This window comes from Nicotiana tomentosiformis, chromosome 12 (genome assembly GCF_000390325.3).
Source record: "Nicotiana tomentosiformis chromosome 12, ASM39032v3, whole genome shotgun sequence".
In the NCBI taxonomy this organism is placed as follows: Eukaryota; Viridiplantae; Streptophyta; class Magnoliopsida; order Solanales; family Solanaceae; genus Nicotiana; species Nicotiana tomentosiformis.
This window is the reverse complement of record NC_090823.1, coordinates 99017346-99089434: the sequence shown is the minus strand read 5'-3', so window position 1 is coordinate 99089434 and position 72089 is coordinate 99017346.

Here is a 72089-nt window from a genome sequence, read left to right as displayed (position 1 = left end):
CGAAGTAATGTAGCCCGTAGGCGTAATAGTCGAGTGAATGTTTGGAACTTGAAGTTATGTAGCCCGTAGGCGTAGTAGTCGAGTGAATGTTTCGAACTCGAAGTAATGTAGCCCGTAGGCGTAGTAGTTGAGTGAATGTTTCGAACTCGAAGTACGGCGTAGTAGTCGAGTGAATATTTCGAACTCGAAGTAATGTAGCCCGTAGGCGTAATAGTCGAGTGAGTGATTGCTCGAACTCGAAATAAAAGTAGCCCGTAGGCTTAATGGTCGAGTGAGTGCTTGCTCGAACTCGAAATAAAAGTCGCTCGTAGGCTTAGTGGTCGAGTGAGTGCTTGTCGAACTCAAAATAAAAGTAGCTCGTAGGCGTAATGGTCGAGTGAGTGCTTGCTCGAACTCGAAATAAAAGTAGCCCGTAGGCATAATGGTCGAGTGAGTGCTTGCACGAACTCGAAATAAAAGTAGCCCGTTAGCTTAATGGTCAAGTGAGTGCTTGCTCAGACTCGAAATAAAAGTAGCCAGTAGGCTTAGTGGTCGAGTGAGTGCTTACTCGAACTCAAAATAAAAGTAGCCTGCAGGCGTAATGGTCGAGTGAGTGCTTGCTCGAACTCGAAATAAAAGTACCCCGTAGGCGTAATGGTCGAGTGAGTGCTTGCTCGAATTCAAAATAAAAGTAGCCCTTAGGCTTAGTAGTTGAATGAATGATTCGAACTCGAAATAATGTAGCCCGTAGGCGTAATGGTCGAGTGAGTGCTTACTCGGACCCGGAGATTTATCTTAATTCTGTTTGCGTATCAGAACTCAAAATAGAGGAATTTTTCTTGGATATAAGATATTGGTAAAGAGGAGAACTTTCTTTGCAAGTCATTACACATGCGTTCATGTTTTGCGTCAGGTACAACTTTTCCTATTGGAACCCCGTTGTTGCACAATAACTTTCTTGCATCAGAACTCAATATATTTGAGGGCCTAATGCCCCCGCAGTATTCGAGGTCGATTGTAAAGAGGCCTCGGATACTGTCGTATTGTTTCCAAGTACAACACGATCATTGGTTGCCTAATTAAAATCTTGCCGAAAAACCCATTTGGGATAAAATCAGTCTAAAGGAAAAAGAGTGCAACGCGTGCTTTCAGATCTAAGGCTTCATTTTGAAGGATCCATCTTAGCTCCTGACCGGACTCCTGCAGGGGTTAGTTTTGAAATGCAAATGAATATGGGAGGGTCGTACCTTAGCAGTAGTATCGTTTTAGATGCGACACATTCCAATTGCTTGATAGTTGTTTGCCGTTTATAATGCTGAGCTTGTATGATCCCTTTCCGATGTTTTCGAGAACCTGATATGGTCATTCCCAATTCGGTCCTAGTTTTCCTTCATTTGGATTTCGGGTATTGAGGGTGACTTTCCTTAACACTAAGTCCCCGGGCTTAAAATGATGGAGCTTGGTTCTTTGATTGTAGTATCTTTCAATTCGTTGCTTTTAGGCGGCCAATTGGATGAGAGCAGCTTCTCATTTTTTGTCCGATAATTCGAGGCTAGTGTTCATGGGCTCGTTATTTGATTCTTCTATTGTATATCGAAATTTGGCACTGGGTTCGCCGACTTCGACTGGTATCAAGGCTTTGGAGCCACATTTAGGAGAATGGGGTTGCCCCGCACTAGATTTTGATGTTGTTCGATATGCCTAAAGGACTTCGGGTAGGATTTCCCTCCATTTTCCTTTAGCGTCGTTCAGCCTCTTCTTTAGGTTTTGAATGATAGTTTTGTTCGTTGATTCAGCCTATCCGTTTCCACTGGGGTGATACTGTGTTGATAATATCCTTCTTATTTTGTGGCCTTCGAAGAATTTCGTCACTTTGATGCCGACAAATTATTTCCCATTGTCACACACTATTTCGGCGGGTATCCCGAATCGACACACGGTATGATCCCAGATAATGTCTATAACCTATTTCTCTCTTACTTTCTCGAACGCTTGTGCTTCAACCCATTTAGAGAAACAGTCAGTCATAAAATTTAGCTTTACCTGGGGTCGATGGCAGAGGGACGACGATATCCATACCCCATTTCATGAATGGCCATAGGGATAGGACTGAGTGAAGTTGCTCTCCGGGTTGATGGATCATTGGTGCAAATCTTTGACATTTGTCACATTTTCGAACAAGCTCCTTTGCATCTTTGCCCATATCGATCCAATAATACCCTGCCTTGGTTATTTTTTGGACTAGTGAATCGGCACCGGAGTGATTCCCACAAGTGCCCTCGTGCACCACATGTAGGATGTAATCGGTATCTCCTGGGCCTAAGCATACTGCCAACGGTCCATCGAATGTCCTTTGGTATAGCGTTCTATCCGAAGCCAACGTGAATCGAGCAGCTTTGGTTCGTAGGGCCCTTGAATCTATAGGGTCTGATGGGAGCTTTCCGTTCTTTAAGTATTCAATTTACTTATTTCTCCAATCCCAGGTTAAGCTTGTAGAATTTATCTCGGCATGACCTTCTTTGATCAAGGATCTCGATAGTTGAGCGACAGTCCCCGAGCTTAACTCACCTTCCTCGACCGATGATCCCAAATTCGCAAGTGCATCAGCCTCACTATTTTGCTCTCGTGGAACGTGCAGTAAAGTCCATTGTTTGAAATGGTGCAAAGTGAAATGTAGTTTGCCCAAATACCTTTTCATTCTATCTTCTCGAATTTCGGAAGTTCTGTTTACTTGATTTACCACCAGCAAAGAGTCACAGTTGGCTTCAATGACTTCTGCTCCCAAGCTTTTAGCTAGCTCGAGACCTGCAATCATGGCCTCACACTCGGCCTCGTTGTTAGTCAACCTGGTTGTTTTGATAGATTGCCTAATAGTGTTACCCATGGGTGGCTTTAAAACTACACCTAGCCCGGACCCCTTCACGTTCGAAGTCTCATCCGTCTAAAGGGTCCATACCTCCGATGACGTACCCGATTTCAACATGAGTTCTTTTTCGACTTTGGGTACGAGGGTTGGCGTGAAATCGGCCATGAAGTCTGCTAAAATTTGAGACTTGATGGCCGTACGGGGTTGATATTCGATATCATACCCACTGAGTTCGATTGCCCATTTGGCTAATCGGCCTGATAGTTCGGGTTTGTGCAAAATATTACGAAGCGAGTAAGTGGTTAATAAACATATGGGGTGACACTGAAAGTACGGTCTTAATTTTCTAGAGGTGCTTATTAATGCAAGTGCCAATTTTTCTAGGTGCGGATATCTAGTTTCTGCTTCTCCTAAGGTCTGACTTATATAATAAACGGGAAATTGCGTATCTTACTCTTCTTGAACTAGGACACCGCTTACTGCGATTTCGGATACTGCCAAGTACAAGCAAAGTTTTTCATCTGATTTTATTTGCTTGTACTTGGCAGTATCCGAAATGGCGGGCTCGATAGATATCATTTTAATTCCTCCAATGCCTGCTGGCATTCCGGGGTCCAAGCAAAATCGTTCTTCCTTTTGAGTAAAGAGAAAAAATTGTGACTTCGATCTGACGATTTTGAAATAAATCAGCCTAAGGCTGCAATCCGTCCCGTTAGCCTCTGTACGGATTTTACGCTGTCCACGATGGTGATATCTTCGATGGTCTTGATTTTATCGGGGTTAATCTCGATTCCCCGATTTGACACCATGAAGCTGATGAGCTTGCCCGAACCGACCCCGAAAGCATATTTTTCGGGGTTGAGCTTCATGTTGTATTTCCTCAAAATCTTGAACGTTTCCTGCAAATAGGTCAAATGGTCCTCTGCGCGCATGGACTTAACTGGCATTTCATCAATATAAACTTTCATTATTTTACCTATTTGTTCTTCGAACATTTTATTTACTAGGTGTTGGTAAGTACGTCCTGCATTTTTTAGCCCGAAGGGCATCACATTATAACAATATATTCCATATTTGGTGACAAATGAAGTCTTTTCCTAGTCTTCCAGGTTCATCTGGATTTGATTATACCAGGAATAGGCATCGAGAAAAGTGAGTATCTCATGGCCGGCCGTGGCATCGATCATGTGATCAATGTTGGGCAGCGGAAATGAATCTTTGGGGCATGCTTTGTTCAAATCCTTATAATCCATACACATTCTAAGTTTGTTCCTCTTTTTAGGCACTACAACTATATTAGCTAACCAATTGAGATATTTCACCTCCCGAATGGATCCTATCTTGAGAAGTTTGGTTACCTCGTCCTTTATGAATACGTGCTTTACCTCGGACTGGGGTCTTCTCTTTTGCTTCACCGGTCTGAACCTGGGGTCCAAGCTTAGCCAATACGTCGTTATGTCCGGTGGGATCCCTGTTATATCTAAATGGGACCAGGAAAAGCAATCAATGTTATCAATAAGAAATTGAATAAGTTTCTTCCTGAGTTCGGGGGTCAACCTCGTCCCCAGGTATACCTCCCGTTCGGGCCAGTGCTCGATTAGTATGACTTGCTCCAATTCCTCAATCGTTGATTTGGTAGTGTCGGAATCATCGGGAATCACGAAGGATCAAGGGATCCTCTGATCATTATCTTCTTCGATCTTCTAGTTATCTGGTTGAGCCAAAGCTGATGTTTGTGATTGCTATTTGGTATCTCGTTCCCCTTTTGAGCCCTATCCCTTTACTGATATTGGTTTCGCTTCCTCGACGGCGAATATTTCTCTTGCGGCTGGTTGTTCTCCGTATATTGTTTTGACTCCTCTCGATGTTGGGAATTTAAGGAGCTGGTGTAGTGTCGAAGGTACAACTCTCATATTGTGGATCTATGGCCTTCCAAAAAGGGCGTTGTATCTCATGTCGCCTTCGATCACGTGGAACTTCATTTCCTGGATAGTCCCGGCCACGTTTATCGGTAGAATTATCTCGCCTTTGGTGGTTTCACATGCCATATTGAATCAGTTTAGAACCAGGGTTGCAGGTACGATCTGGTCCTGCAGGCCGAGTTGTTCTACAACCTTCAATCTGATGATGTTGGCCGAGCTACCTGGATCAATCAACACACGCTTAACTTTAGTTTTATACATGAGTACGGATATTAGCAGTGCATCGTTATGAGGTTGTATGACTCCTTCTGCATCTTCATCATTGAAGGACAAAGTTCCTATGGGTGTGTAATATTGAGTTCGAGATCGCTTTTCTCTCACAATCGATGTCTTAATGCGTTTAAGCACCTGTCCCTGAGGGGTATCGGTGCCGCCGATGATCATGTGAATGACGTGATATGGTTCTTCTTGTTCGTTTTGCTTGCAAAAATCCCTATTTTTAAAATTTTTCTTTGCCCTATCGCTCAAAATTCTCGAAGGTGCCCTTTGTTGAATAACTGGGCTACTTCCTCTCTTAGTTGCCTGCAATCTTCTGTTCTGTGGCCATGGGTGCCATGATATTCACACATTTGATTGGGATTCCTCTGGGTAGGATCGGTTTGCATGGGTAGAGTCCATTTAGTGTCTTTGATGCGTCTGCTAGCCAAAACGATGGCGGATACATCAATGCTGAAGTTATATTGCGATAACTGAGGCGCTTCCTTAGATCCGACAGGTCTATCGAACCTACTTCTGTTCATCAAACCCGGGACCCTTGACCTCGATCACTTCTTTTGTTATTTTGCCCGAGGTTATGTCTTGATTCACTGACTCTGCGGCTTCCGTTGTACGGTTGGTATCGATCCCCGATCGGACCTCGTTCTCGATTAGTATCCCTTCGAACAGCGGGTTCAGATCCCAATTGATCATCTTCGACCCTAATTTTTGATTGGTACCGATTGTGCATGTCAGCCCACGTGATGGCTGGGTATTCGATCAGGTTATGTTTTAACTGCCGTGAAGTCGTCAAACTTCGTTCGTTCAAACCTTGAGTGAAAGCCTGAACAGCCCAATCATTTCTGTCTGGTGGAAAGTCCATTCGTTCCATTTGAAAACTAGATACGAACTCCCTCGGCATCTCGTTATCTTTTTGTCTTACCTTGAAGAGGTCCGATTTCCTTGTTGCAATTTTTATGGCGCCGACATGTGCTTTCATAAAAGTATCTGCTAACATGGCGAACGAGTCAATGAAATTTGGTGGTAGGTTGTGATACCAAATCATTGCCCCCTTCGAGAGGGTCTCTCCGAATTTTTTTAACAACACAGACTCGATTTCACCGTCTTCTAAATTATTTCCCTTGATGGCACATGTGTAAGAAGTGACGTGCATGCTGGGATCGGTCGTTCCATTATATTTGGTTATTTTGATCATACAAAAATTTTTGGGGATTGGTTTCGGGGCTGCGCTCGAGGGAAAAGGTTTTTGCACGAATTTTTTCGAATCCAACCCTTTTATCATTGGTGGAGCTCCCGGGATCTGATCGACCCTAGAGTTATAAGTTTCTACTTTTTTATCATTGGCTTCGACTCGCTTTATGAGTTCCTCGAGCAATTTAGCAATTTCGGGAGTAGTCCCCGATTCTTGCTCATTTGACTTCACTATGGCTGGCTCCGTTCTGTGGGTGATTTCTCAAGGTGGATTGGGCTTCGGCCTGCTTTGTAGCTGGGTTTGGCTCTGTAACTGAGCTATTGCTGCCTGTTGGGCTTGCCATATTTCGAAAATCATACGCAAGCTAATGCCGTTTTCCTCGACGTTATGGGTATCTCGAGCTGCAGACCGAGTACCACCATGGATGCTATTTTCGGGTTCAACATGTAGGTTCGCCTCAATGGCTACATGCGAATTGATATCTATCGGCGCTCCGATTCGAGCTCCAACAGCGTTTACAAGTGGTCTTTCGGTACTGGGTGTCAAGTTGTTGTTTTCATCTTGAAGACCGGCTCCGTTGTTGATTGGTGAAGCCATTTGATTGGTGGTTAGTCGTTGCTAATCCGAAATTCTAGATATTTTCATAAACAAGCGCAAAACACAATGGTGTGTGTTTTTTCAGATTCGTATTAAGTAACCACTTTTATCCTTAGCCCCACGGTGGGTGCCAAACTGTTTACCCGAAAAACGGATAGAGTTAAATTTTATACGTAGTTCTAAGGATATGTGATGTAGCTTAATACAAATCGTAAGGATAAAAAGAAATATCAAATATGGACTGCAAAGAGTGCAAAATAAACAAAGTTGTAAAGAAGACGATTTTTAGTACTAAGCAAGATGAATCAGTTTATGAGGCTTAAAAGAGTAACTCTTGAATATAAGAGAATATGGTGCTTGAATTACAATGTGAGCTAAAAACAAACCTTCGTATAGAAATGATAACCATACCCTTTATAGTGGAGGGATCTTACTTTCAATATAATTACAAATATTCAGTGGGAGACCCATGATAAATCAGTTTTTCTATAATTCCTGCCAAGATTCTCTCCTCTAGTGGGATTGCAACGGCTTTTGTCTATGAGCTCGATCTTGACTCGAGCTTTCGATCTTGGCTTGAGCTCGATTCTGACTCGAGCGCTCGATCTTGGCTTAAGCTCGATTCTGACTCGGACCCTTGAATTGATTCAGGGTCAATGTTGGTCGGTCTCTGGATCATAAGCTTGATAGATTTACTTTGCATCATAGTTCGATTTGGATTCGAGCTTGATAATGATATCGAACTCGACATTGATCGGCCCTTCGGGTTCGAAGCTTGTTTGTATCATCTTCGGAACCCATCTCGAAGTCTCAATTCGATCGATTATTATTCGAACTCGATCAGACGTACGAAGGCCAAACTCTATTTCGACAGTATACAAATATTACAAGCAAAGGGATCAAAAGAACATATTTCAGTTAATTAGTAGATATTACAAGAACTAAAATAAGAATTTACCAATAGCTAAAGTGCTATTGTACCCGATGAATAAACTCACCCTGGTATTTTCACAAATCTATCACCGAAATCATAAAATAACTAAAGCAAATTCTACATTAATAGAGTAATATACTATGATAAATTAATGTAATTTGATGTGTACATTGCGTGGTTTTTACCTTTTTTAGATCCTTTCCTAAGTTGCTGGCGTTGGACAATCCTTTTCCTTTTCGAACACGAATTCTCAAAACTACCAATAATTGGACGAAATAACTTCTCATTATATATAACTAGTATTAGCACCCGCGCGGATGCGCAGACACTAACCATATCAAACATTTGAGTTATTTGGATTATATGTAAATAATTTTAAAATTTAAAACTTTTCGATAAATATAGATAATTGTTAGATATTAATTAAGAAGCACTATATGAAAAAGATTAACCATTTCTCAAATCTCCTAGTTATAATTCTATTTTTCTTTTTTGGTATCATTCTCGTCGGTGTCATTGAATCCTAAAAATAGTTAGGAAATAAAATAATAACTCATATTTATGGCAAAACAATCAAAGGTTACTATGAAGGACTCTTTGGATACGACTTGACTTTTTTACTACTACTTACTCTTATTTGGTGTGTTGTTATCTTTCAAAAAATATTTCTATTTTAAAATTTCAGTTTCTAAAACTTTATTTTTCAATAATAATTATTGTTATAATAATTTAATTGAAAATATTATCCTTAATTCAAAACTTATTTTAATCGGCTATCTAAACATTTAAAACATTCTTTAGCCACTGAATATTTTTTTCAGTATGACTCCAATTTGATATTTTACATTAACCATGTTAAATATCTGAGTTATTTGAATTATATGTAAATAACCTTAAAATTTAAACCATCAAGATAATTATAGATAATCGTTAGATAATAATTAAGAAACACTACATGGAAAACGACTAACTTTATCTCAAATCTCGTAATGATAATTTTATTTTTTCATCATTTTCATTGGTGACATTGGAACCTAAAAATAGTCACAAAGTGAAATAAAACTCGTATTTATGGCAAAGCACAAAGGTTGACACAATATGAACGACTCTTTGGTTACGGCGTGACTTTTTTTACTACGACTTGGACTCTTATTTGGTATGTTGTTATCTTTCAAAAAATATTTTAATTTTGAAATTCCAATTTCTAAAATTTTATATATTTTTCAATAATGATTATATTTATAATGATGTGTCACGACCCAAAATCCAACTAGCCGTGATGACACATAACCTCACCCGCTAGGTAAACCAAATAACAACAATCCGATTTAATTAATATTTAACTGACTCCAATACACTCCCCAAGGACTGATAGTTCAAATCACGAGCTTCTAAGATTAGAATTTACAAAGCTGGTGTGAAATAAAAATACGTCATATGTCTGAAGTATACATGAACAAATTAAAAATTCTAAAGCTGCCATGAACAAGAGGCAGCAATGACTATAATACAGGTACATCTTCAAATCCAACTCCCACCGTACGCAACTACATCAACATCAGAAATTTGCACGCAAGGTGTAGAAGTGTAGTATGAGTACAACCGACCCCATGTACTCAATAAGTAACAAGACTAACCTTTGGGCTAAAAGTAGTGACGAGCTCCACAGGTACATTTCAATATAGAAATAACAGTACAGAAATGTAGACATACTTTCAAGTTCAATATTTAAACTCAGTACAAATAAAATAGATCAACTCTAAATGATATGGGGAATATGACATCTATATATCTACATGCCATTGTACATCCTGTATGTGATGCACCTCTGTGAAAAAATCTCGTGCACTCACAACCTCAAAATACTCAATCACTCAAAACTATATATGGCCAATCCAGCCCAGGGAAGATCCATCCCGTATATATACACATCAACTGACAATCAGTCAATCAGTATTGTATAAGGCCAATCCAGCCTAGGGGAAGATCCATCCCTAGATATAAATGATTCGGACAAGATCCATGTCCAGGAAAGATCATCAAAATACTCAATCACTCAGTACTGTATATGGCCAATCCATCTCAGGGAAGATCCACCCCGTATATATACACATCAACTGACAATCAGTCAATCAGTACTTTATAAGGCCAATCCAGCATAGGGGAAGATCCATCTCCAAATATAAATGATTCGGACAAGATCCATGTCCAGGGAAGATCCATCCCTCAATATAAATAAACCGCGCTCACTGTGGGGGGCGCAGACTCTAGAGGGGCTCTGTTACGACCCAAAATCTCACTCGTCGTGATGACGCCTATCTCAATACTAGGCAAGACGATAACACCAATAACCCATAATTTATTTTAAATACTGAAAATATAATAATTAAGTTTAAGGGTAAATCGCACCAACATTGGAAATAAACGTATTCCCAAAATCCGGTGTCACTGAGTACATGAGTATCTATACTTTACAAGTCTGAAAAACTCGGCCTATAATAATCCAAGACCAAATACAATAAACAAAAGGATAGGGAAGGAGAGACAAGGTCTGCGAAACATAGCAGCTACCTCTGAATCTTCGGAAAATTAACTGTGTGAAAGAATCAACACCCACTGTATTCGGGATCACCTGGATCTGGACACAAAGTGCAGGGTGTAGTATGAGTACAACTAACTAAATAAGTAACAATAATAAATAAAGAACTGAAAGTAGTGACGAGCTTCTCAGCTAAGTCCAAATACAGTACTTTCCAACATAAAAGGATAGGCATACTCTTAAGTTCAACATTTAAAATTTCACAGTAATTTCATATCAAATTTGACTGAAAAAGAAAATAACGTTTTTTTGAAATTTCAAAAATAGTGATATATGACAGCCGAAATACAACAAATAATGAAATCAATGCATCCCCTCAGAGTAACAGTCACTCTTTCCTCACAGTCACTCTTTCCTCACAGTCGCTCATTCCTCACAATCACTCATCTCTCGGCACTCGCACTCGACACTCACACTCAGTAGGTACCTGTCACGACCCCAAATTCTCTCCGTAGGAGGTCGTGATGGCATTTAATCTCTAAGACTAGGCAAGCCTATCAATGCGGAATAATAATAAATATGTGAAATAAATAAACTACAATTCAAACAATTTCAACTCTCAAAACCCGGTAGAAATAAGTCACAAGCTTCTAAGAGTTTATCCTCAATGTCTCTATATAACAGAGTCTAAAGAAAATAAGGAAGCAACATAACAAGAATAGAAGGGGACTCCGGAGTCTGCTGGCGCTGACAGATATACCTCGAAGTCTCATTGTACAACTAGTTTACTGATGCCTGGTTTGATAAGATGTACCTGAATTTGCACAAAAGAATGTGCAGAAGCGTGGTATGAGTACACCACAACGGTACCCAGTAAGTGCCAAGCCTAACCTCGGTAGAGTAGTGACGAGGTCAGGTCAGGCCCTACTGGAAAATAATAATTGGCATGGTAAAATGTTTAACAATATAATAAAATAAAATGACAATGGAAATGAATCAAGTAGCATGTTACCGTTTAATTACACAAAATAATGGCAAATAACATCTCGTGAAAATAAAACAAAATTTCCTTTCAACTTCAAGAAAAATCACAATAAATAATCAAAGGCAACTACGGCCATAAATCAATATCAACAAGGGCACTCCCGAGGTACCGCCTCGTAGTCCCAAATCATAAATAAATTCACAATATCTCATTTTCTTATCTCACCGCGGGAGCCTTCACAATTTATTTGAAAGAAAATATTTTTTTCCGAAATAGAATCCCGCGTATTAGCCATCCTTATCACACCGCATGACTTCGAGTAGTTTCCCCTACTAGCCACACGTATCAAGCCACCCTTATCTCACCGCATGTGTTTCAATACCCAGACCTTATACCACCGCATGCGTATCAACATCACAATATATCACAATTTGCACCTCAAGTGCTCAATAATTTAACTTGCCAAAATAATTTAACAATAATATTTTTCCACAATAAAGAGCTCACAGCTCATGTTAAAATAATTCAACAATAATATTTTTCCACAATAAAGAGCTCACAGCTCCATCACAATGAGTACAAAAATCTTACAAAAATATTCAAGAATATATAATTCAGGAGAATAATATTTTAAAATCTTTAATACGTTGCTTCAATATCAAATTTAAAATGTCAAAATGCTTCATTTTAGTAATGTTTAATTTAAAGAAAATCACCCTTCAAATAATGCACAGAATAAAAGAAACTAAGTTTCAACTAAACAGGTGTACCAATTAGCAGAAAAAGGTCAAACAAATTTAAAGTATATATCTTAAATCAATGATGAAGAATATAACAAGATAAAATAATTTAATAAATGCACAACAATGATATACATAATTTAAAAATATAATCTTTCATATTTAGCCCGTGTACACACTCATCACCTCATGTACACGACTTTCAACACATTTTAATAATCACATCAATATCAATTCAGGGAAAATTTCCCCCACACAAGGTTAGACAAGTCACTCACCTCGACTTGCTCCAATTTAATCAAGTATTATGCTTTTTCCTCGATTGTTTCCGGCTCCGATCGAATCGTATCTAGTCATAATTAATTCGATACAGTCAACAAAAATTATAGGAATCAATATCATAAGAAAATATTACATTTTTCAATAAAATCCGAAATTAGCTCAAATATTGCCCATGGGGCCCATGTCTCGGAATCAAGCAAAACTTACAAAATCCGACAACCCATTCAATTACGAGTCCAACCATACCAGTTTCACTCAAATCCGACTCCGGATCAATACTGAAATCTCAAAAATACGTTCCTATGAGATTTCTAAAATTTCTCAAATTTCAATTTCAAAACACTAATTAAATGGTGAAAACAATGATATATTCGTATATACTGACCATATCCGAGTTAGAATCTATCAAAAATCGCCTCTGCTCAAGCTCCAAGTTGTTAAAAATGGCGAATGGGACGAAGCCCCCCTGTTTTTATAACTTACAAATCTGTCGAGGCAGACCTCGATCATAGAGTCCGATCCTGGACCTCGATCATGGGGAGTCCGATCATGGGAGTCCGATCATGGAGAGCCCGATCATGGGAGTCCGATCATGGACTGCCTCAATTTTGGGCCTCGATCACAGCCCAAAATTTCCAGCATAAGAGAAAAATTGCAGCACCTGTTTTAAGTCCAACTTTTGATCCGTTAACCATCCGAAACTCAACCGAGGCCCTCGGGACCTCAACAAAATAAATCAACAAGTCCTAAAATATCATACGAACGTATTTGAAACCTCAAATCACATCAAATGACGCTAAAACCACTAATTAAGCTCCAATTCAAGCTTAATGAAACTTAAAATTTCCAACTTCTACATTCGATGTCGAAACCTACCAAATCAAGTCCGATTGATCTCAAATTTTGCACACAAGTCATAAATAACATAACGGAGTTATGAAAATTTTCAGAATAGATTACGACCCCGATATCAAAAAGTCACCCCCCCAGTCAAACTTCCCAAAAATTCAACTATTGGCATTTTAAGCCTAAATCCACTACGGACTTCCAAAAAAAAAATTTCGATCACGCTCCTAAGTCCAAAATCACCATACGGAGCTGTTGGAATCATAAAAATTCTTTTTCGGGGTCGTTTGCACATAATTCGACATCCGATCACTATTTGAACTTAAACTTTTAATTTTTCATCAAAATTCCATATCTCGGGCTAGGGTCCTCGGAATTTGATTGCAGGCATACGCCCAAATCCCAAATCACGATACGAACCTACCAAAACTGTCAAATCACTAATCCGAGTCCGTTTGCTCAAAATGTTGACCAAACTCAACTCAGTTGAGTTTTAAATCTCTAATTCACATTTTAATCCATTTTTCACATAAAAACTTTCTGGAAACTTTTACGGACGGCGCATGCAAGCCGAGGAATAATAAATAGTGCTTTTCGAGGTCTTAGAACACATAATTAATTATTGAATTTAAAGATAACAATTTGTGTCATTATATTCTCCACCTCTAAAACAAACATTCATTCTCGAACGGAGTTAGAAAAGGTACCTGAGCTGGTGAATAAATGTGGATAACGACTGCACATATCATGCTCGGTCTCCCAAGTTGCCTCCTCGACCGGATGACCCCTCCACTGAACCTTTACGGAATAAATGTTCTTTGACCTCAGCTTTCGAACCTGCCTATCTAAAATAGCCACTGGTTCCTCAACATAAGATAGATCCTTGTCCAACTGAACAGAACTGAAGCCTAACACATGAGACGGATCGCCGTGATATTTTCGAAGTATGGAAACATGGAATACCGGATGAACCGTAGAGAGTCTAGGTGGTAGTGCAAGTTTGTAAGCCACCTCTCCAACTCTCTCAAGAATCTTAAAAGGCCCAATATATCTAGGGCTCAACTTGCCCTTCTTCCCGAACCTCATCACACCCTTCATAGGCGAAACCCGGAGCAATACCCGCTCACCAACCATGAATGCAACATCACGAACCTTCCGATCCGCATAACTCTTCTGTCTAGATTGGGCTGTATAAAGTCGATCCTGAATCAACTTAACCTTTTCCAAGGCATCCTGAACCAAGTATGTACCCAATAGTCTAGCCTCGCCCGGTTCGAACCAACCCACTGGAGACCGGCACCGCCTACTATACAAGGCCTCATACGGAGCCATCTGAATGCTTGACTGGTAACTATTGTTGTAAGCAAACTCCGCAAGTGGTAAGAACTGATCCCAAGCACCCCCAAAATCTATCACACACGCACGAAGCATATCCTCCAGTATCTGAATAGTGCGTTTGGACTGCCCGTCCGTCTGAGGGTGAAATGCTGTAATCAACTCTACTCGAGTACTCAACTCACGTTGTACTGTCCTCCAGAATCGTGATGTAAACTGCGTAACCCGGTCAGAGATGATAGATACCGGTAAGCCAAAGAGTCTGACAATCTCGCAAATATAGACCTGAGTCAGGTGCTCTGAAGAGTAAGTAGTAATCATAGGAATGAAATGAGCTGACTTGGTCAATCTATCCCCAATCACCCAAGCTGCATCGAACTTCCTCTGAGTCCGTGGGAGCCCAACAACAAAATTCATAGTGATATGCTCCTATTTCCATTCTGGAATCTCTAACTTCTGAAGCAATCCACTTGGTTGCTGATGCTCATATTTCACCTATTGACAATTTAGACACCGAACTACATACTCCACTATGGCTTTCTTCATCCGCCTCCACCAATAGTGATGTCTTAAGTCCTGATACATCTTTGCAGCACCCGGATGAATAGAGTACCGCGAACTGTGAGCCTCCTGGAGAATCAACTCGCGCAAGCCATCTATATTGGATACACATAGCCTGCCATGCATCCGTAATACAACATCATCTCCAATAGTGACTTCCTTGGCATCACTGTGCTGAACTGTATCCTTAAGGACAAACAAATGGGGGTCATCATACCGATGCTCCCTGATACGATTATAAAGAGAAGACTGAGATACCACACAAGTCAAAACTCGACTCGGCTCGGAAACATCCAATCTGACAAACTGGTTTGCAAAGGCCTGAATATCCAAGGCCAAAGGCCTCTCTGCTACCGGTAAATATGCTAAGCTGCTCAAACTCTCCGCCTTACGACTCAAGGAATCGGCCACTACATTGGCCTTCCCCAGATGTTAGATAATGGTTATATAAAAATCCTTAAGTAACTCCAACCATCTTCACTACCGCAATTAAGATCCTTCTATTTAAACAGATGTCGTAGACTCCGGTGATCGGTGTAGACCTCGCAATGGACACCGTACAAATAATGCCACCAAATCTTCAAGGCATGAACAATAGCTGCTAACTCAAGGTCATGTACAGGATAATTCTTCTCATGCACCTTTAATTATCTGGACACGTAGGCAATCACCCTACCATCTTGCATCAACACTGCGCCGAGACCAATACGTGATGCATCACAGTACACAGTATAAGACCCTGAACCTGTAGGTAATACCAATACTGGTGCCGTAGTCAAAGTGATCTTGAGTTTCTGAAAGCTCAACTCACACTGGTCTGACCCTGTAAATGGGGCACCCTCTTGGGTCAATATGGTCTTAATAGTTGTTCATAATCAATTACAGAATCGTCAATTAACATCATGCTAACAAAAATCTCATTGCAAACCTTCATAATACTGATAACGAGATATGAGGCATGAAGACCTCATAATTATTTACCCGAATTAACGAGTCACATTTAACGCCACCTGGGCGGGCACCTACCTCGTAGGTTAAAAATTAATAATTACAACACAAATTTGAAAACTATGCACAGAGAATTTCATATAAGAATTTTCAAATAAGCCTAATACCTATGATTACATCAAAATCGACCCTACTGAGCAATAAGAGATCAACTCTAGTCTCTAGTCCCCCAATAGTTACACGGTCCATAATAATAGTATCGCCCACCGGCGTAGATACACGAACTGGTGAAACTAAGGACTCACGAGGCATATCCAAATAATGAGTAAAGTACGATGATACATACGAATAAGTAGAACCAGGGTCAAATAATATAGAAGCTTCCCTGTGGCACACTGAGACAATACTTGTGATCACTGCATTTGAAGCAACGACATCTGGCCTGGAAGGAAAAGCATAGAATTGGGCCTGACTGCCACCTGATCGGCCTCCCCCTCTTGGGAGACCCCTAGCTGACTGACCCCCACCCCATGCTGGCTAGGCGGGTGGTGAAGTAACTGGTGCTGAAGTCGTAGTTTGACTTCTCTGCTATATTGGACCTCCCGAGCGACGAGTACATTGTCTCCACATATGCCCAAATTGCCCGCACTCAAAGCAGCTCCCCGGTACTGGTGGTGGTGCCGACTGAATCAGGCCCCGAGAACCAGAATAACTGCTAGAATCACCCGGTGCAAATGAACCCTGAACTGAAGGGGCACGGGACGAACTCTGGGCTGGGAGGGCACTGAGAGATGACTAACCCCGATGAGAACTATATAAACCTTGGCCGAATGATGCACCACGATAAACTAGATGACCCGTCTGAGTGTGTCTGTAAGAACGACCCCTACTGCGGTAAAACTGACCCCTTAAAGGAACATCGCTGAAATCACCTAGACCACGAGGCCTCTTGTCCTCCCTCTCTCGACGTTCCTGACTACGGACCATCTCTATCTACCGAGTAATGTCAACTACCTTATCAAAAGTAGCAACAGATACTCTCTCCCAAGTCACAAGTAACTGTAGATGATATGTGAGGCCATCAATGAACCTCCTAATCCTCACCCTATCAGTGGGAACGAACCAAACTGCATGACGAGCCAGCTCAGAATATCTCATCTCGTACTGCATCACAGATATGCCATCCTGACGTAACTGTTCAAACTGCCTACGCAGCTCCTCTCTGCGAAACTACGGCACAAACTTATTCAAAAAGAGAACGGAGAATTCCTGCCAAGTAAGTGGTACAGCACCAATCGGCTTGCGCCTCTCATAAACCTCCTACCATCTGAAGGCAGCTCCAGAAAATCGATATGTAGTGAACGAGACCCCACTGGTCTCCAGAATCCCTGAGCATCCTCTGACTCAACACCGCTAAATGATGGAGATCGAAGCCTCCCAAATCTCTTAAGTCTTCTCTGCTCATCATCTGCCATAGCAGGGACTACCGGGGCCTGAGCAACTGCAACTGGCTGGGCTAGTATTGCCCCCGGTATCTGAAGTCCCTGCACTACCTGATCTAGAGTACGGTCAACAGGGATATGAGTTTGCCTGAGAAGTGGTAGGTGCGACCTGAGCCGAAACCACCTGAGCAAGGCCAGTGCAAACTGTCAATATCTGGGCTAAAGTCTCCTGAAGGCCTGGACTCTCAATGGGTACAACTGGTGCCTGAGTGGGTCACATCGGCTCAACTACATTTGGAATCTTCTCCTGAGCTGGAGTAACTAGTGGTGCTACAGGTGCTACTCCAACTGTTGTACGAGCGACACCTCGACCTCTACCTAGGCTCCGGCCTCTCGCGACCCTAACTGGTGGCACTGGTGGCTGACCGTCTGATCCGGTAGTACGTGTTCTCACAATCTGTGAGAGAATATGATAACATAATTTTTGTTTTCCGGAATCAGCAATTTCGCACGATAGAATACAAGAAAAATGAAATTTTTGTATGGGTTTGGCAGCCTCTCGAAGATAAGTACAGACGTCTCTGTACCAATCCGCAAGACTCTACTAAACCTCCTCATGACTCGTGAGACATATGTAACCTAGGCTCTGATACAACCTTGTCACGGCCCGAAATCTCACCCGTCGTGACGGCGTCTATCTCAATACTAGGCTAGCCGACAACACCTATAACCTACAATTTATTTTAAATACTGAAAGCACAATAATTAAGTTTAAGGGTAAATCGCACCAACATTGGAAATAAACTCACTCTCAAAACCTGGTGTCACCGAGTACATGAGCATCTATACATTACAAGTACGAGAAACCCGGTCTATAACAATCCAAGACCAAATACAATAAACAAAAGGATAAGGAAGGAGAGACAAGGTCTGCGAAACATAGCAGCTATCTCTGAATCTCCGAAAAATCAATTATGTGAAAGAATCAACACTCACTGTGTGTGGGATTACCTGGATCTGCACACGAAGTACAGGGTGTAGTATGAGTACAACCAACTCAGCAAGTAATAATAAAAAATAAAGAACTGAAAGTAGTGACGAGCTTCTCAGCTAAGTCCAAATACAGTACTTTCTGACAGAAAAGGGTAGGCATACTCTCAAGTTAACATTTATAATTTCACAGTAATTTCATATCAAAGTTGACTGAAAGAGAAAATAATGTTTTTTCGAAATTTCAAAAATAGTGATATATGACAGCTAAAATGCAGCAAATAATGAAATCAATGCATCCTCTCAAAGTAACAGTCACTCATTCCTCCGATTCACTCCAATCTCACAGTCACTCTTTCCTCACAGCCACTCTTTCCTCACAGTCGCTCATTCCTCAAAGTCACTCATCACTCGGCACTCGGCACTCGTACTCAGTAGGTACCTGTGCTCACTGGGGGTGTGTACAGACTCCGAAGGAGCTCCTTCAGCCCCAAGCGCTATAACAAGCAAATCATGGAATATAACAATGAAACATGCTGCGGCACGTAACTCGATCCCATAAATATCCTCACAATTGGGCCCTCGACCTCACTCATTCATCAACCTCTCCAGTCTATTGGGCTCAAGATGACATGAAAATCAGCCCAAAAATGATAATATGATGCATCAATAAATAGCAACAGAGACTAAGATATGAAATGAAATGAATGAACATGACTAAGTGTGAAATTACAATTTGAACATATAATTCAACCAAAGCAATGACCCCAGTGGGTTCCAATAATAACAACATATGTCTAAGCATGATTTATAATACGAGTCTCAACTCAATTTTCTCTAACACATAGAGAATGTACTGGTACCAACAGATTATTCAACTACATAGTTCCATAGAATTTGACCAAGTCACAATTCCTACGGTGCACGCCCACACGCCTATCACCTAGCATGTGCGTCACCTCAAAAGCAATCACATAACACATAATTTGGGGTTTCATACCCTCACGACCAAATTTAGAACTGTTACTTACCTCAAATCGTGTAATTCTTTTTTTTTTGCAATGCCTTTGCCTCGCGAATCGGTCTCCAAACGCCTAAAATCTAGCCACAAATAATTCGATTCAGTCAATAAAATTTATTGGAATTAATTCCATAAGAAAATACTAATTTTCCAACAAAATCCGAAATTTAGCTCAAAAATCATCCTAGGGTCCAGATCTCGGAACCCGATAAAAGTTATAAAATCCGAAAGCCCATTCAACCACGAGTCTAACCATACCAATTTTACCAAAATCCGACCTCAACTCGACCTCTCAAATCTTATTTTCAAATCCCCGAATTACACCTAAGAAACACGTAATCTAGTCATATTATTCGATGATAATTCAATATTATGGAGTAGAAATGATCACGAGTGACTTACCTCAAGATTCCCCGTGATTTCTAGCTCAAAACTCGCCCCACCTGTGTTGGAAATGTTAGAAATGACAAAAATCTCGGACTCCTCTATTTTTAACATTATGCCCAGGATTTTTGCACCTGCGGCAACTTGGCTGCTTCTGCGGTCTCGTAGGTGCGCCCTCATAGCCCGCTTCTGCACCAAAATTCGCACCTACACCCCTTTGAGTGCTTCTGCGAGAGTCACACCTCCGCCCCTATGTGCACTTCTGCGCGCGCCGCATTTCCGCCCTATGTGCGCTTCTGCACACCCTCGCCCGTGCCTACATGAGTCGCTTCTGCACAACATGAGTCGCATCTGCAGCATCGCACCTGTGGCCAATTTCTCGCAGGTGCGATCGCAACAGAAGACAGAAATTTCCCAGATTTTTTCTAAGTCCGAATTTGATCCGTTAACCATCTGAAACTTACCCGAGACCCTCGGGACCTTAACCAAATACACCAACATGTTCTAAAACATCATACGAACTTATTCGATCCTTCAAATCACACCAAAAACATGAATCACAAATAGATTCAAGCTTAATGAACTTTGAAATTTCCAAATTCTACAAAACGATAACAAAACCTATCAATTTACGTCCGATTGACCTCAAATTTTACACACAAGTCATAAATGACATAACGGAGGTATTCCAATTTTTAGAATTAGATTCTAACCCCGATATCAAAAACTCAACCCCCACGGTCAAACTTCCCAAAAATTTGGCTTTCGCCATTTCAAACCTAATTCCATCACGAACCTCCAAACAAATTTTCGGACACGCTTCTAAGTCCAAAATTACCATATAGAGCTATTGGAATCATCAGAATTCAAATCCGAGTTCGTTTACACATAAGTCAATATTCGGTCAACTTTTTCATCTTACGTTTTCAATTATGAGACTAAGTGTCTCATTTCACTCTGAAATCCTTCCGGACCCGAGCCAACTAACCCGGTAAGTCATAAAATAACTGTAAAGCTTAACTTGAGCAGTAAATGAGGGAACAAGGTTATAATACTCAAAACGATCGGCCGGGTCGTTACGTGCTCCTTCAGCCCAAGCACAATAATAGCCAGATTCAGGCATAAATAAATAAAACGTGTTGCGGTGTGCAACCCGATCCCATAAATATCACTCAAAATCTCCAGTCTCTCGGGCTCTCAATAACATGAAAATTAATCCGGCATAATGATATGATGTATCAATGAATAACAATAGACACTGAGATATGATATGCAAATGATAGATGTGACTGAGTACAAAATTATAAATTTTTAAAAATTAATTCAATAGCAATAAGAACTCTGTGGGTCCCAAAACTATCGGCACCTAGCCTAAACATGATCTTTAACATAAGTCTCACCTCAATTTCCTCTAACACATGGAGAATATGTGGGTAATGACATGATTATTTGATTATGCAACTCTACGGAATCAATTAAGTCACAATTTCTATGGTGCGCGCCCACACGTCCATCACTTAGCATGTGCGTTACCTCCAAATAATTCATATAACACGAAATTCAGGAATCCATACCCTCAGAACCAAGTTTAGAAGTGTTACTTACCTCGAACAAGCCGAATCCAATGCTGAGCAAGATAAACAATACTCTGGAAATTCCATTCCGCGCATATCAACGTCCATATGCCTTGCTATCTCTTCAACTCAAGCCAAGCGATTTGTATCTATTCAAATAACATGAAAATTAATCACAATTTACTCCAACGCTTACAATTTAATAAATTATAAAAATTCCCATCTCCGCTTGAAAAGTTGGCAGTGGGGACCACGTCTCGGAATCCGTCAAAACTCACCAAATTCGATAACTCGTTCAATACGAGTCCAACCATACTAGTTTCACTCAAATCCGACTTCGAATCGACATTCATATCCGAGAAATTCGTTTTATGAAATTTTTACAATTTTTCTTAAATCCGACTTGTTCAATGATATATTCATGTATTTTAACCAAATCCGAGTTACAATCACTTACCCTAATGAAGTTTTTGAAAATCCCACGAAAATCACCACAAACCGAGCTCCCAAAGTTCAAATATGAAAAAATACTCTAACCCTCATTCATATAGTACAAAATCTGATCTCTCATTGTGCTGACCGCAAAACTTTTGTACGGTCCGCACATTCTAGGTTCTGCAGTCGCAACCCAAATTGTGCGGTCGCAGTCCAGCAGTGACTGTACTACCATGGTTCAGTAAATTGATCATAACTTTCGGTACAAATGTTCAAATGATGAATGGTATACCTTTCTGAAACTAGATTCAAAGGTCTACAGCTTTCATTTTTGAATCATCTCAAAATTCCTTATAGATTAAAACATACAATCTTCCGAAGTCAGACCATCGAACCTGCAAATTCTCCTTTCTGCGGCCGTAAGAGGATTTCTGTGATCTGCACATTTCTTCTCCAGTCCGCAATTTTCCTCTAAGGTCCACAAATGAGGCTTTGCCTCAGTACTCCAAATGTGCTCGCGCACTCCAATTGTCCCAAAATATCATCAGGGTGCCGAAATGCCCAAACTCGTTCAAAGCTCACCCCGAAACATAACCGAGTCACTCGGGACCCCATCCGAATATACCAACAAGTCTCAAAACATATTATGGACCTACTCGAGGCCTCAAATCACATGTAAAAACATCGAAACGATGAATTGTACCATAATTCAAACTTAGAAATTTTTAAAAATTTCGATTTCCAAAACTCGTGCCGAACCATATCAATTCAGCTCGGAATGAACTCAAATTTTGCGTACAAGTCATAAATGACGTATCGAAGCTACTGAGATTTTCGAAATCACAATCAGAACCCGATATCATCAAAGTCAACTTTCGGTCAAACTTATGAACATTCCAAACCTTCAAGTTTCCAACTTTCATCAATTGGTGTAGAAACCTTCTAGAATTATCCAAATGAAATTCCGGGCATGCATCCGAGTCCAAAATCACCATCCAGACCTAACGGAATCATCAAAACTCCGATCCGAGGTCTAATACTAAAAAGTCAAACTTGATTAGTTCTTCCAACTTAAAGCTTCAAACATGAAATTCATTATTCTGAACTAATTCTAAAACACCTGAAAAACCAAAACTGATGATTCACATAAGTCATAATACATCATATGAAGCTATTCAAGATTTTAAATAGTAGAAAGGAGCGTAAATACCCAAAACGACTGGTCGGGTCGTTACATTCTCCCCCACTGAAACATACGTTCGTCCTCGAACATGCCAAGAGTTGTTTCTAATCCTTTAAATCACTATTCCACCTACCCATGCACATACCCGGGGGTGGTACCACATCAATGTCACGACCCAAAATTCGACTTGTCGTGATGGCACCTAACCCAACCTGCTAGGTAAGCCAATTATCAACTATCCAATTTTAATGAATTTAATAAAAAAATTAATTAAAAGACAATATTTGAAACCAATACATTTCCCCCAAGAACTGGTAGTATAAATCATGAGCTTCAAAAAATAGAGTTTACAAAGCTGGTATGAAATAAATACATCATCTGTTTGAAAAGTACATAAACAGCATTTTATGAATCTAAGGCTATCATGAACAAGAGGCAGCTACAACCGGAATGCAGGTACACCTTCAGATCCAGCTCCCAACGAACGCAGCAACATCAGCAGCGAACATCTCCACGTAAGGTGCAGAAGTGTAGTATGAGTACAACCGACCCTATATACTCAATAAGTAACAAACCTAACCTTAGGTTGAAAGTAGTGACGAGCTTATACCAAGGTCAGAGTCCAACTCCAATAACCAATAAAAGTTCATAACCACATAAAGCAAGTAATGAAAGAAGTAACCCAAGGAATAAATGCTCAGCTAAATCATGATTTTCAAAAATAGTTCTGCCTTTCAAGTGTATCAGTGAAAGTCCCAAGTCGTTTACCGAAGTTGCCAAAAATACAAATAAGTTTGGAAACAGTTATTTTTCCCAAAAATCCTTTCAACAATTATAAGATGTTTTATTTTCTTTCTAAATAGCCAGTGGAAAAATGCATCACTATGCCCGTAGGCCAATATGTGTGAGAAGTCATGAATGATGTGATACCGTACAATGTGAGGAAAATAAATCTCTATGTCTGTATGTCATGGGTGCATGTCAATGCAATGTATCTCAGTGATAAAACCATATGCATACTTCTCAGAGTATCAATTCACTCAGTCTTCCCCATCACTCAGTACTCATAGTCACTCAATCCTCCCAATCGCTCTGCACTCGGCACTCGGCACTCGCACTCAGTAGGTACCTGCGCTCACCGGGGATGTGTATAGACTCCGGAGGGGCTCCTTCAGCCCAAGCACTATAATCTGCATGGACAACTCACGTGCTAGAGTATCAATATCTAGATCCACACGGATAACTCACGTGTTATAATAAGCCAATCTGGCATGCTGCGGCATGCAGCCCGATCCCATAATAATAAAGTATATAAAGCCAATATAGCCTGCTGTGGTGTGCAGCCCGATACCATAATTATCCTCATAATCAGGCTCTCAGCCTCACTCAGTCATCAATCTCTCTAGTCTCTCGGGTTCACAATGTCATGAAACTAGCCCAAAATGATGATATGATGAATCAATAAATAGCAACATAGACTAAGAGATGATAAAAAATTAATGAACATGACTCAATATGAAATTTCATTTTAAACAAATAATTCAACAGCAATATGACCTCTATGGGTCTCAATAATACTGGCACATAGCCTCAGCATGATTTTTAATATGATTCTCAATTCAATTTCTTTAACACATAAAACTACATAGAAAATGCCAAGATTATTTGACTACAAAATTTGACGGAACCAATTACGTCACAATTTCTATAGTGTACGCCCATCACCTAGCATGTGCGTCACCTCCAAACAATTCACATAATACGTATATTCAGGATTCATACCCTCAGCTCCAAGATTATAAGACTTACTTACCTAGAACAAGACGAATCCAATGTCAAGCAAGCTAAACAATGCCCGAAAAATCCCATTCTGCACGTATCAACTTCTAAACAGCTCGAATCTAGCCACAATTAATTCGATTCAGTCAATACCAATTATTGTAATTAAGTCCATAAGGAAATACTAATTTTCTAATAAAAATCCGAAATTAACTCAAAAATCGCCTGTGAGGCCCATATCTCGGAACCCAACAAAAGTTACAAAATATTAACGCCTATTCAACCACGAGTCCAACCATACCAATTTTATCAAATTCCGACATCAACTCGACTCTCAAATATTCAAATTAATGTCTGAAATTTTCTACTATTTTCAATCCAAAACACTAATATGTTGATAAAATCAACAATAGATTCGTATAATTTAACCAAAATCGAGTTAGAATCACTTACCCCAATCCATAGGGTGAAAATTGCCTCAAAAATCGCTTCAATCCGCCCTTCGCGATCGCAGAAAACCAATCGCGATAGTGAAGAACAAACTCCCCAACTCTTCCAGATAGACTCTAGTATAATGGTCATAACCTTTTGTACAAACCTCCAAATAACAAATAGTTTGACTTTCGGAAAACTATACATCAAGGACTACAACTTTTATTTTTGGATCATCTCTAAATTCCTTATAGATTGCGAGATATAAACTTCCAAAATTGGGTCAGTGTAGCAGAGATTTTGTTCTACGTGATCGCAAAAGAGCTTCCGCGATCGCGATTCACAAGGCCCCAAACTGATGTTTGCTCTTCGCGAACGCGACCAAATGTTCGCGATCGCGATGCACACCTCAGTAAACAAAACCCAGCAGCTAAATATGGCCTAGAAATGATCCGAAACCACCCCGAAACTTACCCGAGCCCCTCGGGACCTCAACCAAATATACCAACAAGTCCTAAAATATCATACGAACTTAGTCGAAGCCTCAAATCACATCAAACAATGCTGAAACCATGAATCATGTCCCGATTCAAGCTTAATGATACTAAGAAATTCCAACTTCTACATTCGATGCCGAAACCTATCGAATCAAGTCCGATTGACCTCAAAGTTTGCACACAAGTTATAAATGACATAACGGACCTATTCCAATTTCCAAAATCGGATTCCAACCCCGATATCAAAAAGACAACTCCCCGGTCAAACTTCCAAACTTAAATTTCTATTTTAGCTATTTCAAGCCTAATTTAGCTATGGGCTTTCAAATAATTTTCCGTGCACACTCCTAAGTCCAAAATTACCATACAGAGCTATTGGTATCATCAAAACTCTATTTCGGGATCGTTTACACATAAGTCGACATCCTGTCACTATTTTAACCTAAGCTTTAAGCCTTGGATTTCATTCTTCCAAAGTAACTCCAAAATACCTGAAAACCAAAACCGACAATTCACACAAGTGATAATACATCGTATGAAGGTATTCAAGACTTCAAATAGTAGAAAGGAGCATAAATTCCCAAAATGATCGGTCGAGTCGTTACATTCTCCCCCACTTAAACATACTTTCGTCCTCAAACGTGCCAAGAGTTGTTTCCAAGCCATCAAATCACCGTTCCATCTTACCACACACGTACCCGGGTGTGAACCCATGTCACCCTATTCCATATAGGCTTGATAACACAATCCAACTGAATTCGTTAATTTAACTCTAGCCCATAAACCTTGGAATTTAATTTTCAACCTTCAGAATTTCTTTCAAGACACGAATCTTACATTTACACCCTGTATAAGTCTGAATAAGCTGCATCGAGCTATAACTATAACCACGGATATAATCACCCAGCATATTACACAACTCACATGTTCACAGCACCATTCCCGATCACAGTAATTACTCCAAATCAACCAAGTACTAGTATAAAACCTCATATCAAGCCAAGCCTCGTTCCAAAACCTTCATATGCTGCCAATGATGAAAGAAAAAATCAAAAACTCATAACCACTCATCAGATCAACTACCCATGGAGCTCTCTCGCCCAACCAAAACCATAACCCTCTTGAATATACCATAATCAAGCCTGATAGTACCCATTCTAGGTCCAATGATCTTATATTATTAAACACAACTATTCCACAGACATACCGCACCAATATAACTCAGAGCCACAACCTGTGCCATCCGTGCACCAATATGCAACTATTCAAATGTGCCCAATCATGGAAAATGACTCAACTAAGAGAACTGCCCCGCCAGATTAACAAGTACTTCCACAACGAAACACTGAAAATTCATCATACATCATAGAACCATCACCCGATTCTAACACAAGGTTTATATTATATACTCCGAGCCACCCTGCTCCAATTTAATAACGACAGAGAGGCAAATGACAACAATACCACACAAAAACCTGAAAGGACATAACTGTTACGCTATCGATCATGAAATACCCAACTACTCATCACACTCACATTTCATCATCCTGCTAGCTCCGACCACAACTTCACAGTCCGCAACTATGAAATAATCTGCTCCTTGGAACTCCCAATCTCCAAATCCATAGAACACGTGAATCACCATATTTGATTCCATCTCCACCGCCCGAATGCCTAATAACTCTCTCATACACGATCATCCCACGAGAAATACTTTAAAAGTTCTTCCGTGCCAATTGACAAAATTTGAATATCAACAGTCTATCAACCATGTGAGTACCGCAATACTAATTTATACATCCGCAAGTCAAAATATATTGCGCCTTCTGAAGTCTGCCCCTTGCTCATACAACACCAAGTAGTAATAATATTCATCTAGTCATTTGGAACTGCCCATGTTGTCCAGCATTCTCTTTAAGACTGCACTGCCACCTTGTACATGAAAATCTAGCTTTCGTACAACACGTAACATCTATATTGCCATCATGTGAAAAGCACAAGAATCTTATTATCAACTTTGAGTCACCAATAATTTACATACCATTTTAGTTAGAAACCTTTCTCTTGCTTCTTTCCAGGAGGAAATCACAATACATAACACGTTCTCCACACCAGTAGAAACCATCAAGAATACTTTGGAATCCATTTGCATATAATCAAGCCCTTAAAACTAAATTCCTCTAACTCGACCAAGCCACACAGGTCGCCAAGTCCAGGTGTATTGCCACAAAGCACTTGTAGAAAACCCCCACCCACATCATAAGCACTCAAAGAACCGATCATATCCATTACCATATTGATCCAACCTACCACCAAGCTATCATATTTCTCCAAATCCCTTCCGAATTTGTCTTCAGATTGATACTTCTTCTTGCTAAAATACCATGATCTTTAACCACAACTTACCCCACAAACATTAGCATAGAAGCACAACGCCCTACGGCCCATAAGCAACTGTATTCTTCTTAAGCACCTTCAAAAATACCACAACTCTAACACTCACTCTGAGAATACATTATGTGAATTTAAAATTGTTCTTCTTACCTTCCTTATACAAAAAAATCTAGAATCCATAGTCATATAGAATTTCCGCAAGTCCAGGCACCATCAAACGCAAATCCCGGATTTTTATCCATACCCAAGTCCGGAAACATTCTCACCTGCTATATATAATTCTCAAACCCACTGAAATTTTCTCGGGAGTCTCCCATTTTGCTCAAATCTAATTGCACTGCCTAAATGGGCCAAAAGACACGTGCCCCATTAGCACCACAACACTCAAAGAAGTAACTCGACTTTAACACCACATACCAAATTCATACTCCATGCGCACTACATCATTCACCAATAACAACTCACTCATCCCACGATTTTTCATATACTCATCCGTGCAATATAATCCTTAACCAGGAATCTTCCTTATTCGAGTCATTTTCGAACTCCACCTCTGCAAGTCATCACTGATTCCCAAGTATACTTTAGACCTAAAAAATATTTGACACATATACATGAATTGATTTGTCTATAGCAGGCTCCCCCACTTGGCTCAAAGCCATAGATTAAAACACTCCATAATGCACAATACTAATACTCTATTATTGTCATAATGCCACAGTCAGTTTAACGAAGCTTCTTCCCAAGTTCATACAACGCCAACCATAAAAATACCTCAATCATCCGCTAAGCTCGTATTCATTCTCTTAACACACAAGTCAACTTCCTCAACCAGATTCAGATTCAAATCTCCACCCATACACCCTGTCGGCAGAAAAGAAACTCTCCACTCACATCATAAGAAATACTCCTACATAGATTACTCCGCAGGGGATAATCCACCTGCTTAGCCTCAATCTGGTATCTTGTTATACCCTTTCCCATTCACAATTACTATGCAATCACTTAGGCAATCTACGTCCAAACTCATTACCCAGACATGAGAATTTAATTTACCCCAAAATTTAACAATATAAAAGATCCTTCAAAACATTCATACTCGAGACTGTACGTCACATTAAAACGAAAATCAAGCACCTAGTGGCTATTTCTTTACATTTCAAGGAAACACTTCTCGTCACATTCAAATCGTCTTAACACATCCCGCGGTCACATCATACCCATCCTACCGCCATTCCACCGCTCATCGAGCCACAAATTCCACTGTAGGGTCATTACCGGACATATGAGTCCAATTGTACAAGTTATAACTGAAGCTACCGAGCCTAAGCTGCGGTCTAAACTTGGCCTCAAGTCCTCCAGACTGGCCCACCACCAAAACATAGAATACACATCTCCAACATCGTTTATGGAATCACAAGCCGGCGATGCACAGATGATACTGAGTGCTCATGCGCATACAAATACGTGGAAGGAGTTCAAAGAGTTATGTCTCAAACTGAATCAATCTCGCACAATAAGGAAAGAAATATGGGAAGTATATATCCTAAATGCCTTGTAGCTTCTCGAAAATAAGTATGAGCGTCATCATACCGATCCGCAAGACTCTACTAGACACTTGCTTATGATTTGTAGAACCTATGAACCTAGTGCTCTGATACCACCTTGTCACTACCCAAAATCCAACTAGTCGTGATGGCACCTAACCCAACCCGCTAGGTAAGCCAACTTTCAACTATCCAATTCCAATAATAATTATTAAAGAAATTTAAGTAAATAATTATCTTAACCTTATACATTCCCCAAGAACTAGTAGTACAAATCATGAGCTTCTAAGAATAGAGTATACAAAGCAAAAATGAAGTAAATACATAGTCTGCTTGAATAATACATAAACAGAGCTTTTATAAATCTAAGGCTACCCTGAACAAAAGGCAGCTACAACAGGAACACAGGTACATCTTCAAGTCCCGCAACCATCAAGCACAGCAACAACAGTAGCCAACATCTGCACGCAATGTGCAGAAGTGTAGTATCAGTACAACCGACCCCATGTACTGAGTAATTAACAAACCTAGTTGTAGGTTGAAAGTAGTGACGAGCTTCCACCAAGTCGGGTCCAAAACCAATAGTCCACAACAATCCATAACAACATAAAGCAAATAATACCAGAAGTAACTCAGGGATAAAATACTCAGCCAAATAATGATTTCAAAAAACATTATAGTTCTTCCTTTCAAATACCTCAGTGAAAACCCAAATCGTTTGCCGAAGTTTCCAATAATATAAATAGTTTGAAAACAATAAATTTCTCCAAAAATATTCTCAATAATAAATAATATATTTCATTTTCCTTCCGGATAACCCGTGTAAAACAGATGCATCACTATGCCCATCTGTCAAAAATATGTGAGAAATCATGAATGATGTGATGTTGTACAATATGAGGAAAAATACATCTCTATGCATGTATGTCATGTGTGCATGCCAATGCGATGCAATTCAGTGATAAAATCATAAACAGCCCCTCGGGCAGAACATCACTCATATACAGCCCCTCGGGCAAACCTCACAGTCACTCGTGCCACTCGGGCATACATCGCAATCACTCTTGCTACTCGGGTATACCTCACAATCACTCATGCCTCCCAGTAACTCGGCACTCGCACTCAGTAGGTACCTGCGCTCACTGGGGGTGTGTACAGACTCCGGAGGGGCTCCTTCAGCCCAAGCGCTATAATCTGCACAGACAACTCACGTGCTATAATAATAAAGTATGTTGCAGGCGGGCAGCCCCGATCCACACTCATCCTCAGAAATCAAGCCACTCGGGCATTTTAGTAAAGCAGGGCATTCAGCCCAAAATATTTATATGCATCAAATTAGAGTCATAAAACTAAGTTATGATATGCAATGAAATGAATATGACTGAGTATGAATTTTTAATTTAACACAATAATCCGCAGCAATATGACCTCTGTGGGTCCCAAAAATACTGGCACATAGCCTCGACATGATTTTTAATATGCCTTTCAGCTCAATTTCTTTAACACATAAAATCGCATGGAAAATGCCAAGGTTATTTAACTATAAAATTCCATATAACAATTATGTCACAATTTCTATAGTACACGCCCACACGCCCGTCACCTAGCATGTGCGTCACCTCCCAACAATTCACAAAAATAAATATATTCAGAGTTCATACCCTCAACTCCAAGATTAGAAGAGTTACTTACCTCGAACAAGCCGAATCCAATGTCGAGCAAGCTAAAGAATGCTCCAGAAATCCCATTATGCGCGTATTAACTCCCGAACGGCTCGAATCTAGTCACAATTAATTTGATTCAGCCCACAAAATTTATAGGAATTAATTCCATTTTAAAATACTAATATTTTCACAAAATCTGAAATTACGCCCCAAAATCACTCGTGGGGACCACATCTCGAAATCCGACGAAACTCATAAAATACGACAACCCATCCAATTAAAAGTTTAACCATACTAATTTCATTCAAATCCAACTCCAAATCGGTATTCAAACTTGAAAAATTCGTTTTGTGACATTATAGAAATTTCCTTATATTTCTCTTGAAGATTCAATAATCTTACACCAAAAATGAAGATGAATTTATGGAATATAATCACAAGGGAGTTAAGAACACTTACCCCAAATTGTGTGGAAAATTTCCTCTCCAAAATCGCCCAAATCGAGCTCCAAAATGTCTAAAATGAGAAGAAATCTCGGAACCCTCGTTTTTAAGCACTGCCCAGGTATTTCCGCACCTGCGGTGCCTGGGCTCGCACCTACGCATCCGCGTTTGCGGAAAAAAAATGCGCGCCTGCGAAAAACAGCCGGCCCTCTAAATTCTCGCATCTGCGGCTCTATTCTCGCATATGCGGGCTTCGCAGATGGGCATTCCCCTTCGTACCTGCGGTCGCCTCACGCCAGCCCCAGTCCGCATCTGCGTCAATGCCTTCGCACTTGCAGCCTTGCAGATGCGGCAAATTCTTCGCACCAGCGAGCACTACCCAGTCCCACTTTTGGGCGCTTCTGCGACTTATTTCATGCACATGCGGCTTTGCACCTGCGATCAAAATCTTCGCAGGTGCGATCATACAAGTAGGAAGCAGTTCCAGCATTTCCTTAAGTCTAAATTTGATCCGTTAACCGTTCGAAACTCACCCGAGGCCCCCGGGACCTCAATATCAACAAGTCCCATAGCATAACACGGACCTACTCGAGGCCTCAAATTACACCTAACAACATTGAAACGACGAATTACACCTCAATTCGAAATCATTGAACCTTGAAACTTCAAATTCTATAACTTGTGCCGAAATACATCAAATCACGTCCGATTGACCTCAAATTTTGCACACATTTCACATTACGGACCTATTCCAATTTTCAGAATCGGATTCTGACCTCGATATCAAAAAGTCAACTCCCCGATCAAACTTCCCAAAAATTCAACTTTCGGCATTTCAAGCCTAATTCCACTACGGACCTCTAGATAATTTTTCAGACACGCTCCTAAGTCCAATATCACCACATGGATCTATTGGAATCATCAGAATTAAATTCCGAGGTTGTTTACATATAAGTCGATATCCGATCACTATTTTAACTTAAGCTTTAAACCTTGGAACTAAGTGTTCCAATTTATTCCAAAACCTCACCGGACCCGAACCAATTACCCTGGAAATTGACACAATAACTGTAAAGTAAGTTTTGAGCAGTAAAAGGGGGAAGCAAGGTTGTAATACTCAAAATGACTGGTCGGGTCATTACACATATGCATACTTCTCAGAGTATCAATTCACTCAGTCCTCCCCATCACTCAGTCCTCACAGTCACTCAATCCTCCCAATCGCTCGACACTCGGCCCTCGACACTTACACTCAGCAGGCACATGCGCTCACTGGGGGTGTGTACAGACTCCGGAGGGGTTCCTTCAGACCAAGCGCTATAATCTGCACAGACAACTCACGTGCTATAGTATCAATATATGGATCCGAACGGACAACTCACGTGCTATAATAAGCCAGTCTCGCATGCTGTGGCGTGCAGCCCGATCCCATAATAATAAAGTATATAAAGCTACTATGTCTTGCTGCGGCGTGCAACCCGATCCTATAATTATCCTCACAATCAGGCCCTCGACCTCACTCAGTCATCAATCTCTCTAGTCTCTCGGGCTCACAATGTCATGAAACTAGGCCAAAATGATGATATGATGAATCAATAAATAGCAACAGATACTGAGAGATGATATGAAATGAATGAACATGACTGAGTTTGAAATTTCATTATAAACAAACAATTCAACATCAATATGACCTCTGTGAGTCTCAATAATACTGGCACATAGCCTCAGCATGATTTTTAATATGATTCTCAGCTTAATTTCTTTAACACATAAAACTACATAGAAAATGCCAAGATTATTTGACTATAAAATTTTACGGAACCAATTACGTCACAATTTCTATAGTGCACACCCACACGCCCGTCACCTAGCATGTGCATCATCTCCAAACAATTCATATAATACATATATTCAGGATTCATACCCTCAGCTCCATGATTAGAAAGGTTACTTGCCCCGAACAAGACGAATCCAATGTCGAGCAAGCTAAACAATGCTCCAAAAATCCCATTCTGCATGTATCAACTTCTGAACGGCTCGAATCTAGGCACAATTAATTTGATTAAGTAAATACCAATTATTGTAATTAATTCCATAAGGAAATATTAATTTTCCAATAAAAATCCGAAACTAACTCAAAAATCGCCCGTGAGGCCTACGTCTCGGAACCCGACAAAAGTTACAAAATATGAATGCCCATTGAACCACGAGTCCAACCATACCAATTTTATCAAATTCCGACATCAACTTGACCCTCAAATATTCAAATTAAAGTCTATGAAATTTTCTACTATTTTCAACCCAAAACACTAATATGTTGATAAAAACAACAATAGATAATTTAATCAAAACCGAGTTAGAATTACTTACCCCAATCCATATGGTGAAAATTGCCTAAAATATCGCTTCAATCCGAGCTCCATAGCTCCAAATCTATTAAAATGGTCGAAACCTCAAAACATAGCTTCTGTCCAAGCATTTACGCTTCGCGGTCGCGGAAAATGCTTCACGATCGTGAAGCACAAAAATTTCCAGCCCAAAATTTGCCCTTCATGATCGCGAAGAACAAACTCCCCAACTCTTCCAGATAGCCTCTGGTATAATGGTCATAACCTTTTGTACAAAACTCCAAATGACAAATAGTTTGACGTTCTTAAAACTACAAAGAAAGGGTTACAACTTTCATTTTTGGATCATCTCTAAATTCCTTATAGATTGCAAGATATAAGCTTCCAAAGTTGGGTTAGTGCAGCAGATATTTTGTTCTACGCGATCGCGAAAGAGCTTCCGTGATCGTGATTCACAAGGCCCCAAACTGTTGTTTGCTCTTCGCGAACGCGACCAAATGTTCGCGATCGGAATGCACACCTCTGTAGACAAAAATTAGCAATTAAAAATGGCCTAGAAATGGTCTGAAACCACCCTGAAACTTACCCAAGCCCCTTGGGACCTCAACTAAATATACTAACAAGTCCTAAAACATCATACGAACTTAGTCGAAGTCTCAAATCACATCAAACAACGCTAAAACAACGAATCATTCCCCAATTCATGCTTAATGAAACAAAAAAATTCCAACTTCTACATTCTATGTTGAAACATATCGAATCAAGTCTGATTGACCTTAAATTTGGCACACAAGTCATAAATGACATAATGGATCTATTCAAATTTCCAAAATCGGATTCCGACCCCGATATCAAAAAGTCAACTCCCTGGTCAAACTTCCAAACGTAAATTTCTATTTTAGCCATTTCAAGCCTAATTTAGCTACGGGCTTCCAAATAATTTTCTGGACATGCTCCTAAGTCCAAAATCACTATACGGAGCTATTGGAATCATCAAAACTCTATTCCGGGGTCGTTTACACATAAGTCGACATCCGATCACTATTTTAACCTAAACTTTAAGCCTTGGATTTTATTCTTCCAAACTAACTCCGAAATACCTGAAAACCAAAAACGACAATCCACACAAGTCATAATACATCGTATGAAGGTATTTAAGACTTCAAATAGTAGAAAAGAGCATAAATGCCCAAAATGACCGGTCGGGTCGTTATAATCACGCTTTTCCATATAGGCCTGACAACACAACATAATTAAAGATCATTACTTTAACCTTAGTCCGTAAAACTTAGAACCCAATTTTCAACATCCAGAATTTCTTACAAGACCCGAGTCTCATATCTACACACTATATAAGTTTGAACAAGCTGTATCAAGCCATAACCATAACCCCAGATATAATCACATAATATACTACACAACGCGCATACTCGCAGCACCATTCCCGATCACAGTAACTACTCAAAACCAACCAAGTAAACCCCACATTCCACAAAACCTCATTTCCAAAACCTTCGTACACTACCGATAATGAAAGAAACATATAGGAACTCACAACCACTCACCAGATCAAATGGTCATGGAGCTTCCTTCGTTCAACAAGTACCATAGCCAATTATTTAAGCTGAATTCTAAATTATTCTCCAAAAAATGCCGAAATCAAACCTGATAGTACCCATTGTAGGTCCAATGACCTTATATTATCAAACACAACTATTCCACAGACATGCCACACCAATATAAATCAAGCCATAAACTGCGCAATTCATGTACCGAAAAATGGAAAATGTCTCAAAGAAGAGAACTGTTTTGCAAGTTCAACAAGCACCACCACAACCGCAATACTATAAGCTCATCATATATAGTATAACCAAGACACACTAATCTAATAACAGTAACTATCTCTCCTATAGCTCATATTAACATCAATCGCACGGATAACTCACGTGCTATAGTATCAATATCTGAACCCGCATGGATAACTCGCGTGCCAATGATATTAGTATATGGATCCGCATGGTCAACTCACGTGCCAATAACATAATCCGTTTGGCATGGTTATAGGCCTCCAGCCCAAGCATATCATACACGAGTAATTACAAAAGTTCATATGTATATGATAATGAAATAAGATTCTCATTCTCCTGGACTGGTATAAATAACACTTCATAGTGTACACATGTGCAAAGTGTGCTATCACATCTCAAATTGGCAAGTTATTGCATAAATAGTAACTACTAGGTTTATTCAGGGAATTAGCTTCTTTGTAACCTCAAGTATAGGCCAGATAGTTCTCAACAAAGGTACGAATACGTGAAACGTTATAACTTCACGCTTAACAATCAACTCTAGGCATATCATAGCCTAAGCATTTTTCCGAGTATGAATACTTGCTCCGACGCCATCACATGGGCTCAAACCTCACATATATGCGCACTCATAGCGCGTAGCTATCACAAATAATTAACACAACTAGTGTATGATGACCCAATATGTCATCTTTAATTTAAATATGTATTTCTATGTTCTGAGACCTCAAAAAGAACTATTCAGTATTCCTCGACTTGCGTGCATAGTCCGTAAATTTTTTCAGAAAGTTTTTATATAAAAAATTAATTAAAATGTGAAATAGAGCTTTAAAACTCAACTGAGTTGACTTCGGTCAATATTTTGAGGCAACAGATCCGGATTAGTATTTTGACAGTTTTGGTACGTCCGTATCGTGATTTAGGACTTGGGCGTATGCCCAGAATCGAATTCGAAGGTCCCTAGCTCAAATTATCGGCATTTAACAGAAACTAAAAATTTAAAGGTTTAAGAATTCCTAAATTTGATCATAATTGGGTTTTTATTGTTACCGTGTCCCGATTTAGATTACGAGAATTCGATCAGCTTCATAACAATATTTATGACTTATGTAGAAAATTTGAAGCTATTCCGAGGTACGTAGGCACATTTTCCGTTAGTTTATGAAAAATAATAAAAGGTTTGATTTTATAAAGCTTGAATTTCTAAAGTTTGACCGAGTTTTGACTTATGAGCAAACGACCCCGGAATGGAATTTTGATGATTCCAATAGTTTCGTATGGTGATTGCGGACATAGGACAATTCGGCGCATTTTCGCGAAAGTTGGAAAATAGAAGATTTTTGAAAAGTTTGACCGGGAGCTGACTTTATTGATATCGATGTCGGAATTCGATTCTGGAAATTGGAACAGCTCCATTATGTCATTTATGAATTGCATGCAAAATTTGAGTTCATTCCGAATTGATTTGACATGTTTTGGCGCAAGTTATAGAATTGAATATTTCATAAACTCATAAGTCCGAATCGACACGCGATTTGTAGTTTCGCCATTGTTATGTCTGATTTGAGACCTCGAGTAGGTCCATAATATGTTTTGAAACTTGTTGGTGTGTTCGGACGAGGTCACAAGGGGCTCGGGTGAGTTTCAGACCATTTTTAGGTCATTTTTAACTGCTGGATTTTGACAGCAGTGTGCGAAATTTCTGATGTGCAGAGCTGAGTTTGGATGCTTATATCTCGCAATCTATAAGGAATCTGAATATTATCAAAACATAAAAGTTGTATCCCTTTCATTCTAGTTTCCAGAAAGATAAATAATTTATCATTTGGATATTTGTACAGAAAGTTATGATCGATTGACCAGTTTTTGTTTGCCTGGCAGTGTGCATCGCCAGAAATTTATGATGCACAGGGCTAACTTTAGAAGCTTATATTTCACAATCTATAAAGAATCTAAAATTATCAAAATATGAAAGTTGTAGCTCTTTGATTCTAGTTTCCAAAAAAATAAACCATTCATCATTTGGACATTTGTACAGAAAGTTATGATCGATTGACTGAAGGCTACTACCGCAATTTTTGGCTTAAAATTTTTTAGACAAGTCGCATCTCAGAGATGCGACTTGCCTGGATAGAATATATATATCCGGAGTCCGACATTTTTGTTCAATTTTAGAGTTTTAGACCTCGGTTTTGGACGATTTCAGAAGTATTTTTTACGAGTTTGAGTTGGGTAAGTATTCTTTATCCAAAATTAGTTATATTTCATGATTTCATACTCATTTACATCATGAATCCATGAATTTATGGAAAAAAAAATCATATTTTTATAAAATATTTCAAAAACAAAAATTTAAGATTTGTAAGCTAGTCCAATGTCGGAATTTGATAATTTTTATATGGTTGACCTCGTATCGGAACGGGTGTTCTATTTTCGTGAGTTTTTCGGGATTCGAGGTGTGGGTCCCACTGTCGGTTTTTGAAATGAATTTCAGATTTTAATCCGGAAAATTAGTAATTTGATATGGAATTAATTCCTACGATTAGTGTTGAGAATATTAAATTGTTTGTGACTAGATTTGAAACTTTCGGACAACAATTCGCGAGGCAAAGGCTTATTGGAATCCTGAATTTGGTTGCGAAGCGAGGTAAGTATCGTGGTTAACCTTGACTTGAGGGAATAGAACTCTTGAATTATTGTTATGTGAATTTCATGAGTAACGATGTATAGGCGAGGTGACGAGTGCCTATACGTTGTCAAATTGATTGTTTGCACATTTATCTAGAAATCATAAATTATTTAACTCGTGAATTAATTATTATATTAATTATTTCTCTCATATTCCTTGCTCAAACTTATGCCTTAAATCCTTGCTATATTTTCTACATGCTTATTTGATTTATGTGACTTAATTGTTACTTGACATTTATCATACTAAATATTAAATTGCCAATTTTCTCCTAAATTTCCCCAGGTAATTGCTACTTGCCATCACTTGTTTCTAAATAAATCATAATTATTATATGTTTGTTGTCTTACAATTTCATATTAATTGTTGCATTTATTGGAATAATTTCTTTTATAAGAATTGGTGAATTATATTATTGAGGAGCGGGTTGCACGCCACAACAGAAATAAAAGTGAATATATTGGAGGAACGGGTTACACGCCGCAACAGAATTGATTGAAAGTGAATATATTAGATGAGCGGGTTGCACGCCGCAACAGAATTGATTGAAAAGATATATTAAGGATCGAGTTGCAAGCCGCAACGGAATTAAATAAAGATGAATATATTGTGGGATCGGGTTGCACGCAGTAACGAAATTGAATATGAATATATTGTGGGGATCGAGTTTCACGCCGCAACGGAAAGTGATTTAAGTAATAATTGGTTATAACTGCCGAGTTGGCTTGATTGTTGATATGATTTACCAGTTTAATTTCTATTCATGTTCTCCTATATTGTTATTATTATTATTATTATTGCGTACAGGTTAATGTAAGTAACCTGCCTTAACCTCGTTACTACTTCGTCGAGGTTAGGCTTGACACTTACTGGGTACATGGGGTCAGTTGTACTCATACTATACTCTGCACTTCTTGTGCAGATACCGGAGTTGGTCCCAGCGGCGTACGGTAGATTTGCTCAGATTCAGCTATCCACAGGAGACTTGAGGTATAGTTGCACAGCGTTCGCATCTCTGAAATCCCTATTTACTTTATTTTAGCTATGTATTTCTGTCAGACAACTTTATTTTCATTCAGATCCTTATTTGTATTATTCTAGTAGCTCATGTACTTGTGAAACCAGTTCTGGGATGATATTTAGACATCGCTATTATTATGATTTACTGACTTTATTTCAGATTTCATTCCACTTATTAGTTTCTCTATTATTAATTAAATTAAATTGTTACAAAAAAATGGGTAAAATTATTCTAACGTTGGCTTGCTAGCAAGTGAAATGTTAGGCGCCATCACGGTCCCGAAGGTGGGAAATTTCAGGTCGTGACAAGTTGGTATCAGAGCACTAGGTTACGTAGTTCTCACGAGTCACGAGCAAGGTTAGTAGAGTCTGAAGGATCGGTACGGAGACATCTGTACTTATCTTCCAGAGGATATGGTGTTTAGGAACAATTTTACTTCTATTCTACTCTGTCATGCGATTTTATTCTATCATTGACGATTGAACTCTTCTATTCTTGTCCTATCGCAGATGGCAAGAACACACCTTGCATCTACAGCCGGACAAAAGCCAGAGCCCTCAGTGACAGCTACGACCAGGGGCAGAGGCCGAGGCTGAGGTCGCGCTAGAGGCCGAGGTAGAGGTAGAGGCAGAGGCAGAGCTCAATCTAGAGCTTGAGCAGCACCACCTGTTGTAGAACCTCAGGTGGATTTAGAAGCTGAGGCTCCAGCTCAAACGGTACCTGTTGGACCAGTTCAGGTTCCAGAAGAATTCATAGCTACTCCAATATTTTAGGACACTCTAGTCCATTTGGTGAGTCTTATGTAGGGTGTGTCCCAAAATGGTACATTTCCAGTGGCACCAGTCATCTCACAGGCTGGGGGAGGAGTACAAACTACCACTACTCCTGCTCTGGGGCAGACAACTCCACAGTATCAGGCTCCAGTAGCCCATCCAGTTGGAGTAGTTTAACCAGTTGTTGCAGCATATGTCGGTGATAGGTCTGCTTTGTCTTATGAGGCTTTGTTGAAGTTGGACAAGTTTACCAAGCTATTTCCAATCCATTTCAGTGGTACACCTTTTGAGGACCACAGGATTTTCATGACCGCTGCTATGAAGTATTGCAGAACATGGGGATAGTAGAAAGTAATGGGGTTGATTTTGCTGTGTTTCAGATGACTAGTTCCACCAAGAGGTGGTGGAAAGATTATGTATTTACTAGACTAGTTGGTTTGCCTGCACTTACCTGGGAGCAGTTATCGTAGCTATTTTTGGAGAAGTTACTTCCTATCATACTGAGGGAGAATTATTGCAAGCCGTTTGAGCGTCTCTAGCCGGTCAGTATGTCAGTCACTCAGTATGAGACCCGTTTTGTGGATCTAGCCCGTCATGTTGTTCTTCTGCTTCCTACAGAGAGAGAGAGAGAGAGAGAGGGTGAAGATGTTCATTGATGGACTCGTTCAACCTATCAAGCTACAAATGTCCAAGGAGACCAGGAGTGAAATTTCTTTTCAGATGGCTGCTAATGTCGCCAGGCGGATCGAGATGGTTCTTTCACAAGAGAGAGGGCCAATATTAGATAAGAGGCCCCGTTATTCCGGTAATTTCAGAGGCGCCTCATCTGGAGGCAAGAATACTTATGGTAGGGGTCATCCTCCTAGTCCATTTTATTCAGCACTTCAGACTTCTCACGGTGCTTTAGGGTGTCAATGTCCTTATGTTACTTACTCTGGACAGCCAACATTCAGTGCATATTCTGCTTCTATTAGTGCACCACCACTCTAGAGTCACTATCACGGCTATCTGACCCATTCGGGTCAGCTTCAGCTTCAGCAGCCATGCCAGCAGGATGGGTGTTATGAGTCTGGGAACATTGGTGGCATTGCCCTAGGTTGTTGAGCAACAAATCTCAGTAGAATTCTCGTGCCATCATACCGGCACCGGTTGATCCACCGCCCACCCGACCAGACTATTAGAGGTGGAGGTCAGACTGCTAGAGGAGGAGGTCAGACTGCTAGAGGTGTAGGTCAGACTGTTAGAGGTGGAGCTCAGACTGCTAGAGGTGGAGGTCAGACTGTTAGAGGTGGAGGACAGTGAGCTATGGCATGTCCCAGAGATGTAGTTCAGACTGGTGGGGCCCAACCCCGATTCTACATTTTTCTAGCTAGGCCTGAGGTCGAGTCATCCGACGCCGTGATCACAAGTATTGTTCCAATTTTCCATAGAGATGCCTCAGTTCTATTTGATCCAGGGTCTACTTACTCCTATGTGTCCTCCTACTTTGCTTCATATATGGTTATGCCTCGTGATTCTCTAAGTGCGTCTGTATATGTGTCCCCACCGGTGGGAGATTCTGTTGTGGTAGATCATGTCTATCATTTGTGCGTGGTTACTATTGGGAGTCTTGAGACTAGTGTGGATCTTCTACTTCTTGACATGGTAGATTTTGACGTCATACTGGGTATGGATTGACTGTCACCTTATCATGCTATATTGGATTGTCATGCCAAGATGGTTACTTTAGCTATGCCGGGGTTACCTCGATTAGAGTGGAAAAGAACTCCTAGTCATTCAACCAGCATGGTTATTTCTTATATGAAGTCTCGACGAATGGTCGAGAAGGGATGTCTAGCCTATTTGGCTTATATTCGCGATCCTAGTGCGGATGTTCCTTCTATGGACTCAGTACTAGTTGTTCGTGAATTTCCAGAAGTATTTCCTGCAGATTTGTTGGGGATGTCACCCGACAGAGATATTGACTTCTGTATTGATTTGGCTCCAGGCACTCAGCCTATTTCTATTCCACCATACCGTATGGCCCCGCTAGAGTTGAAAGAATTAAAGGAGCATTTACAAGACTTGCTTGATTAGGGATTCATTAGACGTAGTGTCTCGCCCTGGGGTGCACCAGTGTTGTTTGTGAAGAAGAAAGATGGTTCAATACGGATGTGTATAGACTATCGGCAGTTGAACAAGGCTACTATCAAGAACAAGTATCTGTTGCCAAGAATTGATGACTTATTCGATCAGCTTCATGGTGACAAGGTATTTTTGAAGATTGACTTGAGGTCTGGCTATCATCAGTTAAAGATTAAGTCATCTGATGTCCCAAAGACAGCTTTTCGGACTCGGTATAGGCATTATGAATTTCTATTGATGTCATTTGAGCTGACAAATGCCCATCATCATTTATGGATTTGATAAACCGGGTGTTCAAGCTCTATCTGGATTCCTTTGTGGTTGTATTCATTGATGACATCTTGATTTACTCTAGCAGTCGAGAGGAACATGAGCAACATCTTCGGATTGTGCTTCATACTTTGAGGGATAATCAATTATATGCCAAATTTTCAAAATGCGAGTTTTTGTTAGACTCGGTTGCATTTTTGGGGAATGTTGTATCGCCAGAAGGCATACAAGTGGACCCTAAGAAGATTGAGGCAGTTCGGAACTGGCCTAGACCTACTTCAGCTATAGAGATTTAGAGTTTTATGGGTATGGCAGGTTATTATCGTTGGTTCATGGAAGGGTTTTCATCTACAGCAAACCCACTCACCAGACTGACCTAGAAGGGTGCTCCATTCAGATGGTCAGACGAGTGTGAGTTGAACTTTTAGAAGCTCAAGACTGCTTTGACTACGGTGCCAGTGTTGGTGTTGCCCATAGGTTTAGGATCGTACACGGTGTATTGTGATGCATCTCGTATTGGACTCGGTACAGTATTGATGCAAGATGGCAGGGTGATTGCATATGCATCGCGATATTTGAAAGTTCACGAGAAGAATTATCTTGTTCATGACTTAGAATTGGCAGCCATTGTTCATACGCTGAAGATTTGGAGGCACTACCTTTACGGTGTGTCATGTGAAGTATTTACAAATCATCTTAGTCTACAGTATCTATTCAAACAAAAAGATCTCAATTTGAGGCAGAGAAGAAGGTTGGAGTTGTTGAAAGACTATGATATCACCATTTTGTATCACCCGGGAAAGGCCAATATGGTGGCCGATGCTTTGAGTAGAAAGGCTGTGAGTATGGACAGCCTTGCGTATATTCCAGTTGGTGAGAGTCCGCTAGCTGCAGATGTTCAGACTTTGGCCAATCAGTTTGTAAGGTTAGATATTTTGGAGCCCAATCAGGTTCTAGCTTGCACAATCGCTCGGTCTTCGTTATATGAGCGCATCAGAGAGCGACAACATGATGATACTCATTTGCGTTTCCTTAAGGACATGGTGCGGCACGATGGTGCCAAGAAGGTTGTTGTGGTGGGTGATGGAGTTCTGCGGATGCAGGGTCGTATTTGTGTTCCTAATGTAGATGGGCTTCGTGAATTAATTATTGAAGAGGCCCACAGTTTCAGATATTCTATTCATCCTGGTGCCGCCAAAATGTATCAATATTAGCAGCAACATTATTGGTGGAGAAGAATGAAAAAGGATATAGTTGCATATGAATCTCAGTGTTTGAATTGTCAGCAAGTTAAGTACGAGCATTAGAGACCTGGTGATTTGCTTCAGAAGTTAGAAATTCCTGAGTGGAAGTGGGAGCGTATCACTAAGGATTTTGTTGTTGGACTCTCATAGACTCAGAAGAAGTTCGATGTAGTATGGGTCATTGTGGACAGGTTGACCAAGTCAACACATTTCATTCCAGTGGCAATTACCTATTCTTCAGAGCGGTTAACTGAAATTTACATTTGTGAGATTGTCCGCCTTCACGGTGTGCCCGTGTCTATTATTTCAGATCGAGGTACGCAGTTCACCTCGCACTTCTGGAGGGTTGTACAGCGTGAGTTAGGCACGCGGGTTGAGTTGAGTACAATATTTCATCCACAGACAGACGGACAATCAGAGCGCACTATTCAGATTTTGGAAGATATGCTTCACGCTTGTATTATAGATTTTTGAGGTTCTTGGGATCCATTCATGCCACTTGCAGAGTTTGCCTATAATAACAGCTACCAGTCGAGCATTCAGATGGCTCTGTATGAAGCATTATACGAGAAGCGATTCCATTCGCCAGTTGGTTAGTTGGAACAGGGGGAGGCTTGGTTGTTGGGTACTGATTTGGTAGAAGATGCCTTGGATAAGGTCAAGGTTATCTAGGACCGACTTCGCATGGCTCAGTCTAGGCAAAAGAGTTATGCCGATCTAAGGTTCGTGATGTTTCATTGATGATTGGAGAAAGTGTATTGCTCCGGGTTTCACCTATGAAATGTGTAATGAGATTCGGAAAGAATGGCAAGTTAAGCCCTAGGTATATCAGATCCTTTGAAATTCTTGAAAGGGTGGGTGAAGTAGCCTACAAGCTTGCACTACCATCTAGTTTATCAGCAGTTCATTCGGTGTTCCATGTATCTATGCTCCAGAAATATCATGGTGATCCGTCCCATGTGTTAGATTTCAGCTCAGTCTAATTGGACAAAGATTTGACTTATGAGGAGGAGCCGGTAGCTATCCTAGACAGACAGGTCCGACAGTTGAGGTCTAAAAGCTATCCCTCAGTTTGGTTGCAATGGAGAGGTCAGCCAATTAAGGCAGCTACTTGGGAGTCCAAGCCGGACATGCGGAGTAGATATCTCCACCTTTTCACCAACTCGAGTATTTTTCTAACTCCGTTCGTGGACGAATATTTGTTTTAGAGGTGGAGAATGTGATGACCCAATATGTCATCTTTAATTTAATATATTCATTTCTGTGTTCTGAGACCTCGAAAATCACTATTCATCATTCCTCGATTTGCATGCGCAGTCCGTAAATTTTTCTGGAAAGTTTTATATGAAAAATTGATTAAAATGTGAAATAGATCCTTAAAACTCAACTTAGTTGACTTCGATTAACGTTTTGAGCCAACGGACCCAGATCAGTATTTTGACAGTTCCAGTAGGTCCGTATCTTGATTTGTCCGTAGGACAATTTGGCACATTTTGGTGAGAGTTGGAAAATAGAAGATATTTGAAAAGTTTGACCGGTAGTTGACTTTATTGATATTGGGGTCGGAATTTGATTTTGGAAATTGGAAGAGCTCCATTATGTCATTTATGACTTGCATGCAAAATTTGAATTCATTTCGAATTGATTTGGCATGTTTCGGTGCGATTTATAGAATTGAAAATTTCATAAACTCACAAGTCCAAATTGACACGCGATTTGTAATTTCGCTGTTGTTATGTGTGATTTGAGACCTCGAGTAGGTCCATAATATGTTTTGAGACTTGTTGGTATGTTCGGACGATGTCTCAAGGGGATCGAGTGAGATTCGAGCCATTTTTAGGTCATTATTAACTACTGGTTTTTGACAGCAGTGTGCAAAATTTCCGATGCACATAGCTGACTTTGGAAGCTTATATCTCGCAATCTAGATGGAATCTGGAAATTATCAAAATATAAAAGTTGTATCCCTTTCATTCTAGTTTCAAGAAAGATAAATCATTTATCATTTGGACATTTCACTACAAAAACAACTAGAATTAGCTACGAATGTTGTCGCTAATCTGTCGCTAAAACGCTCGTAGCTAGCAGAATTTCTTGATAATCCGTTGCTAATCTGACGCTAAATGAGATTAGCGAAATATTTGTCTGTTTAGCTACAAAATTTATCCGTCGCTAAAACATGATTTTTTAGTAGTGTTTGTACAGAAAGTTATGATCGATTGACTAGTTTTTATTTGCGTGGCAGTGTGCATCGCCAGAAATTTCTGATGCACAGGGTTAACTTTGGAAGCTTATATTTCGCAATCTATAAGGAATCTAAAATTATCAAAATATGAAAGGCCTAGACCTTTGATTCTAGTTTCTAAAAAGATAAACCATTCATCATTTGGACATTTGTACAGAAAGTTATGATCGATTGACTGAAGGCTACTACCGCAATTATTGGCTTAAAATTTTTAGACAAGTCGCATCTTAGAGATGCGACTTGCCTAGACAGAATATATATGTCCGGAGTCCGACATTTTTGTTCATGTTTAGAGTTTTAGACCTCGGGTTTGGGCGATTTCAGAGGCATTGTGTAACGACCCGACCAGTCATTTTGAATATTATAACCCCGTTCTCCCATTTACTACTTCTTTATGTGTTGTTCAGCTGTGTTGAGTTATATCGGGTTAGTTGGTTCGGGACCGGAGTAGTTTCAGAGTGAATTGAGACACTTAGTCTCTTAAGTAGAAACTTAAATTGAAAAAGTCAACCGGATGTTGACCTATGTGTAAACTATCTCGGATTTGAATTTCGATAATTCTGTTAGCTTTGTTAGGTGATTTTGGACTTAGGAGTGCATCCGGAATGTGATTTGGAGGTCTGTGGTAGAATTAGGCTTGAATTGGTGAAATTAGAAATTTGGCGATTTCGGTCGGCAGTGGAAAATTTGATATCAAGGTTGAAATAGAATTTCGAAAGTTGGAGTAGGTTCGTAGTGTCATTTGTGATGTGTGTGCAAAATTTGAGGACATTCGGACGTGGTTTGGTTGGTTTCGACACTGGTTGTCGAATTTGAAAATTTAGAAGTTCTTAGACTTGAATCATAGGGTAATTTGATAATTTGGTGATGTTTTGAGTGATTCGAAGGTTCGACTAAGTTGGTATGTTGGTATATGACTTGTAGGTATTTTTGGTTGAGGTCCCAAGGGGCTCGGGAAGATTTTGGATGGGTATCGAGGAGTTTAGAAGTTGGAAATGCAGCTGGAGCTGCTGTTCTGGTGTGTCCGCACCTGCGGATTGGGAACTTCAAGTGCGATGATCGTAGGTGCGGATGGCATGTCGCAGATGCAGAAAATGGAGGTCTGGCATTGAGCGCAGGTGCGGAAGAGAGGATCGCACCTGCGAGCCCGCTGGTGCGAAGGGGCAGCCGCAGGTGCGAAGCTTGGCGTCTAAGTGACTTTCGTATATGCGGACCTGGGACCGCAGATGTGAGTCCACAGGTGCGAGAAAAGGTCCACAGGTGCGGAATCCCTGGGGCAGATCCTATATATCACACTTTGCGAATTTTGGTGCGTTCTTCACCATTTCTATTTGGTTTTTAAAGCTTTTGGGAGAGATTTGAAGAGTGAATCAAGTGGGTTTCGTTGAGGTAAGTTAGTTGAGCCTTAATAATTGTATATATGGTGATTTTCCGTTGTTTAATCATGATAATTAGTGAAAATAAGGGGTTAGGGCTTAGAATATTTCGGGAGTAATTTAAGGATTTGAAGGATCAAACGATGTCAGATTTTGATGAATTTGGTATGGTTAGACTCGGGAGAGGACAAGGTTTATTATTCTGCCATTTTTTACTTATTTCGAGACGTGGGCCCAGGGGTCAGGTTTTGGTCGGTTTTGGATTTTTGGCATAATTTGATAGTTTTTCTTGTGGAATTCATTCAATTAGCGTATATTGATGGTATTGTAATGATTGTGAATAGATTCAGAGCATTTGGAGATCGAGTCCAGAGACAAGGGCATCCCGGAGTAGGATTTTTACGCTGTTAAGGTAAGTAACAGTTTTAACTCTGGCTTTTAGGGTATAAACCCGGAGATTTGACATCACGTGATTGGTTGGAAGTGATACCCATGCTAGGTGACGAGCGTGTGGGTATGCACCGCGAAGGATTGAGACTTGGTCCGTCCCGTGAGGCATTGAGGCCTAATGGCTATTATCTGTGGTTACGTGTTTATTTGTTGTTGAACTTGTTTGCCTTCATGTTAGAGATCATGCTTAGGTTTATTCATGCTCACATTATTTGTACTCAGTCATAGAAATTATTGTACATGTTTACCTTACTCTCTGTTTATTGCTATTACTCAGTGATACTTGATGTGGGTCGTGTTCCCTTATTGTTGATGATGGTGAGGCTAGTGAGGTACATGATTGAATGAGGCTGAGGGCTTGGTTGTCAGTATATTAATACCATAGCGCGTGAGTTGTCCGCGTAGCACGTGATTTTACCATGCGGGTCCAGGTATTGATACCATAGCGCGTGAGTTGTCTGCGTAGCACGTGAGTTGACCGTGTAGATCTAGGTATTGATATGATGGCACGTGAGTTGTCCGTGCTTAGCGCTTGGGCTTTGGGAGCCCCTCTGTAGTCTGTACACACCCCAGTGAGCGCAGAGTGTTGAGTGTTTTGAGTGTTGAGTGTTGAGTGTTGAGTGCGAGTGATGAGTGATGGAATGATTGTTGTGAGGTTATATTTATTTATGTTGTTGCTGCATTTATCTGTTAAGCTTCCTTGTGGCATTTACTGAGTTATGGAATTTACCTGTTTATTTCTGTTTATTTTTAAATTGTGGAAATAAATAATTGAACTGTTTTACTTAGCTCGTCACTATTGCTCTGTTCCTTAGTTATTTCTGTTACTTGCTGAGGTAGTTGTACTCATGCTACACTCTACACTTTATGTGCAGATTCAGGTGAGTTACAGCGCGGCGATCGTTGAATTCAGGCCGGCTATCTGTGGAGATTGCAAGGTAGTTTCTACCATCAGCAGGACCTTGTCACTCCTTTTATCATTTCTTCTTTTGGATTGTATTGACAGTTGGACAGTTTCATTTCTTAGTTCATAGATTTAGACGCTCATGACTTAGTGACACCCCGATGTTTGGGGCTCGTTTCCATATTTTCTATAATTATATTTAGAGTTGATTTAGTTTGTGAAAATTTCAAATGTTGAAATTGTTTTATTAAATTCTAATCGGTTTAGTAGTAATATTTTGGGAAATAGGCTTGCCTTGTAACACGATAGGCGCCATCACGACCATGGTTAGATTTTGGGTCGTGATAAGTTAGTATCAGAGCCTAGGTTACATAGGTCTCACGAGTCATGAGCGGGTTTAGTAGAGTTTTGTGGATCGGTACGGAGACGTCTGTACTTATCTTCAAGAGGCTGTAGAACCTTTAGGAAAATTTCACATTCTTGGATTCTTTCTATGTATTTTAGTAACTAAACATCTGTATTTCTTTCTCTCGCAGATGGTGAGGACTCATGCTACCGGTCAAGAGGGTCAGCCACCAGTTCGGGCCGCAAGAGGGCAAGGCCGTGGTAGGGGCAGAGGTGTAGCTCGTACAGCAGCCGGAGCAGTACCTGCGGATTCACTGGTTGTCCTAGATAAGGACCAAGTTCCAATTGTTGATGCGCCAGCTCAGGCACCACCTGTGCCTATTGTGATTCCAGGCCTTCAGGAGGCCCTAGCTCAGATTCTGACAGTGTATACCGGCCTTGCTCAGGCAGTCTCTATTTCGACGGCTGCAGCCACTTCTTAGGTTGTGGGAGGCACTCAAACTCCCGTCGCTCGCACACCCAAGCATGTTATTCAGGGACTTCAGATACCGGAGGCACCACCAGCCCAGCCGGTTGTAGCTGCACAAGATTATGTGGTTCCTGCTATGCCTGAGCATGATCAGCGTAGGTTGGAAAGGTTTGGGAGACTCCAGCCGCCACCTTTCAGTGGTATAGAGAGAGAGGACGCTCAGGACTTCTTGGACAAGTGTCGGAGAATACTCCATACTGCTGGTATTTTGGAGACTTGTGGGGTCTCATTCACTACCTTTCAGTTTTCTGGGGCTGCACTCAAATGGTGGGAGACTTCCGAGAGGCATAGCCCTGTTGGCGTAGCACCCCTTACTTGGCAGCAGTTCTCTATACTTTTTCTAGAGAAGTTTGTACCTGAATCCGGCAGAGAGGAGCTGCGCAGGCAGTTTGAGCATCTTCGCTAGGGTGAGATGTCTATTACACAGTATGAGATGCGGTTCTCCGAGTTAGCTCTTCATGTGGTCTGGTTGGTTCCCACAGACCGAGAGAGGATCAGGAGGTTTATAGATGGCCTCGGGTTTCAGCTTCGATTGCTTATGACCAGGGAGAGAGTATCTTGGGTTACCTTTGATGAGGTTGTCGACATTGCTCGACAGATTGAGATGGTTCGAGGTCAGGAGAGGACGCAGAGATTTGACATCATGTGATTGTTTGGAAGTGATACCCACACTAGGTGATGAGTGTGTGGGTGTGCACCGCGAGGGATTGAGACTTGGTCCGTCCCGTGAGGCTGTGAGGCCTAATGGCTATTATCTGTGGTTGCGTGTTTGTTTGTTGTTGAACTTGTTTGCCTTCATGTTAGAGATCATGCTTAGGCTTTATTCATGCTCACATTATTTGTACTCAGTCATAGAAATTATTGTACATATTTACCTCAGTCTCTATTAATTGCTATTACACGGTGATACTTGATGTGGGTTGTGTTCCCTTATTGTTGATGATGGTGAGGCTAGTGAGGTACATGATTGAGTGAGGCCGAGGGCCTGGTTATGAGGATATTAATACCATAGCGCATGAGTTATCCGCGTAGCACGTGAGTTGACCGTGCGGGTCCAGGTATTGATACCATAGCGCATGAGTTATCCGCGTAACACGTGAGTTGACCCTGCAGATCCAGGTATTGATATCTGTTGACCGTGAGTTGACCGTGCGGATCCAGGCTATTATCTGTACACACCCCTAGTGAGTGCAGAGTGTTGAGTGTTCTGAGTGTTGAGTGATGAGTGCGAGTGATGAGTGATGGAGTGACATTGCTGTGAGGTTGTATTTATTTGTGTTATTGTTGCATTTATCTGTTAAGATTCCTTGTGGCATTTACTGAGTTATGGAATTTACCTGTTTATTTCTGTTTATTTTTAAATTGTGAAAATAAATAATTGGACTGTTTTACTTAGCTCGTCACTATTGCTCAGTTCCTTAGTTATTTCTGTTACTTGCTGAGGTGGTTGATCTCATGCTACACTCTGCACTTTATGTGCAGATTCAGGTGAGTTACAGTGCGGCGATCGTTGAGTTCAGGCCGGCTATCTGTGGAGATTGCAAGAGCTGCTAGCGTCCACAGAACCTTGTCACTCCTTTTATCATTTCTTCTTATGGATTGTATTGACAATTGGACAGTTTCATTTCTTAGTTCATAGATTTAAACGCTCGTGACTTAGTGACACCCCGATGTTTGGGGCTCGTTTTCGTATTTTCTATAATTATATTTAGAGTTGATTTAGTTTATAAAAAATTTCAAATGTTGAAATTATTTTATTAAATTCTTATAATCGGTTTAGTAGTAATATTTTGGGAAATAGGCTTGCCTTGTAACACGATAGGCACCATCACGACCATGGTTAGATTTTGGGTCGTGACACATTGTTTACGAGTTTGAGTTGGGTAAGTATTCTTTATCCAAAATTAGTTATATTTCATGATTTCATACTCATTTACATCATGAATCCATGAATTTATGGAAGAAAAAACATATTTTTATAAAATATTCCAAAAACAAAAATTTAAGATCTGTAAGCCAATCTGATGTCGGAATTTAATAATTTTTATATGGTTGAACTCGTATCAGAACGGGTGTTCGATTTTTGTGAGTGTTTTCGGGATTCGAGGTGTGCATCCCACTGTCGATTTTTGAAATGAATTTCGGATTTTAATCCGGAAAATTAGTAATTTCATATGGAATTAATTCCTACGATTAGTGTTGAGAATATTGAATTGTTTGTAACTAGATTTGAAGCTTTCGGACAACAATTCGCGAGACAAAGGCTTATTGGATTCTTGAATTTGGTTGCGAAGCGAGGTAAGTGTCTTGGCTAACCTTGACTTGAGGGAATAAAATCCTTGAATTATTGTTACGTGAATTTCATGTGTAACGACGTATAGGCGAGGTGACGAGTTCCTATACGTCATCAAATTGATTGTTTGCACATTTATCTAGAAATTATAAATTATTTTAACTCGTGAATTAATTATTATATTAATTATTTCTCTCATATTCCTTGCTCAAAATTATGCCCTGAATCCTTGCTATATTTGCTACATGCTTATTTGATTTATGTGACTTAATTGTTACTTGACATTTAGCATACTAAATATTAAATTGCCTATTTTCTCCTTAATTTTTACAATTAATTGCTACTTGCCATCACTTGTTTCTAAATAAATCATAATTATTATATGTTTGTTGTCTTACAATTTCATATTAATTGTTGCATTTATTGGAATAATTTCTTTTATAAGAATTGGTAAATTATATTATTGAGGAGCGGGTTGCACGCCGCTACAGTAATGAAAATAATATATTGGAGGAGCGGGTTGCACGCCGCAACAGAATTAATTGAAAGTGAATATATTGGATGAGCGGGTTGCACGCCGCAACAGAATTGATTGAAAGTGAATATATTAGATGAGCGAGTTGCACGCTTCAACTGAATTGATTAAAAAGATATATTGAGGATCGGGTTGCACGCCGCAACGGAATTAAATGAAAATGAATATATTGTGGAATCGGGTTGCACGCAGTAACGGAATTGAATATGCATATATTGTGGGGATCGGGTTGCACGCCGCAACGGAAAGTGATTTAAGTAATAATTGGTTATGACTGCCGAGTTGGCTTGATTGTTGATATGATTTACCAGTTTAATTTCTATTCATGTTCTCTTATATTCAAATTATTGCTATGTGGCACAGAAGAATTATGAATGTATTCCACGTGGGATGATTGTGCATGAACGATGTGTTAGTCATTCTAGTGCTAGATTTGGGATCGGTTACGGTGATTCGTGTGTTCTATGAATTTGGAGACTGGGAGTTCTCAGAAGCATATTGTTTCAGGATTGTACTCATACTACACTCTGCACTTTTTGTGCAGATACCGGAGTTGGTCCCAGCGGCGTACAGTAGATTTGCTCGGATTCAGCTATCCACAGGAGACTTGAGGTATAGTTGCACGGCGTTCGCAGCTCTGAAATCCCCATTTACTTTATTTTAGTTGTGTATTTCTGTCAGACAACTTTATTTTCATTCAAACCCTTATTTGTATTATTCTAGTAGCTCGTGCACTTGTGACACCAGTTCTTGGAGGGTATTTAGACATCACTATTATTATGATTTACTCACTTTATTTCAGATTTCATTCCGGTTATTAGCTTCTTTATTATTAATTAAATTAAATTGTTACAAAAAAATGGTTAAAATTATTCTAACGGTGGCTTGCCTTGCATGTGAAATATTAGACGTCATCACGGCCCCGAAGGTGGGAATTTCGGGTCATGACATAGTGCCTCCACTGAGTTTAAATAAAACACTCACCTCAAACAGGTCGCAATCCTGAAACAATATGCTTATGAGAACTCCCAGTCTCCAAATTCATAGAACACACGAATCACCGTAACTGATCCCAAATCCAGCACTAGAATGACTAACACATCGTTCATGCACAATCATCCCACGTGGAATACTTTCATAATTCTTCTGTGCCACATAGCAATAATTTGAATATCAGCAGTCTATCAACCAGGTGAGTACCGCAATACCGATGAACATCCGTAAGTCAAAATACAATGCGCCTTCTGAAATGCGCACCCTTCTCAAGGATTACCGAGCAGTTATAACATTCATCTAAATATCTGAAATTGACCATTCTGTCCAAAATTCGTGATCTTCCTTTCAAGACTGAACTTCCACCTTATACATGTAAATCCTAATTTCGCACAACATACATCTATTATGCCATCATGTGACAAGCACGAGAATCCCATTATCAACTCTGAGTCACCAGCAAATTACATATCCGGTCAGTTAGAAACCTTCCATTTTCTCCCATACAAGGAAAAATCACAAAACAGTGATATAAACCATCGAGAACTATTCTAAACCCATTTGCACATAACCAAGCTATCAGAACTGAATTCCTCTAACTCGACCAAGCCACACAGGTTTCCAAATCCGAGAGTAATGCCATAAAACACCCGTAAAGCCTCACCTCATCATAAGAACCAAAAGGACCGAGCATACCATTACCATACTGATCCAGCATGTTACCCATTTATCCTATTTTCTCCGAGTTTCTTCTGATTTACCATCAAGTTGACACTTCTCCTTGTCATAACACCCCGATCCTTACTCAAAGCTCACCACCATAGATCCTAGCATAAACTACACCGCCCTAAGGCACATAAGTTGTTGTATTCCCTCTAAAGCAACACAAAAGTACAACGACCAAGACACCCACTCTAAAAAGACTTTATGTGAATTTAAAATTGTTCTGTTACCTTTCTTATACTGGAATGTAGAATCCATAGTCATACAGAGTTACCGCAAGTCCCAGCACCATCAAATGCAAATCTCAGATCTATCCACACATAAGTCATGGAAAAAAACATTTCTCAATTGCTATATATAAATCTCGAACCCATTAGAACCTTCTCGAGAGTCACCCACTTTACTTAAATCTAAATTGCACCGCCCAAACGGGCCGAAAGACACATGCCCCATTAGCACAACAACACCCACAAAAGTAACCTTGTTTTAACACTACCAATCAAATTCATACTTCGTGCGCACTACATCCTTCAAAATAATAACTTAATCATTCCACGATTCTTATATTTTGATAACTCATATTTCAGGAATTTCCTTATTCGAGTCATCCTCGATCTCAACCTCTACAGTCATAACTGATCCACAAGTATGTCTCGGACCAAAACTTAAACTTAATATATAACCATGAAATTGAATTGTCAATAGCAGCCTCCCCTACTTGGCTCAAAGCCATAGATTAAAACACTCGATAATTCACAATACTCATACTCTATTACAGCCATAATACTGTAATCAGTTCAACGAAAATTCTTCTCAAGCTCATGCAACACCAACCATAAAGTACCTCAATCATCCGCTAAGCTCGCATTTATTCTCTTGACAGACACGTCAACTTTCTTAACTAGATTCAAATTCAAATCTCAACACATACACCCCACTGGTAGAAAAGAAACTCTCCATTCAACATTATGAGGAACACACCTATGTAGATTACATCGCAAGAGATAACCCACCTGCTTAGCCTCAAAATGGCATCTTGTTATACCCTTTCGCAACCATAATTACTACGCAATCACTTAATCTTTCCGAGTCTGAACTCACAACGAGACATGAAAATCTACTTCGTTCCATAATTAATCAACATGTAAAATCTTTCAACACACTCATAAATCGAGACTATACGTCACATCAAGACAGTAATCTGGCACCCAATAGTCCTTTTTACATCTCAAGCTAACTATCCTCGTCGCCATCAAACTATCTGAACACATTCCCCAGTCACATCATGCTCATCATATAGCTATTCAACCGCTCATCGAGCCACAAATTTCACTCATAGAGACACTACCGGACTTATGAGTCCAAATGTACAAGTTCACATAGTTGAAGCTACCAAGCTTAAGCTACGATCTAACCCTGGATACAGAACACACATCTCGAACCTTGTTCATGAAATCGCAAGCCAGCGATGCACAACTGATACCGAGTGCTCACATGCGCACACGAATACATGGAAGGAATTCAAAGAGTTATGTTTCAAGTTGAATCATTTCTGCACGATAAGGAAAGAAAGATGAAAAATTATCCTAAATGCCCTGTAGCCTCTCGAAGATAAGAATGGACGTCATCATACTGATCTGCAAGACCCTGCTAGACACTTGCTCATGACTTGTAGAACTTATGAACCTAGAGCTCTGATACTAACTTGTCACGACCCAAAATTCAACTAGCCGCGATGGCACCTAACCTCACACGCTAGGTAAGCCAAATAACAACAATCCGATTCAATTAATATTTAACTGACTCTAATACACTCCCCAAGGACTGGTAGTACAAATCATGAGCTTCTAAGATTAGAATTTACAAAGCTGGTGTGAAATAAAAATGCATCATATGTCTGAAGTATACATGAACAGATTAAAAATTCTAAAGCTACCGTGAACAAAAGGCAGCAATGACTGGAATGCAGGTACATCTTCAGATCCAGCTCCCACTGTACGCAGCTACATCAGTATCAAAAATCTGCACGCAAGGTGCAGAAGTGTAGTATGAGTAAACCCAACCCCATGTACTCATTAAGTAACAAGACTAACCTTTGGGCTGAAAATAGTGACGAGCTCCACATGTACAGTCCAATATAAAAATAACAATACAGAAATGTAGACATGCTTTCAAGTTCAACAGTTAAACTCATTACAAATAAAATATATCAACTCTGAATAATATGGGGAATATGAAATCTCTATATCTACATGTCAATGTACATACTGTATGTGATGCACCTCTATGGAAAAACCTTGTGCACTCACAACCTCAAAATACTCAATCCGTTAGTATTGTATATGGCCAATCCAGCCTAGGGAAGATCCATCTCGTATATATACACATCAACTGACAATCAGTCAATCAGTATTGTATAAGGCCAATCCAGCCTAGGGAAAGATCCATCCCAGATATAAATAATTCGGACAAGATCCATGTCCAAGGAAGATAATCAAAATACTCAATCACTCAGTACTGTATATGACCAATCCAGCTTAGGAAATATCCATCCCGTATAAATACACATCAACTGACAATCAATACTATATAAGGCAAATACATCCTAGGGGAAGATCCATCCCCAGATATAAATGATTCGGACAAGATCCATGTCCAGAAAAGATCCATACCTCAATATAAATGAACCACACTCACTGTGGGGAGGGCAGACTCCGGAGGGGCTCCTTCAGCCCAAGCGCTATAATAGCCAGATCCAGGCATAAATAAATAAAACATGTTGTGGCGTGCAGCCCGATCCCATAAATATCACTCAAAATCTCCAGTCTCTCGGGCTCTCAATAACATTAAAATCAACCTGACATGATGATATGATGTATCAATGAATGACAACAGAGACTGAGATATGATATGCAAATGATAGATGCGACTGAGTATAAAATTGTAAATTTTAAAAAAATAATTCAATAGCAATAATCCCTTTGTGGGTCCCAAAAATATCGGTAAATAGCCTAAACATGATCTTTAACATAAGTCTCAGCTCAATTTCCTCTAACATGTGGAGGATATGTGGGTAATGACATGATTATTTGATTATGGAACTCCACAGAATCAATTAAGTCACAATTTCTATGGTGCACGCCCACACACCCGTCACTTAGCATGTGTGTCACCTCCAAACAATTCATATAACACGAAATTCAGGGATTCATACCCATAGAACCAAGTTTAGAAGTGTTACTTACCTTGAACAAGCCGAATCCAACGCCAAGCAAGATAGGCAATACTCCAAAAATTCCATTCCGCACGTATCAACCTCCATTCGCCTTCCTATCTCCTCAACTCAAGCCAAAGGATTTGTATCTATTCAAACAACGTGCAAATTAATCATAATTTACTCGAATGCTTACAATTTAACAATTTATATAAATTTCCAGCTCCGCTCGAAAGTTGGCAATGGGAACCATATCTCGGAATCTGCCCATTCAATTACGAGTCCAACCGTACTAGTTTCACTCAAATCCGACTCTGAATCGACATTCAAATCTCAAAAATTCATTTTATGAAATTTTTATAATTTTTCCCAAATTTCCATCTCAAAATACTAATTAAATAATAAAAATAATGATATATTCATGTATTTTAACCAAATATGAGTTAGAATCACTTACCTCGATGAATTTCTTGAAAATCCCACGAAATATCGCCACACACCGAGCTCCCAAAGTCCAAATATGAAATAAAACCCTAACCCTCGTTCATATAGTACAAAATTTGATCTCCCATTGTTCAGACCGCAAAATATTTGTGCGATCCGCACATTCCAGGTTCTGCGGCCGCAACCCAAATTGTGTGGTCGTAGTCCAGCAGTGACTGCACTACCAGGGTTCAGTAAATTGACTATAACTTTCGGTACAAATATCTAAATGATGAATGGTTTACCTTTCTGGAAACTATATTCAAAGGGCTACAACTTTAAATTTTGGATCATTTCAAAATTCTTTATATATTAAAAGATATAAGCTTCCGAAATCAGACCATCGAACCTGCAGATTCCCCTTTCTGCGGCCGCAAGAGGATTTCTCCGGTCCGCACATTTCTTCTGCGGTCCGCAATTTTTTCTCTAACCAAAACCGACGATTTACACAAGTCATACTATATCATATGAAGCTATTCAAGACTTCAAATAGTAGAAAGGAGTGTAAATGCCCAAAACGACCGGTCGGGTCGTTAGATGATGCAAGTGAATAAATTGTCCTTAATTTAAAATTTCCTTCGGCTATCTAAAAAATTAAATGATTCTTTATCCGGTAAAATTTTATTTCAGTATGACTCCATTTTGAGTTTATCGATATCTCTAGCCACATATTTTGAATTTTGAATACTCTATATATACATATTGTTTGTTATTAGAATCATTAAATGTTAAATTAGTTGATTGTTATTATATAACATTGCATATATTGTCTTAAAATTTCCAAGTAATCTTTTCTCGACACCATATTTGCCTTAACCTCAATACAAACTACTCAAATTGCATTTAAATTCAAATTCGAATATCATATTAGTTTGTTAGTAATAGTAATTTTTTAAAAATGACACACAATGTAAATTAACAAAAATAATATTCTAAGATATCCTTATATTATAATCTATGTATTTGAGTTGAAAAAAATATTTGAAATCGATGAGATCAACTTCCAAATTTTTTATACTCAACAAGGATGAAACAAAAGAAGAAATTCATTGTCATCTCTTATTTCTGGTTTTTAGATTTTTCATACATTTTTTCAATATTTATTTTCTATTATCTTATTTTTGTGTCGTTCTTTATTTTGTTACAAAAAATTAATTTATTTCGCTATAAAAGGATGAGTTTTAATAGAAATTTTCTACATAAGAACTTTATTTATATTTTAGTCTTTCATTGAAATTCTTTCATATTTTTATTTTAACTTTAACTAATCAACCTAAATAGGTGCTCACCCAGCTACTTAAATTAAAAAATTGAAAGATGTGTAATTTATATATAATCCATATATAATATATGTATAATCGTGTGTTGTCGGTATATCAACTATGTATATTAGCGATGAAAAGTAAACAATAAATCTGGCTGGATATTTATGTAAATACCATAAGATTTCGGTTTCTTGATTTTACTAATGATATGACTTCTATTACAATAATTTAAAAAATTATCTACTAAAATTCAAAAATAACTTATTTTTTTATTTTTAAAATTACATTATATTTTAAAAAATAATCCCATTTTGAAATCATTTGTTTACGTTTTAAAAAAATATTTCACGTAATACCAATTTTATTTTATTTTTAAATATACTTTTTGTTACACTTGAAAATCGCTTTAGAAACTATAAATTAGAAACCAATATCCCTCTTGTTAAATTCGAGAAAAAAGTATTTCACATAATTTAATGATTCAAAACTAATATTCTTCAACGAAAAAAATATTATACCCTTGCAATGTTGGCTTGACTACAACTAAATGAAGAGGTTTCAGCTTATACCCTTCAATTCCTAGAATGTGCTAAATTGAAATTAATGATAGCAATTGTATAGCTAAAGTTTTGTTATGTGTTTAATGTCCATTTATATACTTTAGTTATGTGTTTAATGTCCATTTATATAAATTGACTTTTCAAACAAACATTCTTCAAAAAAAAACTTTTTTTGAATATTGATTAATTTTGTGATGTTTCTTTCTCCAGCATGTAAGTTTACTTCATTATATATGTAAGTAAACTTTATTCAGTTTTAAACTCTTTTTGGTTATCGGTTTTAAACTCTTTTTGGTTATCTGGATAAACTCTTCATTATATATATTATATTTATTTAAAAAGAAATTCGCTTAATTCAAATCTAGCTATAGTGTTTTAAAGAACTATAATTATATGATTTTAAATGTGAGAGAGTTTTATAGTTATATGGAGTAGTTTTTTTTTCGTTTATGCCAAAGGCGAAGTAGTATTTAAATAATTAGAAAAGATAACAAAAGTTCTTAACACGATTGCATACGATCATTAACCGAATTAAGTATGATAACAAAAGATAAGTTTCTTTTTAATTTTAATTCAAATTAAAAATGTTATCTAAAAAAATTAAAATTATCATTTAATTCAAATTCAGTTTATATATATAGAGAGATATAGATATAGATATAGATTCCAATATACCTACTCTTCCTTGATTGCTGCAGCTTTCTTCCAGTGGAATTCTTTCTCATTATAGTTGATTTATTTTAGTTCCGTTTTCATAGAGATATGGCATCGGATGCTTCACATAGGATTTTAATCTTGCCTTTGCAATTTATGTTAATCTTCGTCACATTGTTATTTTCGCCATTTTTAGACTCGCCTGGAGAGCCAATAATGCCTAGTAAGGCCAAGAGATGTGTATTCGCCTTTTTAACGTTTTGGTCCATGTACTTGTGGCTCGTTTTCATTACCTGTGATGAAGATACAATGGATCTTTGTAATGATCCGGCCGGTTGTTTCGAGAGTTATAGTCCCGTTTTTTTTTTGTGTGTTATTCAACTATATTATGTTATATCGGGTTAGTTGGTTCGGGTCCGGAAGGAACTCGGAGTGAAATGAGACACTTAGTCTCATAATTGAAAATTTTAAGTTAGAAAAGTGGACCGGATATGGACCTATGTGTAAACGACCTCGGATTTGAATTTTGATGATTCCAATAGCTCCGTATGGTGATTTTGGGCTTAGGAGCGTGTCTGGATTATTATTTGGAAGTCCATAGATGAATTAGGCTTGAAATACCGAAAGTTTAATTTTTGAGAAGTTTGACCGGGGGATTGACTTTTTGATATCGGGGTCGGAATCCGATTCTGAAAATTAAAATACCTTTATTATGTCATTTATGTCTTGTGTGCAAAATTTGAGGTCAATCGAACGTGATTTGATAGGTTCCGAAATCGTTTGTAGAAATTGGAAATTTCAAAGTTCATTAGGCTTGAATTGGGGTGTAATTCATGGTTTTAGCATTATTTGAGGTGATTTGAGATTTTGACTAAGTCCGTATATTATTTTAGGATTTGTTGGTATATTTGGTTGAGATCCCGAGGGGCTCGGGTGAGTTTCAGATGGTTAACGGGTTGGATTTTGGACTTGGAACTCTGCTAGAATTTTTCTGATGCACCATCAGGTTTCCTTCATCGCGTTCGCGAGTAGAGCCTCACGTTCGCGAAGAGGAACTGGGAGGCTGGCAATATTTGCTCTTCGCATTCGCGAAGAGAAGCAAGCGTTCGCGAAGGGTGGACTGGGTGTGCATCGCGAATGCGAGAGGTGTTACGCGTTCGCGAAGAAGAGAGAAAGCAGCCGAAGACCCCCCAGGCAATTGGTCTATGCGTTCGCGTAGGGGGTGTCGCGTTCGCGTAGTGAGGGGGAAACAAAACATCGCATTCGCGATGGGTTGAACGTGTTCGCGTAGAAGGCATTGAGGCAGAGGCATTTTGTGCTTCGTGAACGCGAGGGTGATGTCGCGTTCGCGAAGGAGGAAATTGGACGGAAGATAGAAAAGTCTGGGCAGTGAATTTAAGTTCTGAAAGGTTTTGGCGATTTGGAGCTCGGAATTGAGGCGATTTTGGGTGATTTTCATAGGAAACAACGGGGTAAGTATTCTTAACTCAATATTGGTTAAATTACCTGAATCCATGATTGTTTTTATCATTTAATTGGTGAATTGAGTTGGAAAAAATTTAAAAACCCCCTTGGTTTAAATTGAAGATTTGAGGGTCGAGTTGGGGTCGGAGTTTTTTAAAATTGGTATGGTTAGACTCGTGGTTGAATGGGTTTCCGGATTTTATAACTTTTGTCGAGTTCCGAGACGTGGGCTCCACTGGTAATTTTTGAGCTAATTTTTGAATTTTTATGGAAAATCATTATTATCTTGTGGAATTAATTTCAATGAATTTTATTGACTGAAACGAATTATTTATGACCAGATTCAGGGCGTTTGGAGACCAATTCACGAAGAAAGGACACTGCAGAATAAGAATTTTGTGGTTTGAGGTAAGTAACGATTGTAAATCTAGTATTGAGAGTATGAAACCCCAAATTTTGTATCATTCTACTATTTTTAGTGACACACATGCTAGGTGACGAGCGTGTGGGCGTGCACTATTGGGGATTGTGACTTGGTCCGTCTCGTAGCAACTGTAAAGTTACATACTTTGTTGAAACTATATGATACTTATATGTTTTAGAAAGAGTTTCTGTAAATTGTGCTGAATGCCATGTTTGGGCCTTGCGCCAGTGCTGTTTGGACCCTTAGGGGCTTTTTCTTACTATCCTCTCATTGTTTTCGATTGAAAATCTATACTCAATCATGTTTATACTTGTTTGCCGCATAACTCAGTTTTGGTGACTCTATTTTGATGCATATAAATGTTTTGGGCCGAATGCCCTGTTTTACTGAAATGCCCAAGTGGCTTGAGAGATTTATGACTGAGTAAGGCCGAGGGCCTGATTTGTGAGGATATTTATGGGATCGGGCTGCACGGCGCATCATGTTTGATATCGGCCGAGGTCATGATTGTGAGGATGAGTGTGGATCGGGGCTGCCCGCCTGCAGCATACTTTATTATTATAGCACGTGAGTTATCCATGCAGCACGTGAGTTGTCCGTGCAGATTATAGCGCTTGGGCTAAAGGAGCCCCTCCGGAGTCTGTACACACCCCCTGTGAGCGCAGGTACCTACTAAGTGCGAGTGCCGAGTGTTGAGTGACTTTGAGGCATGAGTGATTGTGAGGTATGCCCGAGTGGCAAGAGTGATTGTGAGGTATGCCCGAGTGGCACGAGTGACTGTGAGGTTTACCCAAGGGGCTGTATATGAGTGATGTTTTGCCCGAGGGGCTGTTTATGATTTCATCATTTTTTTCTCACCTTTGCATTGAGCCTTTGTTTGAAAAACTGTTGAAAAAATATCTTTAAATGATTTTTACTGGAACCGGGCTTAAGCGAGATGATTTGATTCAAACACTGATTTTTAAAGCATGTTGTACTTTACTGAGATTTCATGATATGAATGTTATATGCTTTATTGCTCGTCACTACTGCGCAGCCTTTATTTATTGTTGTTACTTACTGAGTTGGTGTACTCTTGTTACTCCCTGCACCTTGTGTGCAGATTCAGGTGCAGCTGGGCACGGTAGCGGTTATTGAGTGTTCTGGTTACAGATTTTCTTGGAGATAGCAAGGTAGCTGTTTGGCGATCGCAGCCTCTACTTTTCTCCCTCTTATCTTCCTCTAGTTGTATTTAGTTATTTTTCAAGCTGAGTTAGCCTTGATATTGTTAGACAGTTTGCAGTAGAAGCTCATGACTAGTGATGCCCCGATGTCAGGCTTTTCTTTCCGCACTTTTATTTTGATTGGAACTCCTTTATGAAGGTTTTTATGTTAAATAACATTGAAATTATCTTTCAAATGAAAATATCGGTTTGTTTTGGAAATAAGTCGGCTTGCCTAGTTCCCCGATATGCGCCATCACGACAGGGGTTAGTTTGGGTCGTGACAGATTGGTATCAGAGCCTAGGTTACATAGGTCTCACGAGTCATGAGCTAGTTTAGAGTCTTGCGGATCGGTACGGATACGTCTGTACTTATCTTCAGGAGGCTGCAGAACCTTTAGGAAACTCCACATTCTTGAATTCTTGTCGTGCGAATCTGTTGATTCTAGTAACTAAACATCTATTGTTTCATTTTCTCACAAATGGTGAGGACTTGTACTACCGGTCAGGAGGGCCAGCCACCAGTACCACCAGCCAGGGCCGCGAGAGGCCGAGGCCGCAGTAGAGGCCGTGGTAGGGGCAGAGGTGCAGCCCGTACAACAGCTAGGGCAGTACCTGCAGATCCACCGGTTATCCTAGATCAGGACCAAGTTCCAGTTGTTGATGTACCAGCTCAGGCACCACCTGTGCTTATTATGATTCCAGGCCTTCAGGAGGCCCTAGCTCAGATTCTGACAGCGTGTACTGGCCTTGCTCAGGCGGTCTCTATTTCGACGGCCACAGCTACTTCTCAGGCCAAGGGAGGCACTCAAGACTCCCGTCGCTGGCGTACTCGAGCAGGTTATTCAGGGACTTCAGACACCGGAGGCACCACCAGCCCAGCCGGTTGCTGTTGCTCGGGATTATGTGGTTCCTGCTATGCCTGAGGATGATCAGTGTAGGTTGGAGAGGTTTGGGAGACTTCAGCCACCACCTTTCAGTGGCACAGAGAGAGAGGATGCTAAGGACTTCTTGGACAGGTGTCAGAGGATACTCCGTACTGCTGGTATTTTGGAGACTTGTGGGGTCTCAATCACTACCTTTTAGTTTTCTGGGGCTGCACTCAGATGGTGGGAGACTTACAATAGGCGTAGGCCAGTTGGCGCAACACCCCTTATTTGGCAGCAGTTCTCCGTGGTCTTTTTGGAGAAGTTCGTGCACAGTATGAGATGCGATTCTCTGAGTTGGCCCGTCATGCGATCTGGTTGGCTCCCACGGACCGGGAAAGGATCATGAGGTTTATTGATGGTCTCACTTATCAGCTACAGTTGCTCATGACCAGAGAGAGGGTTTCGAGTGCTACCTTTGATGAGGTTGTCGACATTGCTCGGCAGATTAAGATGGTTCGCGGTCAGGAGAGGGTTGAGAGGGAGGCCAAGAGGCCTCGTGGTCAGGGTGGATTCAGCGGTTCTCCTTTTGGGGGTCAGTTCCAGCACGGTAGAGGTCGTCATTTCAGACAGGCTCAGTCAGCTCGACCATTTCATCAGGGTGCATCATCTGGCCATGGTTCTCACAGTTCTCATGAGGGCCACTCATCACTTAGTGCCCTTCCAGTTCAGAGTTCGTCCCGTGCTCCACCTGTTCAGGGCTCTTCCATGCGAGGTTCTTCTACCAGTCATTCTGGTGCTAGGGGTTCCCTTCAGTTTCCGCCACCAGCACCAGGGAGTTATTTTGAGTGTGGGGAGCTTGGGCATATGTGTAGGCAGTGTCCTCGTCATTATGGAGGTCTATCTCAGCAGAGGAGTCAGCCTCCGACTACAGCACCAGTTACCTCACCACCCGCCCAGTCAGCTCGGGGTGGAGGTCAGTCAGCTAGGGGTTGCCCTAGAGGGAGAGGCAGATCAGGGGGTCGTCAAGCCCGTTTCTATGCTCTCCCTGCCAGACCAGATGCTATTGCTTCAGATGCGGTGATTATAGGTATTGCCTCAGTTTGTCACAGAGATGCCTCAATATTATTTGACTGTGGTTCCACGTATTCATATGTTTTCTCGTATTTCACCCAATTTTTGGATATGCCCCGTGAGTCCTTAATTTTATCTGTACATGTATCTACTTTTGTGGGTGATACTATTATTGCGGACTGCGTATATCGGTCATGTATGGTGACTATTGGGGGTCTGGAGACCCGAGTGGATCTATTATTGCTTAGTATGGTTGACTTTGATGTGATATTGGGTATGGATTGGTTATCTCCATGTCATGTTGTTCTAGATTGTCACGCTAAGACGGTGACGTTGGCTATGCTGGGAATTCTGAGGGTTGAGTGGAGCGGTTCTGTAGATTATATACCAAGTAGGGGGATTTCATATTTGAAGGCTCAGCGCATGGTTGAGAAGGGTTGCCTATATTATTTGGCTTTTGTGAGGGATGTTAGTGCAGAGACTTGTCATTGATTTTGTTCCGGTGGTACGTGATTTTCCGGATGTGTTTCCTGCAGACCTGTCGGGCATGCCGCCTGACAGGGATATTGACTTTGGTATTGATTTAGTGTCGGGCACTAAGCCCATTTCTATTCCACCGTATCGTATGGCACCGGCGGAGTTGAAGGAATTGAAAGAACAGCTTCAGGAACTCCTTGATAAGGGGTTTATTCGGCCTAGTGTGTCACCTTGGGGTGCACCGGTTCTATTTGTGAAGAAGAATGATGGTTCCATGAGAATGTGTATTGGTTACAGGCAGTTGAACAAGGTCACAGTCAAGAATAAGTATCCTTTGCCTCGTATTGATGATTTATTCGACCAGCTTCAGGGAGCAAGGGTGTTCTCCAAGATTGATTTGAGGTCCGGTTATCACCAGCTGAAGATTCGGAATTCAGATATTTTTAAAACAGCTTTCAGAACCCGATATGGCCATTATGAGTTCTTGGTGATGTCTTTTGGGCTGACCAATGCCCCAGCAGCGTTCATGCATTTGATGAACAGTGTATTTTAGCCCTATTTGGACTCATTCATTGTTGTATTCATTGATGACATCCTGGTGTACTCTCGTAGTCAGGAGGAGCACGCTCAGCATTTGAAGATTGTATTACAGAGATTGAGGGAGGAGAAGCTTTATGCAAAGTTCTCCAAATGTGAGTTTTGGCTCAGTTCAGTAGCATTCTTAGGGCACGTGGTGTCTAGTGAGGGTATTCAGGTGGATCCGAAGAAGATAGAGGCAGTGCAGAGTTGGCCCAGACCGTCCTCAGCCACGAAAATTAGGAGCTTTCTTGATTTGGCAGGTTACTATCGTCACTTTGTGGAGGGATTTTCATCTATTGCATCGCCCTTGACCAAATTGACCCAAAAGGGTGCTCCATTCAGGTGGTCGGATAAGCGTGAGGAGAGCTTTCAAAAGCTCAAGACTGCTTTGACTACAACTCCAGTGTTAGTTCTGCCATTAGCTTCAAGTTCTTACACCGTGTATTGTGATCCCTCGAGGACAGGCATTGGTTGTGTTTTGATGCAGGAGGGTAGGGTGATCGCCTATGCCTCGCGCCAGTTGAATACCCATAAGAAGAACTATCCTGTCCATGATCTTGAGTTAGCAGCCATTGTTCACGCCTTTAAGATTTGGCGTCATTATTTGTTTGGGGTTCATTATGAGATCTATACTGATCACCGGAGTCTGCAGTATCTATTAAAGTAGAAGGACCTTAATTTGCATCAGCGGAGATGGTTGGAGCTTCTTAAGGACTATTATATCACTATTTTGTACCATCCGGGGAAGGCCAATGTGGTGGCCGATGCTTTGAGTCGCCAGGCAGAGAGTTTGGGGAGTTTAGCATATCTTCCAGCAGCAGAGAGATCATTGGCATTGGATGTTCAGGCCTTAGTGGGCCAGCTTATCAGATTGGATATTTTGGAGTCTAGTCGGGTATTGGCTTGTATGGTCTCCAGGTCTTCTCTTTATGACCGTATCAGGGAGCGTCAGTATAATGACCCCCACTTGCTCGTTCTTTAGGACAGGGTTCAGAGAGGTGATGCTAGGGATGTGACTATTGGTGATGACGGCATACTGAGAATGCAGGGCCGGATATGTGTGCCTAATGTAGATAGGCTTCGAGAGTTGATTCTTGAGGAGGCCCACAGCTCGTGGTATTCCATCCATCGGGGTGCCGCGAAGATGTACCAAGATTTGAGGCCACACTATTGGTGGAGGCGGATGAAGAAGGATATAGTTGGGTTTGTGGCTCGGTGTCTCAACTGTCAGCAGGTTAAGTATGAGCATCAGAGACCGGGTGGCTTGCTTCAGAGATTAGAGATCCCAGAGTGGAAGTGGGAGCGGATCACCATGGACTTTGTAGTTGGGCTCCCATGGACTTCGAGGAAGTTCGATGCTATTTGGGTCATTGTGGATTGGTTGACCAAGTCCGCGCACTTCATTCCAGTTGGTACTACTTACTCTTCAGAGCAATTGGCTGAGATTTACATCCGAGAGATCGTTCGCCTGCATGGTGTCCCAGTTTCCATAATTTCAGATAGGGGCACTCAGTTCACATCGCAGTTTTAGAGGGCCGTGCAGCGAGAGTTGGGTACTCAAGTTGAGTTGAGCACAGTTTTTCACCCTCAGACGGACGGGCAGTCCGAGCGCACTATTCAGATATTGGAGGACATGTTGCGTGCTTGTGTCATTGACTTTGGGGGTTCATGGGACCAGTTTCTTCCACTCGCGGAGTTTGCATATAACAACAGTTATCAGTCGAGTATTCAGATGGCTCTGTATGAGGCTTTGTATGGGAGGAGGTGTAGATCTCCGGTCGGATGGTTTGAGCCGAGTGAGGCTAGTCTCTTAGGTACAGACTTGGTCCAGGATGCATTAGATAAGGTGAAATTGATTCAGGAGCGGCTTCGCACGGCGCAGTCTAGACAGAAGAGCTATGTGGATAGGAAGGTCCGTGATGTGTCTTTTATGGTTGGGGAGAAGGTTTGCTGAAGGTATCGCCCATGAAGGGTGTTATGAGGTTTGGGAAGAGGGGAAGTTGAGCCCCCAGTTCATTGGGCCTTTTGAGGTGCTTTAGAGGAAAGAAGAGGTGGCTTATAAGCTTGCCTTTCCACCCAGCTTGTCGAGTGTGCATCCAGTGTTTCATGTTTCCATGCTCCAGAAGTATATTGGAGATCCGTCCCATGTTTTGGATTTCAGCACGGTTCAGTTGGAGGGTGATATGACTTATGATGTGGAGCCGGTGGCTATTTTGGATCGGCAGGTTCGAATGTTAAGGTCAAAGGATATAGCTTCAGTGAAGGTGCAATTGAGAGGTCAGCCTGTGGAGGAGGCCACTTGGGAGACCGAGCGGGAGATGCAGAGCAGATATCCACGCCTATTCGAGACTCCAGGTATGTTTCTAGACACGTTCGAGGACGAACTGATGTTTAAGAGGGGGAGGATGTAACGAATCGGCCAGTCGTTTCGAGAGTTATAGCCCCGTTTTTCCCATTTCTAATTCTTTTTGTGTTATTCAGCTATATTATGTTATATTGGGTTAATTGGTTCGGGTCTGGAAGGAACTCGGAGTGAAATGAGACACTTAGTCACATAATTGAAAATTTTAAGTTAGGGGTAAGTGTTGAGGCGATTTTGGGAGATTTTCAGAAGAAACAACGGGGTAAGTGTTCTTAACTCAATATTGATTAAATTACCCGAATTCATGGTTGTTTTTAGCATTTAATTGGTGAATTGAGTTGGGAAAAACTTGAAAACCCTCTTGGTTTAAATTGAAGATTTGAGGGTCGAGTTGGGGTCGGATTTTTATAAAATTGGTATGGTTAGACTGGTAGTTGAATGGGTTTCCGGATTTTGTAACTTTTGTAGAGTTCCGAGACGTGGGCCCCACGGGCGATTTTTGAGCTAATTTTTGAATTTTTATGAAAAATAATTATTATCTTGTGGAATTAATTCCAATGAATTTTATTGACTGAAATAAATTATTTATGACCAGATTTAAGGCGTTTGGAGACCAATTCACAAGGAAAGGACATTGCAGAATAAGAATTTCGCGGTTTGAGGTAAGTAACGATTATAAATCTAGTCCTGAGGGTATGAAACCCCGGATTTTGTATCATTCTACTATTTTTAGTGACGCACATGCTAGGTGACGGGCGTGTGGGCGTGCACTGTTGGGGATTGTGACTTGGTCCGTCCTGTAGCAACTGTAGAGTTGCATAGTTTGTTGAAACTATATGATACTTATATGTTTTAGAAAAGGTTTCTGTAAATTGGGCTGAATGCCATGTTTAGGCCTTGCGCCAGTGCTGTTTGGACCCTTAGGGGCTTTTTCTTACTATCCTCTCATTGTTTTCGATTGAAAATCTATACTCAGTCATGTTTATACTTGTTTACCGCATAACTCAGTTTTTGTGACTCTATTTTGATGCATATAAATGTTTTGGGCCGAATGCCCTGTTTTACTGAAATGCCCAAGTGGCTTGAGAGGTTTATGACTAAGTGAGGCTGAGGGCCTGATTTGTGAGGACATTTATAGGATCAGGTTGTACGCCGCAACGTGTTTGATATCAGTCGAGGGCCTGATTGTGAGGATGAGTGTTGATCGGGGCTGCCCGCCTGCAGCATACGTTATTATTATAGCACGTGAGTTGTCCGTGCAGCACGTGAGTTATCCGTGTAGCACGTGAGTTGTCCGTTAAGATTATAGCGCTTGGGCTGAAGGAGCCCCTCCGGAGTCTGTACACACCCACAGTGAGCGCAGGTACCTTATGAGTACGAGTGCCGAGTACTGAGTGACTGGGAGGCATGAGTGATTGTGAGGTATGCCCAAGTGGCAAGAGTGATTGTGAGGTATGCCAGAGTGGCAAGAGTGTTTGTGAGGTATGCCCGAGTTGCACGAGTGACTGTGAGGTTTTCCCGAGGGGCTGTATATGAGTGATGTTTTGCCCGAGGGATTGTTTATGATTTCATCATTTTTGCTCACCTTTGCATTGAGCCTTTGTTTGAAAAACTGTTGGAAAAATATCTTTAAATGATTTTTACTAGAACCGGGCTTAAACGAGATGATTTGATTCAAACACTGATTTTTAAAGCATGTTGTACTTTACTGAGATTTCATGATATGAATATGATATGCTTTATTGCTCGTCACTACTGCGCAGTCTTTATTTATTGTTGTTACTTACTGAGTTGGCGTACTCCCGTTACTCCCTGCACCTTGTGTGCAGATTCAGGTGCAGCTGGGCACGGTAGCGGTTATTAAGTGTTCTGGTTGCAGATTTTCTTGGAGATAGCAAGGTAGTTGTTTGGCGATCGCAGCCCCTGCTCTTCTCCCTCTTATCTTCCTCTAGTTGTATTTAGTTATTTTTCAGGCTGAGTTAGCCTTGATATTGTTAAACAGTTTGTAGTAGATGCTCATGACTAGTGACATCCAGATGTCGGACTTTTCTTTCCGCACTTTTATTTTGATTGGAACTCCTTCACGAAGGTTTTTATGTTAAATAACATTGAAATTATCTTTGAAATGAAAATATCGATTTGTTTTGGAAATGAGTCGGCTTGCCTAGTTCCACGATAGGCACCATCACGACAAGGGTTAGTTTGGGTCGTGACAATCTTGTGCCTAATCTGAGATTTATAAGGAAAATATACACCGATAAATTCTCCGGTATAATTATGTCAGTATTAGACATGATATTTGACTTCCTAGAAAATCCAAGTATGCTTATGTACTTTACAATTGGAGCAACGTTGACTTGTTCGACAATAGGTTATTGGAAAGATTGGGGAAAGAACTGGTATGACTATAAATTTGAAGAAAAGATACCAATAATATTCGTTTGGTTATTCGTATGGTTTTGGGGTACCGTCTTTATTGTTATGTCCTGTGCCAAATTCGTTTGGCAGTGTACTTCAAGTTTAAGTGAGTTTCTTGACAAAAAAGCACATAAACCTATGTGATGACCAAAAATATCATCTTTAAATTTAATAATTAATTTTATATTCTAAAACCTCGAAAAGTACTAATTATCATTTCTCGACTTGCGTGCACAGTCCGTATAATTTCCAAAAAAGTTTTTGTGTGAAAAATAGATTAAAATGTAAAATAGAGCTTTAAAACTCAACTGAGTTGACTTCGTTCAACATTTTGAGCAAACGGACTCGAATCAGTATTTTGACAGTTCCGGTAGGTCCGTATCATGATTTGAAACTTGGGCGTATGCCCAGAATCGAATTCCGAGGTCCCTAACCCGAGATATGGAATTTTGATTAAACATTAAAAGCTTGAAAGCTTAATAATTTTTAAGAATCTACAGATGTTGGATTTATTCACACCGGATCCGTATTTTGGTTCCAGAGCTCGGTATAGGCCCACTATAATATTTATGACTTGTCTGCCGAATCTG